This window comes from Equus caballus, chromosome 19 (genome assembly GCF_041296265.1).
Source record: "Equus caballus isolate H_3958 breed thoroughbred chromosome 19, TB-T2T, whole genome shotgun sequence".
NCBI classification, from domain to species: domain Eukaryota; kingdom Metazoa; phylum Chordata; class Mammalia; order Perissodactyla; family Equidae; genus Equus; species Equus caballus.
The window spans coordinates 34884427-34955262 of record NC_091702.1 but is presented as its reverse complement, the minus strand read 5'-3'; the positions used below and the strand labels follow the sequence as shown (position 1 = coordinate 34955262).

General features: G+C 42.7%; 2 protein-coding genes, 1 long non-coding RNA gene, 4 other non-coding genes and 1 pseudogene across 10 annotated transcripts; 2 read left to right on the top strand and 6 right to left on the bottom strand.

Moving 5' to 3' along the window:
* The first annotated feature begins 21467 nt into the window (after positions 1 to 21467).
* Positions 21468 to 36040, top strand: RFC4 (replication factor C subunit 4). Of its 2 annotated transcripts, none has more exons than XM_023623485.2 (11): positions 21468 to 21836; positions 23424 to 23573; positions 25131 to 25209; positions 28310 to 28389; positions 30296 to 30415; positions 32632 to 32775; positions 32965 to 33085; positions 33766 to 33891; positions 35511 to 35591; positions 35665 to 35781; positions 35866 to 36040. In XM_023623485.2, exons 2-11 carry the CDS (start codon positions 23443 to 23445, stop codon positions 35959 to 35961), a joined length of 1095 nt encoding a protein of 364 aa, XP_023479253.2. In that variant the 5' UTR covers positions 21468 to 21836; positions 23424 to 23442; the 3' UTR covers positions 35962 to 36040. The 2 variants fall into 2 exon arrangements, with proteins under 2 accessions (XP_023479253.2, XP_001498117.3); XM_001498067.6 differs by having other exon boundaries at positions 21706 to 21983.
* Positions 36035 to 42907, bottom strand: EIF4A2 (eukaryotic translation initiation factor 4A2). 3 transcript variants are annotated; one of them, XR_288783.4, is made up of 12 exons: positions 42218 to 42328; positions 41362 to 41407; positions 41146 to 41278; positions 40728 to 40867; positions 39777 to 39945; positions 39534 to 39643; positions 39166 to 39309; positions 38719 to 38856; positions 38382 to 38471; positions 38084 to 38163; positions 37533 to 37643; positions 36035 to 36818 (listed from the first exon to the last, which is right to left on the bottom strand). XR_288783.4 is itself a non-coding variant. In XM_001498046.6 (11 exons), exons 1-11 carry the CDS (start codon positions 42244 to 42246, stop codon positions 36674 to 36676), a joined length of 1224 nt encoding a protein of 407 aa, XP_001498096.2. In that variant the 5' UTR covers positions 42247 to 42907; the 3' UTR covers positions 36035 to 36673. The 3 variants fall into 3 exon arrangements, 1 of the variants encoding a protein (XP_001498096.2); XR_288784.4 differs by having other exon boundaries at positions 37537 to 37643; XM_001498046.6 differs by lacking the exon at positions 37533 to 37643 and having other exon boundaries at positions 42218 to 42907.
* On the bottom strand, positions 38216 to 38355 carry LOC111769135 (small nucleolar RNA SNORA4). Its single transcript, XR_002801931.2, has one exon. It is a non-coding gene; the product is annotated as a small nucleolar RNA SNORA4 (small nucleolar RNA).
* On the bottom strand, positions 38534 to 38665 carry LOC111769133 (small nucleolar RNA SNORA63). Its single transcript, XR_002801929.1, has one exon. It is a non-coding gene; the product is annotated as a small nucleolar RNA SNORA63 (small nucleolar RNA).
* MIR1248 (microRNA mir-1248) lies at positions 39032 to 39124 on the bottom strand. Its single transcript, NR_032967.1, has one exon. It is a non-coding gene; the product is annotated as a microRNA mir-1248 (primary transcript).
* LOC111769146 (small nucleolar RNA SNORD2) lies at positions 40969 to 41035 on the bottom strand. Its single transcript, XR_002801942.1, has one exon. It is a non-coding gene; the product is annotated as a small nucleolar RNA SNORD2 (small nucleolar RNA).
* On the top strand, positions 41712 to 55162 carry LOC138919154 (uncharacterized). Its single transcript, XR_011429114.1, has 4 exons — positions 41712 to 43562; positions 43896 to 44020; positions 49270 to 49331; positions 54296 to 55162. It is a non-coding gene; the product is annotated as an uncharacterized lncRNA (long non-coding RNA).
* On the bottom strand, positions 49342 to 53366 carry LOC100146484 (G protein pathway suppressor 2 pseudogene; annotated as a pseudogene).
* Positions 55163 to 70836: the final 15674 nt, after the last annotated feature.

Genomic DNA, 70836 nt, shown 5'->3' with positions numbered 1-70836 from the left:
TCCATATGTATGTGCTGAGTACAGAAATGCTAGTGTAGCAATGAGAACTCTGGACCAGGAGTTGGAAGAGTTGGATCCTAGTCTCTGCTTTACTGCAGGCTGATTGGGTGGCCATGATACATATTAATGGACTGGTAGCTGGAAAATGGTCTCCATTATTAGGGACTATAATTCCTAGCTCTCCTTGAACCTAGAAGTTACCATATGACTAACAGAATGTGAGAGAAGGTGATATGTGCTACTTCCAGGCCGAGTCTTAAAAGAGTGCACATGTGATCCTTCAAATTCTTCTCTACCTGTGAACTAGAACACAGATATGCCCGTGACCCAGTTTGGGGGAGAGATTTTTGTGGGTTTTGTGTGTGTGCCGGGGTCCAGCCTCGGCAGAGTCCAGGTTCCCGTGGGAGAGACGGCGTCAGCGAAAAACTGAGGGAGGGGAAAATAAAGAGGACATGAGACTTGGGTTGGTGTTAGCAAGTCCGACTTTACTGTGCACAAGTGTCGTTTATATATTTTTCAGGATTAGTACAGAAATGGTTCTACAAATATTCTCAGCGAGATAAGGAAGTAAAAAAAATCGAGCACAAGAATATTTATTAGCATTCCATTCTATGTAGCATAAGGTTAATGGTAGTCTTCTCCGCAATTAACTAGTGTTTGTTGTCTCTAAGCTAAAGGAGATAGGTACCTAGGCATCTGTTGTAATTCATGGTAAAGTTAAATCAAAGAGAGAAGGTCCAGGCCTCCGGACAGGACAGCAGTCCGTCTGGTTACATCCTGGTGGAGCCATTCCTGCCTCCCTCAATCATTTATGCCATTAGTGTATATGGTTAATGGGAACAAAAGGCGACTCCAGGGTGTCTTATCCCCAGGGCTATCTGCATTCTCAGCGGGCAGTTAAACATCTTTACTTTTTCGTGCCCTTTAGGGGGTGGAAGCATTCCTTTGTCTTTTAGATTGTGGAGCTAACAGTCCCTTAAGTACACTGCCGGAGAAAGTATCATTTTGTTAGTAAAGTAAAGGGCTGAAAAGCTAAGCTAAAGTATATATCTTCAAGAATAAAAAACAGAAATAAGTATAGACATAACCTTGATAGAAAGCATGCATATAATTCAGAAAATATCAGGGGTGTCGGCCGGCCATTCTTCACCGAGGGGCATTCTTGCACCCCTCGGCCCTTCTACTCATCAATTGTTTATTATTTATTGCTTTTAGGAGAAAACCTCTATAACATTTTAACAGAAAGCAGAAGGTCAAGAATAATATATAGATACTTCTTGATCATCCAATTAACCAGCAAACTTAGAAGGATGATGCATATATATATTTAGACAAAGAACTGGAGGGAGAAGGAAACATTAACCAGACAGAAGCCATAAACCTAATTCGACATCTTATCTGGGCAGGATTCCTTTCTGATTGTCTCAAATGGGACTGTGTGCTCCTCCAATAATTAACTGAAAAATATCTTGAAAGTTACCTGCAGGAGGTCACATTCTCTTACTATATCTAATTTTCCCAGGAGGTAGTGCCTCCCAAGCAGCCACCCAAAGGAGTGAAAACTGGAGGTTAAGAAAGGAAAAGGAATGAAGGGCAATTAGAAGCAGCACAGGTTTCAGAACTATATGAGGGGCTGGCCGGTTATTCTTCACCAAGGGGTGACCCTGCACCCCTAGGCGTTAATCAGCTGGACCCTGTCAAACAGCCGATCAAATGATGTAGCCACGGCTCCCAGCATGTGTGTGTACATGAAACTATGTATTTCTTTCCAATTTTATTGAGGAATAATTGACAAATATGATTGTATATATTTAAAGTTTACAACACAATGATTTGCTATACATACATATTGTGGAGTGACTACCAAGATGAAGATAATTAATACCTCCATCACCTCACATAGGTAATTCTTTCGGTGGGGGAGAGTAGTAAGAACACTTAAGATCTACTCTCAGCAATTTTCAAGTATACAATACATATTATTAACTATAGGCTTGTGACCCAGTTTTGACCATACAGACAAAGATGCTATTCTAGGGGATGGCAGAGCCATCAGACGGAAGAAGCCTGGGAATCGTGACTAAGTGTATGGAACAGAGCAGTCTCCCTACCTGCCCTGGACTGTTACATGAGATAGAAATAAACTTAGTGTTTAAATCATTATATTGTTGGGTCTCTTTCTTGCAGCACCTCACTAACAGACACGGCATGTGGCATTCCACAAAGAAAAGAGCTCTGCAGTCAAAGAGTTTGCGAAATGAAAGGGTTAATAAAAGTATGCAGGTTTCCTCCCTATAGTATTTCTGTGCCTGGGTAAATGTTTTCTTTTTTTCCTATGTCACAACTTGAGCGAGAAAATTGCTCATCTCTTGTATTCTCTTACTGGTTCTGAAAAACACATCTGGAAAATACTGATTTAGATGATTTCTATTTTCTCTAAATATTGCACGATGCCCAGCCAGCATTTAGTATGCATTCAGAACACCACCAAATTTTACAGAATCAAGCCTGCCTCCAGTCCAACCTCTTTGGTCAGAGCATGTTGTCTCTAGAAGACAACAGGCAATATTATAAAACCATGGAGAATATGAACAATTCTTCCAAAAGTTTGAGGAGATTTTGATCTCCTTGTTCTGTATTCTTTCTCATCTAAACAAACGGGAAGATGACAACAGCTGTACCCACAGAAGAGTCATCCTTTATTTTTCTTTTCTTACTTTCAAAGGGCTTTAAAATCTTACTGCAACCACAATTCATTCAGCCACTATTTCCTGAGTGGCTACTGTGTGCAAGGTCCCGGAGAAGAGGACACAAGGACCAATGGGCCAGATGGGAAGGTCAGAGTGGCCCATCCTGGAGTACCTGGGGGCAGCGCCCCAGAACATCAGCAGTGATGACTGGGATTGAAGTGGCTCCTCTGGGTGGCCCACCTGGGACGTGACATTTGTGGAGAGGTTCCTCCTGGGAGGCCGGGGAGATATCAACACTTTGCACTCTGCCAGCACCATCAAGTGTGGCCATTTTTGTAGATTCAGAAAACGATTGAGGTCCAAAGGATTGAGAAAGCTGTGGGCTGTTTCTGTAGTGGGTGACTGGCTAGTCAATGGTCAAAAGTGTTTAAGGGATCCAAGTGTTGTGTTTTCTGACTATTGCAATAGTCAGAATCTTGAAGATTCTTCCATCCAGCTCTAGTTGTTACATACTCTTATTGAGAAATGTGTATATTGTGATTGATAAGGTAACTGGAGGGACTGAAGCAGAGAAGTCTGCTGAGAAACCTATATTCAAGACTGACTGGATAAACATGTATTATAAAAAATGTGAAAATATGCCATCATAGACAGTGCAGGACTATCCTTTCTTTCGACTGGGTAGTCATGTCCAATGCTGTTATTGCAGCAAAGGGCTCTGTGCTTTAAAAAAAATCCCAATCTGCTGATTCACAAGCCTGGGTTGGATCTAAAGCAGGCCCCCACTTTGGGAAGGCCATCTCCACAACCTTTCAATCGTTGCTGAATGTGGATGGAGGGGATCATGATCAATTATGCCAAGAGCCCACTCCCCGCAGTGTTGGTCTGCAGAACTCCCTTCAGAGACCACACAGCAGCTCTCCTCCACTCTCCTCTTCTCTTCCTCCTCTGATGTCACCTGCACTTCACAGCTGGCTGATCTCAACCCTCCTTCCCTATGGATGTTTAAGAAGCAGGAATCAAAAGGTGGAAGAGGGAAGGACTCACCTCCAACGGTAAGTAGGAAGGAGTGGATAGACCACAATAAAGCCAGGAATAAGCTGGAGAATTCCAGAAATGGCAAGTCAGAGGGCCTGGTGAACTGTAGTTGGAACAGTAAGGTCAGGAAGAGCACTGACTCCTGCGGTTGCTTCCTACTCTCTCACAGACCGGCCTTGAGGTCCAAATGAGGCCATGTCTGCCAAGCACCAAGGCCAGCCCTTAATGTTAGCGCCTTTCTGAACCCTGTGGCCCGGCGAGCTCTGTCAATGCATCCTCCCTGCCGTGCATGGCTCCTCCGCGCCTCTGGGCCTGTGCAAGACCAGGACGCCCTTCTCCTTCTTCTCACCTGGACAAAATGCTTGCTCCAGGAGACCCAGCTCAGACATCCCCCCTTCCCTGACTGCATCACGAAGAGTCAGTGGCAGGGTTCTGAGCCCCCATACTACTTGTCACACCATGTTGTGATGATCTGTTTCCATGTCTGTACTGGACTAAGAGCTTCTCACTCATCTTCGTACCTCCCTGGTCTCTCCTGGTGCCAGCACCTTCCTTATGGCAAGGGTGCTCAGGAAATAGGTGTTGAATGAAATGAGTGAATACATAGACAAATAAATAAATGTTCTTATGGTCAAAATGGAGCAATATGGGTTGGACAAAGAGAGAGAAGGAAATAAGATTTCCTATGGATTTGGGAAGAACTTTATTTTATTGTGCAAATAACAATTGTAGTCTACCAATTTGAAACATACTCTATCTCCCAAGAAAGATACTTTGTCACTTAGACATGGGGTGGGCAAGGAGAGAGTAGCCCCACAACATAGCTTAGCTGTAATAGAGAGTCTGGCTCCATTTTTGATGTGTAACTACCAACAACTTTCAAATCCCACCTCTCTCTCCCCTTTTGCCCCACATCTGGGCGAGCTGATAAGAAAGCATGCCTATTCCTTCCTTCAGTGCTAGAGGGAACGTTCAAACCACACAAATCCCTGCCTGTGCGTGGAAATTCCACTCTGGACCCACCCCGACCACAATAAAACCAAAGCCACTCACCTGTCCCTTTACCCAAGCCACTTCCAACCAGCTTGGGTGCCCTGCCCACCAAGCCTCATCCTGTGAGTAAGAGACCTTTTCATATCCTCCTGAGTCATATGTGCATCATCACCAGTCCGGACGTCAGAACAATGTGGCTGGGCCGGAGGTGATCCTGCCCTCCATAGAGCAACCACAAGACAGTAACTTTCTGAAAAATTTTAAAATATATCCTGTATCTATAAACAAAGATATTTTGTTGTTAGGAAAGGGGGTGGGAGAAGGTGGCCCCATAACATACTTAAAAAATTGTTTTTATCCTACTTTCTGAAAAATTCCAAAGAAGAACACTCTGCTGGACGATGGTGCCAAGGAGCCCCTCCCTGACAGTCTGTCCCTTACTCTCTGCCCTTTTTTGGTCACATATTCAAAGGGCTTTCTTATGAACAAAGCGAGACACTTATTTTTGTTCTTTTTGAATTCCAAAGTGATTTTCTCGAGTCTCATGGGAGACACTCCTCTCGGTGTTTGTTGGCCCACTCAATTCCAGAAACTCATCAGGGGACTGAAGACTCAGCCAGATCCCAAGTCCAGTGAAAAGTGACCCTAACAATTCCCAAACTAACTAAACCCAAAACTAACTCTAAAACCAAGTAACTCCAGAGTTCAGAGTGCTGGTTATTGGCTGTGATTTCTCAGCTTCCAGCCCGCCCTTCTGTTCTCTGCGTCCTGGTGTGGGGCCACTTGCCTCCTTTGCCAGCTGCTCCCCGTCAGGCTTGGCCCATCGCACAGCCTGACCAGAGGCTGGAGGAGAGGAGAGGGACCCTGTGTGCCCAGGTTCCTGTCAGCATTCCCCTAGCCACTGCTCTTCACCCTGACAGCAACAGTTGGTTCCAGTAGCTGCAGTTTGCCATTCTCCCAACACTTCCATAACCAGCCTCATCACACCTCCTCAGACACCAGCACCAGCTGGCAGGGCCCCCCCTCAGAGTTCTGCATCCAGATCCCCAAGGCCTTCGAGCTCCTGGGGCTCCTGTCCCACCGGGCAGTGCCTCCTCCTCAGAGGGAGGGCCTGAGCCACGCAGGCCACCTCCAACCTCCTCCCTTTGTTCCCTCAGCCTTGCACTGGCAGCTGCTTCTTGCAGTTAAATCTCCATGATACTTCAGTACCTTTTTTTTCACCTTTTTAGTCCTCCAACAGTTGAGTCATAATTCTTTATACTAAATTCTTTCCATTAAAATAATCAGCATGGTGTCTCTATCAGTGTTTGGACCCTGACTGATAGTAATTCTAAAGCTAAGCAATCTTGAAAATAAAGAACTGTCAGTTCTCTGGGGAGGAGGCCTCGGGCATCCTTCCCTCGCCCGCACTGCTTTTGCCCAGAAACTAGTCATCTCCCCGCAGGGGCGAGTGGACACCCTGAGCTCTCCTCAGTTTTGTTTGTTGCCCCGAAATTCCAAGAAGAAAGTCAGAGAAGCCATAGCTGACATTCGCTTGCTTACTGTCCTTTCCTCTTTCACACTCAGGTTTCCTCTTCATTGTCGTCTCTCTCTCCCTGGATGCTTTCTCCCGTTTCCAGAGCAGATTTGGAGGAACAGCCTTCATAACTGTCGTCCAATTGGAAAAGTCCTGAGAGCTGGAAGGGAGGGGACAGTGGTGCACCCTAAGAGTTAGCAGTGCAGGGGTGCCCAGGCCCAGGACACACGATGATTCCCACTGGCAGGGCAGTGCCCACCCCAGCTCTCCACCGGGTCACTGAGGATCCCAGCAGGAGCCCCCTAGTCATGACCAGAAACCGTGCTTTGCTAAGGAGATGAGTGATGTGGGGCATGCTGGGCTGGTATGGGCTGAGCCACTCTGCACAGCCAGTGACCTCAGCCGCCTGGATTAGGCCAAATCCTTACGGATGAGAATCAGGAACGGGGTGGGGGGGGGGGGGGGTAACGGGAGCGGAAGAGGAGGCAGGAGAAGCTGATGACTAGGAGCGAGGGAGAGTATGAAAGAAGGAAGAAGGAAATAAATTGCACTCAGAGCACGGCTCTCCTGTTCCGTATCTTCTGCACCTTCGCAATCGTCAAAAGTTTCCACGGAGAAAAACTCCCTGCCGGAGCAGCCTTGGGGAAAGAATGCAAGAATTTGGGCCCGCTGTGGGGGCGGGGGGGGGGAGGGGCCCTGCTGCCCATGGCAGGATGTAGCAGGCAGTGCCTGTCGGAGGAAGCCATTCTCCCATCTCTAACCCTGCCCCCCCAGGACCTGGGCTGCTTCACCTGGGGCCGGGTGGGAGGGGGGGGGCGGGGGAGGCGGGTGGTGATCTCCAGGTTCCCTTTCCCAGCTCGAAATTCTGTAACTGACCGAGAAGACGTGTCCACAGCGTGCTCATGGCCCTACCTTCTTGTCCTCCAAGAAAACGCTCATCGTCTTTTGTGCTTGACCACCGTCCTGCCTTCCCTCCTTACTTCTCTCCTTCCTTCCCACACTCCTCTCTCCCTGCCTCGGTTCCTCTGCCCTGGTTACTGCCTGTCTCCCATCTCCTTGGCAGCCTCTGCCACGTGTCACTGCTCTCCCCGTGGGAAAACCAGAAGGAGGAGCACATCCTGCCTCTCTCCAGTGAATTGATTTATTAACCAATCAGTCGCGCCGCTGTGCACCCGTTATGTACCAGGGGCTGTTGGACTCTCTGGAGAACAGCAACCCCCACCAATACTGAGCGCTGCTCTGGGCCTGCCGGGATGTCAGCCGTTTGTCAAAGTTAAGCCTCACACAACCCTGTAAGGGCCTCAGCCCCATTTTACAGCCGAGAAACTGAGATGAGAGGGGATGCTCACTGGGCCCTGTTCTCTGGTCTGTAAGCACTGGGGCGGGATCCTGCAGCATTCCTGTTCTTTACCCCACACGCTAAGTCAGACGGTGTCTCTGCCTCGCCCTGCTCCCCAGTCAGCGCAGGGTGCCGGCAGGCGAGGCGGACCCAGCTGCGGGTCGGGTGGGAATCCACAGCGCAGGAACCTGAGCGAGGAGAGAGCATCCCCTGGGGGAGAATTCAGGGGAGGGTGGGGGGAGGCTCTGAAGGTGGGCAGGGGTGGGGAGGGAGGGCATTCTGGGCAGGGGAAAGGCCGAGGAGAGGGAGCGGGAGGAGCCTGCTGTTGGGCACAGTTGTCTCAGGAGCAGGCAGCGACTAAGTGGCAGCCCCCACGTGCTGCCTACAGGTCCCCACGTTGCGAGCTGGGGCCCGGGCCCTCCCCTAAGCGGGTCAGCTGGGCTGTCTGAGCAACACGAGGGCGCGGGGGCAGCTGGGCAGCCCCCTCCTCGAGGCCTCCAGAACCGACCCCCCCCTCTCCCCCGACGCCTGAGGGTTTCTGGGCGGAGGGACACAGTCCTCTCAGACTGAAGCAAAGCCTGTTCAATTCTGGTTCCCAGGACGTGATAGGGGTGAGGCGGGGAGGGCGGGGCAGACATGGCTCAGGGAGGTGCCTCCCACCGCCCTCCTACAGATGTGACGCGGGGCCTCCGCAGTCACCCCGAGAGACGCCTCTTTAGGGCGGTCATCCTTACTCCAGGGGCAGTGAGGACGGAGCGGTGGCGGTCCTGCCTAAAGGCTGTGAGGGAGGGAGGGAGAAGCACGCCCTTGACCACCCGCCGCGTGAACGGAAGGGCCGCGTCCCAGGGTCTGCGACCTCAGCGCCCAAGACAATGCGGGTGCCAGGGACCCCATAGCCACCGTGGGGAAGCTGGAGGTAGGCCAGGCCCTGAGGTCTCCGTCAGCCATCGGACACCCCCAGCCTGGGGTGGGCAGGGCTGGGAGGCAACGCGGCATCTGAGAGACCTGACAGCATGGTCCAGCCACTCCGAAGGGTAGATGGCACCTGGGTAAACTGATGACCTGGTGCTGCCGCTTCTCCCTTCTCTACTGTGGGCCCTGCAGGAGCAGGAGGGGACATCAGCCCCACACATGGCTGGCACAGAGGGGCTCTCACATGCACGGCTTGTTGACTGTATTATTTCAGGGTCATCTAGGTCGCTCCCTGCCTCCAGGTAAGGATTTGCCTGAGCTGGAAAGAGGAATGATGCTCCCAGTGCTGTCAAGACCCAGATGCCACCTCCCTGCTGGGAACTGTCATCACAGATAGCCTCCTTGCTGGTATTGCCACAGGTGAAGGTGTGGGCCCCCATTTTAGTCTAGAGCAGGGTTTTCTTAATGTCTTAAAATAAGATATAAAGTTTACCTCTTGACACAGTGTACACACACATGCAAACACACATACTAAAACAAGTTTTAGGGGCCGGCCCTGGTGGCCTAGTGGTTGGGTTCGGCATTCTCCGCTTTGGTAGCACGGGTTTGGTTCCTACACCATCTCTCAGTGGCCATGCAGAGGCAGCAACCCACATACAAAATAAAGAAAGACTGGCCACAGATGGAAGCTTGGGGAGAATCTTCCTCGCCAAAAAGAAAAAAAACAAGTTTTACCCAACAGTATTACCCTCACTGTGAGTGATGGCCTTTAATGGTTTGTATTGTTATTTCATTTTTTTAAATGCTGATCCAGACTCATGGAATTAAGTTTATGACCTACTGATGGATTAAAACTCACAGTTAGAAAAGTACCCTAGGGCAGGGCAGAGGGAGAAAGAAAAGAAAGAGAAGCAGAGGGAAATGGTAGGGACATGGTAGGAAGGACTGAGCAAGAAGGTGGGGACAGAGTGGAGAAAGGTGTTTTGTGGAAGGTGGTGGGAGGTCACACAGATGCCTGCCATGCCACCCCTTCCAGGGCACCTGCTCTAACATATGCTACACCCACTCTGTGTGTGCCCACAGTGTTGTTTCTTCCATTGAACCCTGGGCTACTTGGCAGCAGGGACAAAATCTTTTCACCTCTGGAAACCCTGCAGTTCCTAGCAGAGGAATTCTTAGAATCAGGCAGAGCCTTAGAGAACACCCCTTAGTTAAAGCTTCCCGTTTTCCAGGAAAGGAGACTGACTTGGAAGGGTCAGCCAGCCAGTCAGTGATTATTCACCACCGTCAGGCTCTGGGCACAGCCAGGGTTTGCTCATGGCAGCTGTGGGGGATCAGAATTGGCCGCCCCAACAGGTGTCTCTTTGGCTTGATTATTTTTAGGGACAAAAGACTGAAAGAAACTTTGACCTTTCCCCTAACTGCCTAAAAGAATTTAAGATAGAAAGCCTGTCCCAGTACAGGCCATCACCATAGATAACTCTGGGTATGGAAGACTGGGAGGATCCTTGCTAAGCCCATTTTTATCAGAGGTCTCTCTCCCTCCCTCTCTCTCTTCCCTTTCTCTCTCTCTCTCATCACATTGTCTACAGATGGCCCCGCAAACATTTGTTTATTAAACATTTGCTTTTCCATCTCCATGTGAGTTGCACTCCTCCCCTCTGAAGTCCCAAACCACTACCCCCAACATCCTCCTTTGTCTTAGCTGAAGATGGTATTTAAGGTGGTGGCTTCTGCCATTTCAGCAAGTTATTCAGATTTTTTGGGTTTCTCCCATGTATACATGTTATTAAACTTTGATTTTCTCCTGTTCTTCTGTTTCATGTCAATTTAATTCTTAGCCCATCCAGAAGGACCTAGAGGGTAGTGGAATAGTTCTTCCTCCCCTAATTGGGTCACAAGCATCAGCTTTTCATCTAAAGTGAAGATAATATCTATTTGGGGGAGTTTGGGGGGAGATTTGCATTGTGTATGTACATCAGGAATGGTGCCTGGCGCATCACAGGAGCCCCAATAAATAGCACCTGCTATTACCATTATTAGTAGTAACCAGAGTAACTAGTCTCAGAACAGCACTGGTTACCTCAGGTATGCTGCTATCACTAACTTTTTAGGGAGAATTGGCTGCCAATGTCTTCATCCCAGACAGAATGGAAATCCTCATAGACACATAAGGAAATTACCTTAGAAATAAAAACAGAGAAAATGTGTGCATACACACACTAGCAAAAGATGAATTCAAGCACACAGGGCTTAACGAATATTCATCTTGGTTACACTAACATTTTAAATTAGTGTACATTTTGGAAAATGAATGATTTTATTTTCCCACTGATTCCGCTCAGTATTTTGGCGAAGACATACCCTTCCAAGGCTCTGGGCTACTCCTAGTCTATGTGCCAAAATGAATGCAAAGAGTGTTATGTAGAGATGGATCATATAAACGGGGAAAGTGGGCCAGAAAAATCCATGATGATAAGAAGCATTCTCTCTTCCTACCGCAGAGTATTCTCGAAACTCATAGTTTGTAAATATAAACATTTTAGGGAACTTAGTTTTAGCGCCTAAAGTTTAGAATACTGGGTTTTTTCGCTTTAAAAAAGTTAAATGAATCTCTTAATAAGTTAATTCAGTGGAGAGTTTAAATTGTACTAATCAGGAAACATTTCTGGTAAGTTACAGACGTCGACAAGGAAATCAAGATCAAGTATTTTGCTCTAAATTTCTCTTTTCCCTTCTTGTCCGCTAGATGGCGGAATGGAAACACTCTGGATCCTGCTAGTTGGCAGGCAGCTTCTTCCTGCCCAGGTTTTCAATGGTTGATCTATATTTTTGTTTTGGTTCCTTGCAGATTTTTCTCTCATCTAATGGCAAAGAAAGGAAAACATTGTATATGCGAATTTTAGGGCAATTTCTAGCATATAAACACGGTCATTTTGCCTGGGGAGCTGGAGCTGCTCTGCCTAAGGACCTGAGCCCAGAGCTTTCTCCTACTCGTGCGGAAGAACACTGGCCGGTGCCATTGTGCTAACATGAGAGAAATTACATGAGCCAGGCGCTGTGCTGGGAGGTCCCTCTCCCTGAATTGTCGCAGGGAGACTATATAAGGTGTCGCCTCCACTTTGTAAAATTCAAAATTAAGAATTTAGGGTACCTTGAGGGTAGATGATTGCTCCAAACGGGAGGAGCTTGGCTTGGTCGTGGATCTCTAGGACCTCAAGCGCCGGCACTTAATCACTGCGCTACTGCCACCTACTGACTGCCACCTGGTGGGCGTGAAACCACAGGGCTAATTTCTGCCTAATCGGTCCCACAGGCAACCTAGATTTCAGGGAAGGAGTCTCAGGACTGATCGAGGTTACTTGGCTGGATCAGGACCTTTTGCAAAGTTTTGCTCTGTGAACCAGAGTTTAAATTCGTACATTTAGATGAGTATATCTTGGACGTGTGTATCTTTCTTATAAAAATCAAAATCACCTTGCACTAAACTTAGAAAATCAATAATCAACATAAACTCTCAAAATATTTGATATGAAAAAAGGAGTATTACCCAAGCCAGCAATTTTTGCATGCTTCATGCAGAAGCTTATTTCAGGCTGAAAGAAAAAAATCAGCACCCAAATTGAAGCCAATTTAATGTATTTTACACACACAGTTGAGTAAGCAGATGTTAAAAGGAATAAGTCCACCACACACATAAAGCCTTATAACCATGTCCTTATATGTATATAAGTGCATATATTTGATCTTATTTTTTTCCTCTCATACATTCAGAAAACATTTCTGCAGTCCTGGCTCACTGGCCCCTCGCATCGTCTCCCACTTCTCTGCCCCTTGTGCTGTGTTCCCTAAGTGCCTTGACTCTGGGTCCGTCCAAATTTCAACAGCCAGCTCTGTTAGTACTGAGCTGAGCAATATCAGCAAGCCCACCATTCTCCGTTCTTCCACTTGTGCACCACAAGAGAAAAGAGATGAGCCCAGACTGTATAAATTGCTGGGGAAAGCTCACACATTCCCAGGACAGCAATGGCATTCTTTGTTCAGGTGTTGTCCCAGCTATGAGAATGACACCGGATGCTGACCTCCAGCAGCTCCCGCCACCTACACCAGCATACAGGCCACACTGCTCAGCCCAGCATTTGAGGCCCACCTCTCTCTCTCAGTCTCATTTCCTTCCACTCCATCCATAAACCTCTCAAGCTAGGCTCCCAATCATCACTGAACGTGCTCCCTTAGAGGCAGCTCAGTGGTTTTCAGGGGTTCCTGGGTCCTCCTTTTATTACCCACGTGACTGGCACGAGTTGCTCAGTCTCAGGGATGGGCCTGCGGCCTTGATTTCTGTCCTAGTGCTCTGGCCCTCTGCCAGGCCTGGGGCTTTGCCTCGATCCCACCCCCTGCACTGCGCTGCCCCTACAAAGCTGCCTGCTGCCTGCTGCCAGCGCCCTTCCCCGGGGGCCTGATCTTTCCCCCAGTCTCCCTAGGCCTCCTGGTCACAGGGGTCAGGCCTCAAATGAGGAGGCTGTCCCAAACCACAGTGCCTGCTTCCCTCCTTGTCTTGCGCTGCTGTGTCCCAACCCTCGGGTTGCGCTCTACTCTTCCCTGCCCAAGCCCTCTCTGAGTCTGTAACTCCCTCTGGGCACAAGGTCCCTTCCGCCCAGCTGTCTCCAGAGGCCCTGTCTTCACATCCCTCAGTGGCTGCCAGAGTCCCTCCTGTCATCTTTGAGACTTGTGTTGCTGGAGTCCCTCTGTGCCTTGCCCAGAGTTATTGTGCTCAGCAACCCCAGGTTAAAGGTGGTGAAGAAATGAACCAGGGTGGTAATGTCGTATGTGCCAGAGCTTTGTAGAGTGCTAGACAGTCGTGAGGTCCTGATATTCCTGATCTCAGAACCTTTGAGACCTCCCTCCCCCGGGGCCTGATGCCCCCAAGTCTGCATTTGGCTTCTGAAGTCTCATCTCATCTCAGGAACCAGTCCAAGGCCCCCACTCCTCCTCCCTCGCACAGTGCCCCAAGGCCCCTCTGAATTCCTAGAGCCCTCGCTGTTGTCATCACTCCCGGTGACATTTCATCAGACCCTCCTTAGTGAGCCAGGCTCAGGAGACCCAGTTCTGCCGCGGAAAAGTCATGTGAAATTGATCCTCTGTCTGCCTGTCTGTCAACAGAAGGGGCTGGAACAACCCTCTGGGCCTATCTTTCAGTTCTGAGGTTTTATGTGTGTGGACTTTTTTCTCCATATCTAAACTTTATGCTTTTAATCCCCACCACAACCTCGAGCACCGTGCCAGGCTCACGGGGAACCCTATAAATGTGTTTCTGGATTGATAACTGAGTAACAGTTTTGTCCTACTGATACGGTAAAGTGATTTTTCAATTTGGACACTCCTAAGGTTACATTTTCTTTCCCCATCTTATAACAACTGGATTGTTTTCTGGGAGAAATTTAGTTAGAATATTGAATTGTAGTCAAAGGCCACTGACCAAAACCTCCATATTCCACAAATTCAGATTCCCAGACACCAAACCTAGAGGTTCTGATTCAATAGGTTGAGGCAGGGCCTGGAAATCCGCACTTGTGACAAGCCCCTCAAGTGATTCTGAAGCTATGGCCTTGAGTCACCCTTTGAGAAACATTATTCCAGGGAGTAAGGACTTTTTCGGACAATTTAGAGTGTAGAAATTCATTTCTGGGGGCAGCAAGTGAGGTTTTCTTCCTTTGTGAGCAAAATGTTAGTAGGTCTCCTTGAGAGATGGTGCTTTGAGGGGAGAGGAGAGCTTCTCACTGGTTTATGGATGTGGCAGGTTGGACTTTGAGCAATGCAGTAACTAGACAAGCCCCTGCTGACAGACTCATGCACAGCATCCATCTCTGCCACCACTGATCTCACTGTACCAACACGAGGGTGGCCCAGGGCAGAGGCTGGCTGAGGACAACTGGAAGAGTCTTTCTGTTTGATTGGTTGATTAGTGCCTCTCCCATGGGAGATGGTGTCTGCTGGGCATTAACATATATTACAAAGATGTTCACACTCCATGCCCAGTGCCTTGGTCCATTTGCCACATGCCTCTTCCCCACACACCTTCATCCCCAGTCTTCCAGTTTTTTCTCCTTTCAAGTCCCTGAACAATTGACCAAGCTATTCATCACTGCCGACAAGTCTCTGTGCATCCTTGCCTCGGGCCACTTCTCTCCCTTCACGAAGCAGATGACCTGATGCACTGTCTGATGCTGTCATTAGGAGAATACCCCCTCACTCCAGTCCCTGAGGGCCAAGCCTAGGTGAGGCGTCAAGACACAGCTGTCCATTTTAGTCTTGCACCCACAGACCAACTCACCCATCCACAAGCCAAGCTTAGCCTTTTTCATCCTCTGTCAGCTGCTCATGGGAACCCTCCATGCAGTCTGTGGCAGGCAGACTCTAGGATGGCCCCCGTGATCCCTGCCTCCACATGTTCACTCCTTGGGTAATCCTCCCCCCTTCAGTGTGCGCAAGTCTTGTGACTTGCTTCTAATTAATGGAATTTCAAAGGTGATGGGATATATGTCACTATGTGTATGTGATACACTGCATCTGATGGTAACACCCATGTTGCAAGGACACTCACTGTGCCTTGTTGGTTTCAAAAAGCAAGTGGCCATGTTGTGAGCTGCCATATGGAAAGAGACATGTGACAAGGAGCTGAAGGGGGCCTCTGGCCAACAGCCAACAAGAAACTAAACCCCTCAATATGGAAGTCTGCAAGGAAGTGGATTCTGACAATAACCACGTGAGCCTGGAAATGAATCTCCCCTCAGTTGATCCTCAGATAACATCACAGCCCTAGCCAATGCCTGGATTGCAGTTTTGTGAAAATCTGAAGAGGAGGACCCAGCCAAGCCATGCCCCAAGTCCTGACACAAAAACTGTGAAATAATAAATACATGTTGTTTTAAGCCGCTAGGTTTGTGGTAATATTATTATGCAGCAATAGAAAACTAATACACAGTCATAAATGTGAGCTGAGAGAGAGGCACTGGTACAAAGTGGTTGGTGACATGGGAGCCTGGGCCACCTGCTCATGCAGCTGTCTTGTGTTCTCTGGCCCTGCACATGGCTGTTCCCAGACTTACCACTTCCATCTTCTGATGGAATGCTACTGGTTCCACCCAACCTTAAGGCTCGGTGAGTTTAACAGAACCTGATGGACAAATCTGGACACTTGGTCACATGATGTCACATGGTTAGATGCTCAGTCTCTACCAGGGCCGAATAGCACCTAAGGACCTCTTTTCTGAATGATTTGCTGCTGCAGGTGGCATAGATTTGTGTCAGGACCCCAGGAGTTTAGGTTATGATTCTGTTCTTCTCCATGTGGCATCTTTTCTCACCCAACTCTCATACCATGGAGTCTCCCTGGTTGTACAGCACACTGGTTGTATTGCCCAAGCAGCAAGGATGCTTGCCCCTCCACCTGAATCTGCTACAGAACCCTTTCCTGCTGGCAGTTTTCCTTGTCATTAACAAGTGAGAGCAGTATTTCTAAATTTGGAATATGCTGCCTCCAGAATACAAAAGGCCTGGCAGGCATTGTGCTTTCTTCTTCATTGTGTGAGATGTAAGATAATAATTTGTCCTAATTTGGTGGGGATGGGAGGATATGTCCCAGCTTGCCCCAAACTGGATCTCTAAAAACTTCACTGATGCAGTGACCCCGACTCTTTGTTGAGCTTTTTTTCTGCCCTCTGGAATGCATGTGTCTTACCTAGTCTTCCAATGTATTTGCCACTTCTTGCTCATGTGATCATTTATTAACCACAGGGTCTTCTGCAGAATGTCCAGATGGTCCAGATCCTTAAGACTGTATTATGGCAGAGGGCAGATTTAACATAGCTCAGAGGCAACACTGTGAATGTTTACTGTGTCCTGTCCTATGTGGATGTAAACTTCTCTAGTCCTTCTTCCTGATGAGGATAGAAAAGAATACACTGATCAGACTGATGGCCATATACTGTGTATCCAAGGCCATTTTAATCTGATGCAGCAAAGATACCATATCTGGCTCACAGCTGCAGTTGACAGGCTATGACTTGATTGAGTTTAGGGTAACCCACTGTTATCCTCCAGGATACATCTAGTTGTATACAAGATGCCATACTGATGAATAGAATAAGCATATGATGAGGACCCCCAATCTTGCCTACTTTAGGTGTTCAAGGTAATATTTGCCTTGCCACTACGTATGGTATTGTTTTTGACTTCCTATCTTGGCTGGGGAGCGTAGGGTGGTTTCACAGGCTTTTACTTGACTTTCTCCACTATGACAGCCCTTACCACACAGGCCATGAAACCAATGTGGGTTCTGCCAATACAATACCTAAGCATGACCATTCCAAGTGTTCCTTTGGGAAGCAAGGAAAAGACCAGCAGGTGAGTCTGTGGAGCCACTGGACCTACCATGAGCCAGACCATTTATTACTTGACTCCTTTCCACCTACTCCAACATAGGAGTTAGGACGATGCTTTGGGTCCCTGGATATCTCAGCTCAGACCTTGTATCCAGTAGTCCTTGAAAGGTTTTGTATTCCTCTTTCCCTCAATATATAGTTACGTGAGTAAATGTCTTCGGGGAAGGACTGAGGAAACCATTGTGTTATATTTTTGCCATGGTGTTTGCAGGGTCCTTTTTCATGAGGACCTAGCTTCTCCATCAGTCAATGGGATTTGGGTGAGTAAACTAGCTCAGGTCTGGAGACTTAGAAAGTTATTATGACTTTTTATTATCATGGCTGCAGTCAGCCACCTGATCACCCATCTTTGATTTATTTTGGTTGTATAGATTGAGCAACACTCTTGTTTGCTGCCCATCTATCATGTCCCTCATGATGCTGTGCTGTATAAACCACCTCCCCAGCTCTGAGAGTCAGATCTCCCTAACTGCCTCTGACACTGCCACTTCTGATGACAAGTGTACCTACCTTGCTTTTGAGATTTAAGCATTTCCATCTGGCCTCTATTATTTTGGAATTCTATTGTCCCCATCAGACAATATTAGAAAACTCTGCTCTGTCCCAGCATCTCCTACCAGCAGCCTTGGTACAGAGGATGGCCGATCCCTGAGCTCCTTAACAATGCTGGAGCCCACCCCCCATCAGCACATTCATTGTCACTTTGGACACAAACACTGTATCCCAAGAACAGAGGGGGCTAGTGGTTTTGGCCTTACATAGTATGTCTCACTTCTCTGAGTCTTTTGATTTCTTCCCTCAGTGTTTACCACTGCAGTTCTGCCATTTCTACTTTACTTAGTGTGGCCATTGCTTTTTCCAAGCTTCCAGGGGCCAACCAAATACTGCCACCTGGGGTCTTTGCCAAAATATTAAACCCTGTGTCATAGGCTTATTCTCCCTTTTCCAACTTTATTTTCTGTCCCACTTCATCCAGCACAGTCCTATATATGCTCTCCTGCTTTACCAGTTCATGTTGCCCAGTCCTGCAGCTCCTTCAGCAGATAATCCTTTTCTACCTTTAGCCAGCCCAGCATTTCCCCAGCGGGGCTACATTGTGACTTAATCCTAGCTATCACTCTGGCAGTCGACAGTGGAGAGTACGGCAGACCATCAGGGAGTAAGGGGAGATATGTGTTGTCTTACAGAAACCTCTACATCATTAAGCTAACACATGCATCCCCAAGAGAGAAACATGACCCTTTAACAGGGAAGAATGGGCTATTTCTGTAGATCAACAGCGTTCAGAGAAACATGGAAATTTAAGATTTTCAAATGTATTGACCCAGATGACTCCATTTCAAGTCTCAGCGTCTCGAATTTTTCCAATCAGGGCCTAGACCTTGGTGTAGCAGGCTTGGTAGGGTTGAGAGTTTAACCTTCTCTGGAACTCTGCTATTTAGTTAGATCTGGCCCACAGATTTCTTTGCCCTCTGGCTGCAGGATATGCAAAGAATTTTATATGCTGCCCAATAGACCTGCTGGCTTTCACACTTAGTCTGATATTGGCAATTAATCACCTTCAGTTTTTCATTTTCTTTCTTTAATGAATTAATGAGGGCCCCCCCAAATGACCATCCTATTCCAAACTTCTTATAATTACTATTTCCTGAAACTCCTGAGATATTGCATCTGTGGGTGCACTCCCTTCCACTGGCATCCCATTCCACTTTGCCGCTGATGAAGGTTTTAACAATTGCCACGGTATTCCAGGGGATCTCGGTGCTTCACTACTACCCGCGATGACAATTAGCAGCAGGCTGGCAGGTGATCCAACTTCAAAATTTCATCTTGGAGTGTTTTTCTAGGACCACTTCTTGTACCAACACTCATGGGTTGAATTCCGTAGGAAACGGAGTCTGAGATTTTGAGATTTGCATGCAGGTTTTTTATTGGGTGGTATTCACGGGACCAAAACATGAGAGGAGTCAGGGAAGGGGAGCAGGACTGGGCAGAAGAAGTCATACTGTGATGCAGGCACAAGAGAGATCTGGAGCTGGGACAACCTATGAGTTGTGCCACATAAGCCAAAGAGGCTAAGCCTTTATTCCCCTCCTAGACTAGTCCCTGGAAGTGGGCTGCCCCCACAGAAGGAATATGACTTTGGACAGTGTCTCTATTTGGTGGACGACAATTGCTGGAGAGGACTCAGCTGAGAGCTGTCAGCTGTTGACACTCCCAGCAGCTGGGGGAGTTAGTCTCAGTCCTGAAAGGTGGCACACCAGAGCATCCACTACACCAGCATTTCCTGATTTTACAATTGACACTGCCATCCACTGTCTAATCCTTCCCACTCCTGAGAGCAATTTTTAAAAATTTTCCATCCAAGTCTTTTCCTTTTCTAGTCGATCCATAAAACATAATCCAGGTACAGTTCTGCCTTGTCTGTTTCAAAGGGCAACACACCAGGCAGAGTTGTATTCAACTTTTGAAAGCTCTCTTTTAACATTGAAAAACTTCCCAAATCTCCACAAACCAATCATGGCCCAGTGGTTAAGTTTGCATGCTCTGCTTTGGCAGTTTTGCCAGTTCAGATCCTGGGCGCAGACATGGCACCGCTCAGCAAGCCATGCTGAGGCATCCTACATAGTACAACCAGAAGGACCTACAACTCTGTACTGAGGGGCTTTGGGGAGAAGAAGGAGAAAAAAAGATTAGCAACAGATGTTAGCTCAGGCGCCAATCTTTTAAAAAAAAAAAAGTACTATAATAGTAACTGACTACCCATTAAAAAAATAATAATAAAAGCTATTATAAATTTAACTGGTTTAATCACATGAGCACCCATGCACAGTACAAAAAAAACGATATGCATTTATATAATGACCTTTTTGGTTCTGGTGACAGAGACAGTGCTTAGTGCCACACGAACTCATGAAACACCTGGGTCAGCTTGCTACCTATAGATGCGTTCAAGAATGGAAGGGCTGGCTGAGGGGGTAAGTAGAGGTTGAAATCCAGCCCAACCTCTAATCATCAAGTCCTTCACCCCATCAAGAGGCTTAATATACTGGAGGAATGTCGCACTTTTTCTAAACCAATTGCCCAAAGGGGCTACCATTCAGGTCTCTTTTTCTACTTAGGATTAAGGCATCTCTATGCCAGCCCTGGACCTACCCAGTGACTAATTACAAGCCTTAACTCTAGAGTCAGTCCTGGGTGTGGATTCCAGCTTAGTTTGCTGTTTGCCGTTAACCTTAGCCATCTAAGCCTCAATTTCCTTATCTATCAAATGGGATTATTATACCTCCTGTGTGGTTGTGGTGTTTGTTCAAGTAGCAAATGAACACCATCTACCTGAAAAGATCCTTGTTTTATGAACTTTATTGCGGTATAATTTACATGCAATAAAATGTAAAACATTAAGTGTACATTTTGATGAGTCATGACAATGTAAACCAGTGATCAGACAGGCAACCTGTCTGCCTTTTATACCATCCAGAGATTGTATCAGGCCCTGAGGGAGTTAGAAAATAGCATAAACTACGCTTAGTTAATCTGGTTAACCTCTTAATTAGGTTAGGCCTGGGGCATATGTTTTCAGAGCATACTACTTCTGCATAACACATCACATTGTCTGTCACTCTCCTAGGCTGTAAAGCTACTGAAGGCAAAGACCTTCCAGCTTGTTCCCTGCTGTATCCTCAGCACCTAGCAGTGTGCGGGCATTTGCTGCAAGACTCCATAAGCATTTGTTGAAAGACAAACGCATAAACATGTAAAGTTAACAAGAAGTATCATGTTGAGTTTGTGTCAAACAAAATTTGGAGTTATTCCTTTAGAGAAGACCCAGGTCAACTTTATGGGTTAGGGTAATCAGTAAAGGCCTGCGCAGAAGGTAGCACTTAAGATGGGTCAGATTTCAACAGGATTTAGAAAAAATTCAGAGCTAAGACAGCAATGGGGAAAGATAAAAGGGGTGTCCTCAGACAGCTGCCTAGAGCCCACAGTGCACGTAGCCTGATGGGGTTAAACATTATTTTCAATGTTCTAACTTTTATCGAGCGTCTGCACCACCAGATTTCTGGACAGGGCTTCGAGATCAGAAAATGACCACAGCTGCACGGCAAGATCCTCCCCCCTCAACAACGGGCAGACACTACGTTATATAATGGTATAAGCCATAAGCACTCAGAAGGGGAAGGAAAGGCACCTTCTTCAGACGTCTCTGCCCTTAAGGCACACACGGTTTGCTCCGCGACGAAGAACCCGGAGGGGAGGACAGGGATCTTCAGGGTGGCCTCTTCTGGCGAAGGATCAACTCCACCCTCTCCAATCCCGGTCCTTCTCTGGCGGTACAGCAGGTTGCAAGCCGAACTGTGTCGCCGCAGAAATACAAGTGAGACGCCCCATGACTATCAGTGAAGCTCACAGTGCGGTACAGGTTGTATCCAAAAAGAGAGTGGATCATTTGAGATCTTTGGTGGTCCACGGAACGCATGCCTCTCCAGCCGCCCTGGCGGGCGCGCGGTCACACATCCTCCCAGCCCACGTCCGCTGAGCACTCGGTTCGCGGCCCAGCGTCTCCTCCGGAACGGGTGCGCTCAAGTGCCCTTGACCTGCAGTCCCAGTTGGAGGGACGCACGGGGACAAGGTGGAACTGTGTTTACACCTCCTGAGTTATTCCCGCTCCAGTGTCTGCATTCCTAAAAGCCTGTGTCGCCTCATCTGTTTAAACACAAACCGGCAGCAGCAAACGGCTCCCTTACAAGGCGCGAGCGGCGGCCCGGAAGTGACGCGTTACGTGTCCGCGTACTCCCGCCCTGCCCTGCGCCGGCCGTTCCGTGGCGGGAACAGGGGCGACCGTGCAGACGGCTCCGGTTCTAAGTGTCGCGGAGGCTTCCTGGGCCTGATAGTCTCAGATTGGGGTACGGAGCTGGGACTTCGTGACCATCCCCCCCTTTCCCTCTCCCGGAAACCCCAGGAACGAGCCGTTGGCGTCCTCGCTGGGGAGACGAGCTGCTGAGAGGCCCAGGCAGTGTCCGGGAACGCGCGCGAGGACGTGGGGATAACAGGTGACGGACCAGCCGGAGAAATTGCGAGGGTTACCTTCGCCTTCCTCCATTTCTGCGGCCGTGATGCCCCTGCGATGTCTTCCACCTCCGTCTTAGCGCGCACAGGGGCCGGACGGGCGCCCCGGCCGAGCCACCTTCTGCTACCCCTGCCGCGCCCCTTCGTGCTCAGTACAGCATCTTTCAGAGCCCTGCTGTGGGCTGCAGTACGGTTCAGCAGCCGGTGGCAGGGATACAATAACGTTAAAAACCTTGGCGCTTTACAGATTTATCGATATATTTTATTTATTCAGTATATACCCATATGGCAAGCACAGAGCTATGTGTTTGCCCAATTCTTTTTATTTAATTCAATTGCCTTATGCAATAGGCCTTAGCTCCTTTAACAGAAGGGGAAACTTAATCTCGTAAATGATAATTTAGTCGCTGTTCTAGATATGGGAGAGGGGAGAAATACAGCAGTGAAAAACAAAGAATTGCCACTAATGCTGGGAATTTTCAGGCAAACTAATGATGCTTTTCTGTCTCTCAAAACAGCCTTCTGCTGCCCAGAAGAATATTCACCTGAATGTTAATAGTGATTATCTTCTGCGTGAGATTTTGCAAGAATTTTTAAAACTCCTCATGCTTTTCTGCATGATTTTTTCAGATAAGCACGTTATCAGAAAAATAGCTGTTTCCATTTTAAAAATAGAGTCCCCAGCCCTCCATTCCCTGCACAAAAAGGCCTCTGACATTGGGGCTGGCCCCGTGGCCGAGTGGTTAAGTTCGCGCGCTCCGCTGCAGGCGGCCCAGTGTTTCGTTGGTTCGAATCCTGGGCACGGACATGGCACTGCTCATCAAACCACGCTGAGGCAGCGTCCCACATGCCACAACTAGAAGGACCCACAACGAAGAATATACAACTATGTACTGGGGGGCTTTGGGGAGAAAAAGGAAAAATAAAATCTTTAAAAAAAAAAAAAAAAGGCCTCTGACGTTAGCTCTGCCAGTCAGACAGGCCCTGGAGTGGAGCTCTAGGCCCAAGAAGAGAAGTGGAGCTTCTCACTCTGGTGCTGGCGCTCCTAATTGCCGAGTTCATTCCAGGGTCTAAGTTAGAGCTAGGCCAATGATTGAAATGGAGGAGACTATAGAGGCCCATAAACAGTTGGGCCTTAATGACATCAATTTTTCAAAAAGTTTGGAACTCTTAAAAAATTTTCTGATGTAAGATTTATCTTTATTCTCTAATTCCCTCATTATAAATAGGTTCTAAGTTCCTGAAGCACTTCGGCTTCTTTTATGTCCCTGTAGCCCTCAGTACAGTGTGTTCAGAGAGTGCTAGGTCATGGATGATGTCTTGATTTAGTAGTTATTGAATATCTGTGCACAAGGTCGTGTGTGCTTTCAGGCTGTACCTCCTCATAATGTTTTCAAAAGAGCTTTTCCTTTTCTGTCTTGCAGCGGTCAGTGTGAAGTAACCATGCAGGCGTTTCTAAAAGGCGCATCCATCAGTGCTAAACCACCGATGCCCAAGGATCGAGGAGTAGCTGCCACTGCCGGAAGCAGTGGAGAGAACAAGAAAGCCAAACCTGTTCCATGGGTGGAAAAATAGTAAGAACTGTCGTGTTTTTGTGGAAACAGTTTTGAGCACTTTTATTACTTAGGGGGGATGATTTTCTCTGTTTAGATGTTGTCTTTGAAAATCACCCAATTATGTAAGTCGTAGAATCTTGGAACCGAAAGTTACCTTAGATTGAGCCAGTTTAATTCCTTATTTTATAGATGAGCGGAGGTCTTCTCTGTAACTCAGGACTATGGTTTTAGCGGCTGGGGGACAGCAGTGAAGAAAACAAGGTTTCAAAAGTTGTCTGTAAGCTCTTGGTTAGGAGTTCTACTTAAGTCTAAACAGTCTGTTCCCGTTTTCATTACTGATAGGTGGAGATTGTTGACTTTTTGTTTGTTTGTACATTTTTGGCAAAAACAGCACTCGAAGTAGCGCTTAAACTTCAGTCAGCTAAGTAATACTATGACAAGTAGTTGTAACCCCTGGTATAGCCTCAGTTATTACCAAGGGTTTGCAGATTACTTATAAGCCAAATAAGGCCCTCGTATGTTTTGTTTGGCACCAACAATGCTTTTAAAAATAGGAAATTTTACATAAAAATCTAGATTTTTTTTTAATTAAAAAAATTATAGAAGGGGAAACATAGATTTTCAGCTTCTCAGGAAGTTAGGCAGCAGGAGGTACACGTTCTCACGTGACAACAGTTAGGTGGACTTGAGTACTGCTTCTCATTTTGGGAAGGTCATATGTCCCTCAGTTCACCACAGTCCCTACTTTTTCTCTTGCTTTGCACTCTGCCCTCTTCACTTTTGTTATCTGCCTGGCCCCTGCAGGCATTTGAATATGAGACCCTGCTTTATAACATACAGTAGTTTTCCTAGAAAACATGATCTGACATAAAATGCCTGCCTGGCATTGACCTGATTAATTAGAAAAGTAGGGATCAAAGAAGAGCTTTTGATTAGTTAACTAAGCACAAAGCCTAATCTTAGGATTGGGAGCATAACTTTGTTCCAGCTTCTCTTAAAATTACAACTTAATGATGTAAGATGAAAATTACATATTATTACACTTCATATTGGTTAAACTTACTTTGTCAGCCTTCAATGAAGTGAATAGGTCTGCGTTTTTTGTGTATTTGGGTGATGAAGAAATTGGTATTAACCGATTAATGACTTAGTAACTATATATATGTAACCATATTAACCAAAATAGTTAGCTATCCTGAGCTTACTAAATGGTTCTCCCTTTTCAGTTTAGGTTGTATGATCTTGTCAAAAATCACATTACTTTCTAAGCAAGTGTTCACTTTAAATTTTTTACCAGTTGGCATTTGTGGTATAATAAAAAGTCCTTTTGCTTAATTTTTGTTAGCATAACAGATGCAAACTGCATTTGGAAAAGTGAAAAATTGTCTCATTCCTTCAGCATGTATTTGCTTAAGGTAAATACAAATAGGATTTCCACCTATTTTCAATCATGAAAGTTTCTCATTTCATTACCAAGATATGGGAATTATCATTGGTATTTTAGCAAAAGGAACACTTGAGACTTTTCTTTGGCTACTATAATATACTAAATAACCTCTCTTTTTTTTTTCCCAGTCGCCCAAAATGTGTAGATGAAGTTGCTTTCCAGGAAGAAGTGGTTGCAGTACTGAAAAAGTCTTTAGAAGGAGCTGATGTGAGTAGCAGATGATGTTTAATGCCATTTAGAGATTTAAGACTTAATTTATTCACCCTCTTTCTTCCTTTAGAACCTCCTGCCCCATTTAAATACTATGCTACATAGTATATAATAACCTTGATAACTATTTTAGCATTGATTGATTAATTCAACAAATATTTATTGAGGATCTCCTATTCTATCCTATGGCATTATTATAGAGTACTCAAGTATAGACCATTGAGCATACTGGATCCTTTTGCTCATGAGCTTTTATTTTGGTGGGGAGAGGCAGAGAATAAACACGTAAGCCAAATAAGAGAATTATAGATGATGATATGTGCATATAAAGAAGAGTCAGAGGTCTTTGAAAGTATAATGGCTAATCCTAATTTTCAGATTTGATTTGGAGGCTGGCCCCGTGGCTGAGTGGTTAAGTTCGAGGGCTCTGCTTTGGCAGCCCAGGGTTTCACCGGTTCAGATCCTGAGTGTGGACACCGCACCGCTCATTAGGCCATGTTGAGGCGGCATCTCACATGCCACAACTAGAAGGACCTACGACTAGAATATACAACTATGTACTGTGGGGCTTTGGGGAAGAGGAAGAAGGTGAAAAAAGGAAGATTGGAAACAGATTTTAGGTGTCAATCTTTAAAAAAAAAAAGATTTTGTTTGAACTACAACACACAAAAATTGAGCATTTAAGTCTGCTTACAGTGTAGTGTCTCCTGCTGTGATATATGGGATAAAATATCCTTGAGTGACTTGCGTTTTAGATTATTCAGAGACGAGACAAACCCAGATGAAGAATTAGCAATTTAAAATTGTATATGATAAAGTGCTTTAAGAGCTCAGTGAAGGAAGGAGAGAAGTTGTAGATGAAAGTGGGATGTGGTTTCTGCTTTATTCCCAAGATTTGCTTCCTTACTCTCAACCTGGCTGCTTTAAATTAGAGGTTCTTTTGGTTTTTGCTGTTACCGTTCTCTTCCTGGAATTACATTACAACAGCACATATTTTGAAAGAAGTTATAAAACTATTTAAAATCTTTTTCTTTACCAGTATTTGTTCAGATTTGCACCAAATACCTTTACCTTTTAATTTTATAGTAGTATACAGTTTTAATTCCATAGTAATGTTTACATAGATGGCAGAACAAAATCTATTTTAATTGCTAGTATTCTCAACTCTTCAGGCAAACGTAGTGGGGTTATGATCTAGTTCTTGATTGTATACCATCCAGCTTAGGAGACTGAATCAAGAACTTTTCTTCTTTAACCTCTTGTTTAGTATTTTGTGTTTCTTTTCAGACTAAGTTTTGTAAAACTTAAAGATGAAGTAATTTTTTTAATTCTGAAGAGGAAAGGAAAATACTTCATCCCTTCATTTACTTTAAAAGGTTTTAAAGTAGAATTGTAGTAGATTTTTTTCAGAAATCAATTTTAAGAACTGATATTCCATGTACAGTTCTTGAATGCACCATGTATCATACTGTCGTATAATGTACCGTTTAATAATTTTACTGTGTGTTAAAGAATTGATGTTATTGTATGTGATAGTGACCTGGATGAATCGTTACAAATATTGAGGTATGCATGGATCAAAATAACCTTAAAAACTTAAGAGCCTAGGACTTTTTTTGTTTTTGTTTTTAAGTAGTGAATCTCACAGTCTGGATATTAACCTATATGTTATCAATGTAAAGTAATAGTCTTCTAATGAATATACTTATATGTTGGTTTATTTATTTGGCACATATTGAGTACTACACACAATGCTGAGAATACAAATGTGAATAGAACAAATAAATGGTTCTTGACCTTCTTAAGCTTACCCTCTAGTGAAGTAGACATGTATTTTACAATTAAACCCAACTATTAAATAAATAACAATAGATAAATGCAAATTGCATCAAGTGCAACAAAGATGGATGAGAGAATAATGGAGGAGACTCACTTTAGATTGGGTGGTCAGGGAAGGCTTCTGACTTGTGAGGAAGTAGGAGTTGGCCGGGCAGGAATGAAGAATGAGACCCCAGTTCATGGAGGACGGCATGTGTGCAGGCCAGAAAGTGCTTAGCTGTTGGAGGTGATTGTAAGTTGGAAGCTAGAAGGTGAAAGAGGGGGCGAGCAGATCAGAGGTGGACATCCTTGTAGGTTATGGTAAGCAGGGTTGGTTGGTTTGTTTTTGTTTTTCTAAGTGGAGTGTGAATAGTTTTAGGTAGCAATCCAAATGGCATCTGGTTTGAATGAAGAGTGAACAGATGGGAAGGGGAAGGGTTAGGCAAGAGTGGAATCAAATAAGCCATCCTACCTAGTTTCCTATGTGCAGTGATGGCCGTGTGTGAAAGCACATACTGAAGAATGTACAGTTTCGTAAAGGAGCTCATTGGAATTCAGTACATTTATTAATCTGTACCACAGATCAGTCACCTGCTTGATAGGGGCCAATCTAATTAGACTTAAGGTATAAAAGAAGATAGCTAATTATTTAATCTTATCCTTTCTTCCTCTGTTGACTTCTCCCTGATACATGCAGGCGTCCCTACAGGGTGCGTAATCATGATGTGGAGCACTGCCTGGCACTTAATAGATGCTTAGTTTTTAAAATTTTTTCTTCTTGGAATTTAAGCTCTTTCAGAGCCCTAATATATCTTTTTTACTCCTTTTTCCTCAGTGTTGTCTAAATCCAGTTTCTTTTTGGTCTCTTTCCCCTTTGAAGCAACTGACATCTTATAAAATATAAAATCTTTCCCAATCATGAGCAAAGAGGTGGCATAGGGAACTGACAGAAGCCTGGGATTCCCTTCAGAAATAAAGCTTTCTAATTCCAGCTTTGAAAATTCTACCTAATTAGATTAGGTTTAGAGCAATCATAAATATTGATTCAGCTTAAGATATTAGAAAGATGTCTTGGGAAAAAGTGATAGTATTATGTGAAAAAGCAGGGTTTAGAACTATTAATACTAAGGTACCAGTTATATTAAGAAATCTTTATATTCAGATATGTGCCCTCTCTATTAGGGAAGTCATTGCACTGTTCCATAGACATTTTCAGTGATCATTTTCATCTATTTGTGCCAGAATACAATTTTTAAAAAGTAAAATTTAACTTCTGCAGCTCCCTAATCTCTTGTTTTACGGGCCACCTGGAACTGGAAAAACATCCACTATTTTGGCAGCAGCTAGGGAACTCTTTGGGTAAGTTGAAATCTCGCTCTTTTTTTAAAGACCTGACGTAGGATATTTCTGGTACTGCTTTTCTTTCTCTAAAAATTTGCATTTGGTTTCTTTGCAAAGTTGTTGCGTTCGTTTTTGCTTCTGAATTTTTTGTTAATCCAGTGGCCCATTTCCAATTTCTCCCCTCCAATAAATTAGCTTGCCTACATCTTTTGTAACCTTCATTCTGAACCTTATTCAAATGTTTGTGTGTATTACAACATTGAGAACCTTGTGATTTTTTTCATCACTTTTTCATTGTGATTTTGGAGCCCAGAAGACCCAACCTGTCACTAGTCATGCCAGTAGTTTCATCACTCTTTTAGTTAATGTGTTTACATCTCTGTCATTGTATGATGGAATCTGCTGTGCCTGCTGCTACTGACCCGCACCACCCGTTCCTAAGTTCCTTATTGCTCCGGACTTCCCAGGCCCTGCCTCTGGAGTGGTTAGGCCAGCTCCTTGCCCTCAAGCATCCTGAGTGTAAGCAGAGTGTGTGGTATGATTCCAGGTACACCAGAAGACCTCTGAGCCACCTTCATAGATTCCTTTTTCTAGATTAACTGTCTTGGCTTAGCCAGTTGTTATAGAGGAGCCCTTTACCTAGAGTTGGAACATCCATATCAGCCCAGGTCTGATATCATGCAACATGCACCAGCATAGCAAAGGCTATCTTGAATTCATCAAGAGTTTTTATATCAGGCGTATGGCCAAAGGGTACATCTGAAATCCTACATTTGAAAATAATTAGATGCCTCTGAAACCACCAAATATGTAAGGATAATTAGTTCTATTGAAATGCAAAGGAAGACCAAAGGGGAAGCTAATGTAACCCTAAGATTTTATTTATTTGACAGCAACTTTTGTTTCTCAAGGAAATTATAAAAGAACTTTTTTGATTCTTCCACAGCTCAATCAGTTAGATCCAAACTGAACCAGTCTTGTCAATATAGTTATAATGAAACTGTTAAGTAGTTTATTATTAGTTATGCTAGAGTAGGTCAGTCCAGATTATATAACTTTTAAAAATATCCTTTTGAAAATAATGTTTGTCCTTATAGAACTAAAAGAACTTATTTTAAGTATAAATTCCACATATAGTAGTATTTGTGGTTTTAAAATGAAAATATATGCACAGAGCTTACCAAATGTTTATGCTCATAGAAAAATTCCTAGGATATCTTGCTATTTAGGAAAAATAGGAGAAAACTAAATGCAAACTCTTGTTTTTTTAGTAAAAAAAAAAAATATATATATATATATGTAGAAAAATGACTGGAAAGAAGTTTTCAAAACAATGATTTGGCAGGATGTGCCAGTTGATTTAATTTTCTTTTGATTTCTCAGATTTCCCTACTTGTGGTGAGCTACTTAAGGAAAACTGTTCATGTTTGAGTCTAGTAATTTTTCTTATAGCAAGCTACCCTATGGAAATAATTCAAAATATCTATATTACAGCATTATTTAAAATTGTAACATATTTAAAGCTATCTAAATGTCTAACAGTAGAAGAATGTTAAATGAATTAGGTAAATGATGGTACAATCATAGAACAGACTGTCATATAGCTATTAAGATGGTATTTACAGTGGTTCTGATGACATGACAAGATGATTATGATACAATCCTAAGTGGAGAATTGATTTAAAATTTTATACACTATGTGATATCACCTACCTGTTTTTTAAAAATGTATGGAAAAAAGTCAAAGTGTTAACTGCATGTCTCTGCAAAAGAGAAAATACAAAAGTGATTGTGTGTCTTCTATCCATATTGTTTACTGGGTGGATTTTAAACTACTGCAAAATGTGCAAATGTTAAAATATGGTTTAAACCTGGGGTCCTTACATGCTTCATGATGTTTCATATTTATTTCATTTTGACATAGGCCTGAACTTTTTCGATTAAGAGTTCTTGAGTTAAATGCATCTGATGAACGTGGAATACAAGTAGTTAGAGAGAAAGTGAAGAATTTTGCTCAATTAACTGTGTCAGGAAGTCGTTCAGAGTAAGTAAGCTTACCTTCCCTTCTCCATAGCATGTCATTATATTTGTTTAAAATACCTGTTTCTGCCAAATTTCCAACTCCTTTTTCATGTTAGATCATATTTTTATCTAAATTATTTAAACCCAGAAATGACCTTTCCATTATAATAACTAATTATAAGACATTTAGCTTTCAAGATCTTTTAACTGATACTTTGTCTAAGGAGTATTTATTAATCAGATTTGGTGGTACACTCATAATAAAGATCCTGATTTTTGCTGTTGTGTTATAAAAAAAGAAGTTCTGTCAGATATCTTAAGTTTCAGTGTCTATTTCATAATTAGGGTGACCATATAAGTTCTTGTCCAAACTGGGACACTTTTAGAGTGAAAGAGGAGGTATGATTAATAATTAAAATAGGACTGCGCTGAGTTAAACAGGGATGTTTAGTCAACTACTTATACTCCTTAGATGGCAAAGTTCTAAGATTAAGTTTTTAAATTAGGTACCTGGCATATATTTAAATTTATATCTCAGCATACTTAAGAATTTGTAGAAAGTGAATGACTAATTTTTGATATTCACCATGGATTTACGACGCATATAAATCATATGTCTGATAAGGAACTTAGATCAAGAATGTATAATGGCTGGCCCCACAGCAGAGTGGTTAAGTTCACGTGCTCTGCTTCAGCGGCCCAGGGTTTCGTCCGTTCGGATCCTGGGTGCAGACATGGCACTGCTCATTAGGCCATTTTGAGGCAGCGTCCCACATAGCACAACTGGAACGACCCACAACTAAAATATACAACTATGTACTTGGGAGATTTGGGGAGAAAAAGCAGGGGGGAAGAAAAAGAATATATAAAAATCTCTTACAACTCAATAAAAACACAACACAATTTAAAAATGAGCAAAGGATCTGAATAGACATTTCTCCAAAGAAGATACACAAATGGCCAATAAGCACGTGAAAACATGCTCATCAGCATCATTAGCCATTAGAGAAATGCAAATCAAAACTGTGATGCCGTAACACTTCACACTCACTAGGATGCTCTAATCAAAAAGACAGAAAATAGGGGCCAGTCCTATGGCCTGGTGGTTAAGTTCAGTGTGCACCACTTTGGCTGCCTGGATTCATGGGTTTGGATCCCAGGTGTGGACCTCTACCACTTGTCAGCCATACTGTGGCAGCAACCCACATACATAATAGAGGAGGATTGGCACAAATGTTAGCTCAGAACTAATCTTCCTCAAGCAAAAAAAAAAAAAAAAAAACGAGGAAGAGGAGCTGTCCCCGTGGCCGAGTGGTTAAGTTTGTACACTCTGCTTCGGCGGCCCACGGATTCACTGATTTGGATCCTGTGCGCAGACATGGCACCGCTCATCAGGCTGTGCTGAGGCGGCATCCCACATGCCACAACCAGAAGGACCTGCAACTAGAATATACAGCTATGTGCTGGGGGGCTTTGGGGAGAAGAAAGGAAAAAAAAAAAGATTGGCAATAGATGTTAGCTCAGGTGGCAATCTTTTTAAAAGAAAAAAGAAGATTGGCAGCAGATGTTAGCTCAGGGTGAATCATACTCAGCAAAAAAGAAAAGTATATACAGAAAATAACAAGTATTGGCAAGGGTGTGGAGAAATTGGTACCCTTGTACATTGCTGGTTGGAATGTAAAATGGTGCAGCCACTTTGAAAACAGTTTGGCAGTTCCTCTTAAAAGTTAAACATCAAGTTACCGTATGACCCAGTAATTCCATTCCTAGGTATATAGCCACAAGAAATGAAAACATATGTCTATTCAAAACATGTACACATGTTCATAGCAGCATTATCCATAATAGTCAAAACATGGAAACAACCCAAATATCCATCAACTAATAAATGGACAAATTAAATGTAGTATATTTATTTGCCATATTATTTGGCAATAAAAAGGAATGAAGTAGTGCCCTACCACAACATGGATGAACCTTGAAAATATGCTAAGTGAAAGAAGCCAGTCACAAAAGACAACATATTATATATTCCATTTATATGAAATGTCCAGAATAGGCAAGTTGTCGAGACAGAAAGTGGAGATTGCTGATAGCCTATGGCTAGGAGACTTGGGGGAGAAGAGGAGTGACTCCCTAATGGGCACAGGGTTTCTTTTTGGGGTGATGAGAATGTTCTAAAGTTAGATCGTAGTGTTGATATGTGAATTATAACTCCTATGTGTTTCCTTGAATCAGTGGGAAGCCATGTCCTCCTTTCAAGATTGTAATTCTGGATGAAGCAGATTCTATGACCTCAGCTGCTCAGGCAGCTTTAAGACGCACCATGGAGAAAGAGTCTAAAACCACCCGATTCTGTCTCATCTGTAACTATATCAGTCGGTATGTATGTTGCCCTGAAGATAGATGCTAGGCAGCCTTTTTTTGATAACACCAATTAGAGTTATCAAAATTAAATATTTCAAGGTTACATTAATTTCTCCTCGATCAAATCTTAATTTATTCTTGATAAAAATGAGTTCTTTGGGGAAATTCTTTAGATACTCACTTGTTTTTTCCAATGTTTTACAGAATAATTGAACCTCTGACCTCTAGGTGTTCTAAATTCCGCTTCAAACCTCTGTCAGATAAAATTCAACAGCAGCGGTTACTAGACATTGCTGGTAAAGAACATGTCAAAATTAGCAATGAGGTAATTGATTATTACAGTATTTTAATTACTGATTCCTTTAATGAATGCATATGAGGTGGCCGTGAAAGTCAAATGTGTGTTGCTTCATTTTCTGTTGCCAATTCTTCAGGCAAACTTAAGCTAAATAAGCAACAGTTGGAATGTCTAGGAATTACAGGTTCAGCCTCTGTTACTATTATCTATCAATATTTCAGAGACCCACCCAAAACTGGGGCAGATTTCATACATAAAATGCACAATCTGCAACAACAAATCTCTGCAGAGCGACAAGGTTGTAGTCTCCTAGCTAATGCTGCACTTCAGGAACTAATTTGGTGTGATGAAATCCTGGTACAGTGATAGAATATATAGGCCTCTTATTCATTTTAATAGAATTTAACCATAATTTGAATTTTCTTTGCTTTATGTAATCAAGAAAATAGGATGAGAAGTATGGAACGTCCCTTGTCTCTGCAAATTTCTTTGAGGCAAGAGATTTCTTTGCTGTCCTTCCATTGGACTAATGCTATCCATGAATTCTGCCACTGTAGGACTGATAATACTCCCTCAAAAATGGAAATAAATTTTATGTTTTTCCTCACTAACTTCAGATTAAAACATAATGTTTTTCACTTTCTTTTATTAAAGTCAAAAAGCCTTAACTGGCCACCATAGGTAAAAAACCAATTTTTTCTTTCTAGGGAATAGCTTATCTTGTTAAAGTGTCAGAAGGAGACTTGAGAAAAGCCATTACATTTCTTCAAAGTGCTACTCGATTAACAGGTGGAAAGGAGGTCACAGAGAAGGTGATCACAGACATTGCTGGGGTAAGAGCACTGGATATTCTGAAATTCTTTTAGTTGGCTTTTAGAAAAGTTTCATCCAACAAATATATATGGAATGCTTATTATATGCTGTCTTGGTCCATTCAGGCTGCTATAACAAAATACCATAGGTTAAGTGGCTTAAAAACAATGGAAATTTATTTCATAGTTTTGGAGGCTGGGAAGTCCAAGATCAAGGTGCCTGCAGGTGAAGTGTCTGATAAGGACCCATTTCCTAGTTCATAGGCTCCTAGTTTATAGGCTCCTCATTCATAGATGGCCTTCATCTTACTGCAGTCTCCTGTGGCAGAAGGGAGCTCTCTGGGGCCTTCATAAGGGCACTAATCCCATTCATGAGGACTCCACCCTTATGACCTAATCACCTCTCAAAGACCCCACCTCCAAACACCATCCCATTAGAGGTTTTGTTTTTTTTTTTTGAGGAAGACTAGCCCTGAGTTAACATCTGCTACCAATCCTCTTCTTTTTGCTGAGGAAGACTGGCCCTGAGCTAACATCTGTGCCCATCTTCCTCCGTTTTTTTTTTTAATATGTGGGACGCCTATCACAGCATGGCCTGTCAAGTGGTGCCATGTCCGCACCCGGGATCCAAACCTGCGAACCCCGGGCTGCCAAAGTGGAACATGCACACTTAAGCGCTGCGCCACAGGGCTGGCCCCATGTTAGAGAATTGTAACATGGATTTGGGGGCACATTTATTCTGTGTATGTGCCAAGTACTGTGCTACAAACAGTGTAATAAGGGAATAACCTAGAAGTATCAGAATGCTTCAGGGATGTGGCAGTCAAAATAGATTTAACAGATCCAGAGTCATGTAAAAACAAGGGGCATATCCAATTTATGGAAATCATTTACTTAAAAAACCAGAGTGTTACACCTCTGTTAGGATACTCCCATGTGGGGGCTCACCTCAGAATCACTACTTTCAGAACTTAGTTCCTGTGCTATTTTTCATACCACAATGAACCTGGTAGCATTAGTCTCTTTTAACTTTCTGGGTCTTATGGGCTTTTAAAGTCAATTCTGTTAGTGGCATCTTTAACTCGGAGAAAGGGCACATCCCCTTAAAATCTTTCAAACTGGCTGATTTTAACCACTGCTCTGAGTTGTTACAGCCAGTGGGGAGAACTTCAGCTACTCATCCACTGACCAGAGCAGCTGTTCTTGTTCCAGCATGGGCCCGAACTTGAGACTTGTTTAGGAGGAAATGAATTTTGTATGCTTCTCAAAGAGCCATTAAAGGATCTTAAAGCAAAATGTGGCCTGGTTGCATAGTTGGCACTGGACTGACATAAGATTGGCATAGTCAAAGGAAGAGGTTCTGGTTATCCGGAGAGCTTATTTCAAAGTCCAACGGCCTTCTAGAGTTCAGAACATGAGCATAAGGCTTAAAGCTGGCCCTTTTTCAGCTTTCTTCCTTTGCCTTCCCAACTTAGTATGGATTCAGAGTGACAGCTTTGTCCTATGCTGCAGGACACGTGTCAGTGTCTCTTTTTATACACAACAGATTACCCAAGCATGGAACAAAAGGAAGTAGGTGTAGGCTTGGCAGAGGAAATGTCCAAACCATCTTTACCTGGAAACTATCTTAAACTTTTTAGGTCATACCAGCTGAGACAATTGATGGATTACTTGCTGCATGTCAGAGTGGCTCTTTTGACAAACTTGAAGCTGCAGTAAAGGTAAATCGTTTACTGGCTTTCAGGGGAGGGATACTTACACAATCATACCAAACCTCTGATTTTTCTGTTATAGAACTTAATAGATGAGGGTCATGCAGCAACTCAGCTTGTAAATCAACTTCATGACGTGATTGTAGAAAATGATAACCTTTCTGATAAGCAGAAGTCCATTATTACAGAAAAACTGGCTGTAAGTAGGCACTTTGACACATTGCAGCAAAATATTTTAACTATACCTGGAAGGGATATTTAATTTACTCATCTTTTTTTGTAGGAAGTAGACAAATGCTTAGCAGACGGTGCTGACGAACATCTGCAGTTGATGAGCCTCTGTGCTACTGTGATGCAGCAGTTAACTCAGAATTGTTAAAACCATATTTAGTATGCCATTTTATTGAATTTTTGTAAATATAACATGATGAAAATAAAATGACCAAAGCACCTTTAAAGTGAATATACAATTTATTTAACATTCAAACTTCATTAAGACATGTGCAATATGGCAATTTTACTGGGGGTTTAACCCTACCTAGCATATGATTGCTTGCTGGGGCTTAGCAACAGGGTCCAGTTCACACTTAGCACTAATTAAATACTTTATTGAATAAATACAATACCAAACAAAATGCATTCAAATGCTTTCTAAAAAAATCAATTTTAAAGGCCTTTCTAGTCAGGCTAATGACAAACACAATAAAGGCAGATATGCTAGTTTAACATAATTGGCTGATTTTATACAGCACTTATATCTTTTAGTCCACAAGTATATTATTAAATGATAGAGAACATCTAATACAACCATTTCTACAGAACTAGGAAATAAATTTCTAAGAAAGAAAGATTTTACAGACCCCATCTTTAATACCCAACCCCAACAGTCTAACTCTAAAGAGGATAAAGCCAATGACTTTCCTCACAAGAGCTCACGACTAAAGTCGCTTTGCTATCAAAATCTGTATTTCTGATCCGTTATGAGCATTGAGACAAGATTCAAATATTCCCAAAGAAAGAAGCACAATGCACGTTGTGATCGCCTATTCAGCAACAGCGAGCACTGCATTCAAACTATCTCATCCCAGGAATTAAATAAGGTCAGCCACATTCATTGGCATTTCCTCCACTGTAGTATTGTAGAAAGTCTCAATGTCACGAAGAATCCTCTTGTCTTCTTCAGTAACAAAGTTTATAGCCACACCTTTCCTCCCAAATCGACCCCCTCTGCCAATTCTGTGTAAGAAAAAGAAATCAGCAATTAGAAGATGCTGCTACCTACATATTGCATGAACTACTGAACATGATGATCCACTTGTTAACCATCAGCTGCTGTTTAACTTATCAAGGTTATAGTTCGTGCTTCTAATTGGAGCACTAGCTGCTAATCAATATCTAGAGAAAAAAATCTTCCTTTGCAGTTAGTGCCAAAAGGATTCAAGGCTTGTCTGGCTGCAAAATGAGATTTTATCAGGTGTCTTGAGCATTATTATCTTTAAAGCAGATGACAGTATTGTGTTTGGGGTAGTGAAATTAAAGCCCATACCAAAGTGGGCCAGCCAAGAGCAGATGTCAGCCTGGGACAGATGTAAATACCAGGGATAAAACAAAAAGAACAGTTATGCAATCCATTTCGACGCACTTCTGGAACAGTAAACTGTAAACACAAATGCTGCAAGGTTAACTACTGTCTAAAACTTACAACTTTTTCCAGTGGGAAAACAAGTATTTGGTATGGTAACCCAAACTTATCACTGCTTTTTTGCTCAGTTTCACACGTTATATAACTCAAGTTACTCAAAAACGTGTTTACCTCCAAAACAGCTTTCTACCTGCCTGATGGAAACCAGACAAAACGAACCACCTAATACGCTAATATGCTAAAATGCCTTGGCTGGAGCAACTTTAAATATCAAATAATCATGACAAAAGAAAAACAAATATAAATACCGACTCGCTCTTTATTCAAACAGTGTGCTGTTTCGCTTATGATTCCACGTCCTAAATTACGTCAACGCCGTTTCTGAGCGCCATCTCGTCATCAACTGCTGCTATCGACTCCTGTATTTTTTAAAAAGTCTTTTTTTACATCATATAACAAAGTACAATTCAATTTATTTAGGGATAAAGCCACTATAGCTAAACCAGGGACTGCTCAAATTGCTACCAGACAACACCAAGAAAATCCCAACTATAGAGGAATCACCAAGGAAGCACATGGACACAAGAGCATCACTAAAAATAAAGCTCAAAAATAAGCTAAGACCAACAGATCTACAACAACCTGATTTGTATGTATTAAGTCCACAATTTGGGCATCATTTATGACTGTTTTCCCACTGTGTATGACTAATCTTCCCAAATACAATTTATTATGTCTTTTTACTGAATCAATTCCCTGATTTGAGGTCACCTTTCAGACACATCAGTCAGTAGGAAAAAAACAATACGTGAAATGCATTTTACCAATGCAGTTAACTGTCAAAATGCCGTCTACTCACCTGTGAATGTAATTTTCACGATTGGTAGGTAGGTCGTAGTTTATAACCAATGATACTTGTTGCACATCAATCCCACGAGCCTGAAATACAATGGCATGTTGTTCAAATCCTAATTAAACTATACAGCCATGTAATGTAGGCCACAAAATAGTAGTGAACTACATTAAGTGGTATAGCCCACTGTGGAGCATGGCCTTTTTTTACTCTCCCAAAAACCCTAACTTGGTAAAGGTTATTAAAAAACCTTCCCACAAAAAAAACACTTTTGGTATATTAAAAAGAGCAGTGAAAGACTTACCAACAAGTCAGTAGTGATCAGAACACGGCTTGACCCTGATCGGAATTCCCTCATGATAACATCTCTTTCCTTCTGGTCCATGTCTCCATGCTGCAAATTAAAAAACCTTAATTCAAGAATCACCAGTCAAATTCATATTTAACTTTATCAACATGTATGAGACCAAGCGTCCCTGGCTGCTACAAGAGTATAGCAGACAGGTATAGTTAAGAAACAACTTTATTTTGAGCAGGGGGAACGACAACACAGCACTTAACAGCTATATTGTAGTCTAAATCCTGCTTTAATGGAAACATAGACATTGTAAATACCATTACTAGGCTAGAACACCTCTTACCAGAGCAGAAACTGTGAAGTCCCTGGCATGCATTTTCTCAGTGAGCCAGTCCACCTTGCGTCTTGTGTTGAGAAATATAACAGCCTGCGTAATCGTCAGTGTCTCATACAAGTCACAAAGTGTATCCAACTTCCATTCCTAGAGTTATTTCCAAAAGAGAAAGTTATTAAAACAATTTACTTTCCAATTTAAATTCATTACAAATTCATCTGTTGGGTCAGCCTAAGGACATATTGCACCAAATCTTGAGACAAAGGACACTGGACATTAAGAAAGAGGTCCACCCCAGTCTTTACAATCTAGTGCAGTCACTTTTCTTCTTGTGTGTACTCTGCTAGCATTATTACAAAAACCAAGAAGTGATCCTAGTTTCTGCAATTTTAGCACAGTGCTTATACAAGAAGGATAAAATCTGGCTAACATTTTAATGTTTAACAAACAAATTACCTCTCTTTCAACATTAATATAAAACTGTTTGATTCCTTCAAGGGTCAATTCTTCCTTTTTCACCAGAATTCTAATTGGATCTCTCATGAACTTTTTGGTCACTTCCAACACATCAGTTGGCATTGTGGCAGAAAGCAACACAACCTGAAAAAGACGATGATTATGTTGTCACACAAGTAGTTAACACAATACTCAATTTTTCAATATGGAAAAAATGTTTGAGACTAAGCGTCTTACTATGAAATTATGCCAGACAGTTATGCATCCATTGCTCCAAGGAGAAACGACAATACAACACTTCAGTTGTTTTGTAACAGTACCCTCATTAATTAAACCTAACCTCCAGCTATGAGTGAAGTAAAGCTCACCTGAATACTGGTATTTAATTTCTGGAAAATCTCATAAATTTGATCCTTAAACCCTCGGCTCAACATTTCATCAGCTTCATCCAAAACAAACATTTTGATCCATTTTGGAGCTGTTAAAAACAAAGTCATACTATCATCTTTAGATTCTCAGGGATACTATTTAACTTTTTAGTAGCAGAAACAAATTACACTATTATATAATTGTATATAATTGTCCAAATTATACTAGACAGCAATACTTACAAAGATATCTTCTATTTAGCATATCAAACACTCTCCCTGGTGTACCAACAACAATGTGTGGTGCTTCAGCCTGCAGTTTTTGCATTTCATTTCGAACATTGGTTCCACCGATGCAGGCATGACAAGTTGCTCCCATATAGTCTCCAAGTGCCAGAATTACCTTTTGGATCTAAAAGCCAAAAGCCTTAATTATTATCCAGCAGAATTACAGGCTCTGTGACTAAACTTCCAAAGCATAATGGCAAATATCTGGTCTGCAAATAGCTTTTATGCATGCACAGGACTTTACTTCCAAGCTTAAAGTGCAGACTCATCCAACTGCCTCAAGATAAAATCCCCTTTAAGTGTCTTTCTTTTCTTGTGCCCTGTCAAACTCGGGATCCTGTTGCCCCAGATACCAGCTGGGTTAAATGACTAAAAACATTTCCTACATTATTTTTCACTGTGTGGGAAAATGTAAACAGCCAACAAGCTCTGCCTTTACAGCTAAGACAAGCTGTTGATACTTCAATTTTTCCCACAGGGTACTATGACTTACATAACCTTGATCTTAAATAAAGCCTAATTTTATTACCAAGATTTACTTCAAAGCCAATATAGCAGTGAGCTTTGAAAACATAGCATGCAACAGATGCATCACAAACTACTGAGACAGTCAAATGAGAACACGTCACTGCAGTTTTCATGTTGCACAACTGCATTCGAACTCAAAAACGGGAACGGATCTCATCCACCCTGAACAGAAAGCCTTGGTTTCTCAGCCTTACACAACCCTGAAAACCATACCTGCACACCCAATTCCGGTTTAACTTTCAACACTCCCTGCATGCATGGGTAGTTAAGAGGGCTCTGACAGGACCAATTTACACTAAGCTTTAAATTCTTTCACAGTTGTGAAACCTGAAACCTATGCAACACGCAAGCAGTTTTTTTGAACTACACTATCAATACCTGTTGAGCCAGTTCTCTGGTGGGGGCCAATACTAGTGCTTGGGTCTCCTTGAACTCAATCTCCAACTGTTGCAGGATGGAAATAGCAAATGTGGCTGTCTTGCCAGTACCTGACTGAGCTTGAGCAATCACATCATACCCTAAAAAAAGTAGGATACATATTTACCGATCCCCCATCAAACCGTCACTTCTAGTTCACACCATGTATTCCATTTGGAACATCAATTATGCCCAAATAATCAAGTGATCAGCAATGAGTATTCTTCATTTCAGGTCAGTCCCGAAAGATGATTGCCATCATTTCACTTTAAGGAATACAAACAGGTGCTAGTCCCCCAGAAGTTATTTCCCCTTTTATGGTCCAGGTCTATGTAGAACATTGAGTTCATTTTTCAAAAGTGTCAACGAGTCCTTTTACCTTTGATGCAAGGAATAATAGCTCGCTGCTGAATAGCTGAAGGCTTCTCAAAACCATAAGCATAGATGCCCCGAAGAAGAGACTCCTTTAAATTCATATCATCAAAGTTATCAACAATCTCATTCCAGTTGCTCTGTAAATTTAAAAAAGAGGAGAACTGAATGGGATGAACCAAACCACCTTTCCAGAATTTCAAAATCCACCCACAGCTCTTACCTCGATGACACCATCGGGGTCCATTCCCTCTGGGCCGCCATGTTCTCTACCGACAAGAATACCGCAGTTAGAGCACATCCCTGTCCCCTGCCCCCTTCAGCGCACATTACGGAGTCAGCGCTTTCAGAACCTCTCCCCACGTTGCCCTCCCGCGCACGTGTGCACTTCCTAGAAGAACTAAGGAAGCCGGTGGCACAGGACGCACTGCGCCTGCCCGGAGCTTGAGACCCGCGGACGGCCAGAAAGGCCCCGCCACGCCGGCCCTTCCCCCCAGGCCCGAGCGCCCGGCTCTCCCATCTTGGCGGCGGCCCGTCTCGCGAGAGCTCCACGCGCTGAGCTCCGCCCCCTACACTGCGCAAGTCGGGGTGATTGACGCGGGCCGAGGCCTGGCGAGGGCTATGCCAACGGTCCGCCGGCGCCGCCGCGGGCCGGCCCCATCCGCCTTCTACCGCGGCGAGCGGGCGCCGCCGTCGCCCTCCCCCACCAGCCCTGGACTCCAGGTCGCGCTGCTGGCCGCCAGGAAGGCCTCGGCCCCGACTACACTGTACCGGGTGCGGGCTGCGCCACGGCTCTAACTAAATGTGCTCCGCTCGGGCGGGGAAGCCGCCGAGACTTCAAAGCGTCTTCGGGGAAAAAAAAGACAGCCTTTAGCCACTCCGTTTCCGTAGCCTCGTTTTGTCTCCCCGCAACCCGGGGCCTTACCCATCGTGGAAGCTTCTCGAAGGACACAGGGGTACTGTACCCCAAGAAAACGCCTATGAACCCATAGTTCCCTGCCTCCAACTCACCTACTACTATCTCCTCTCCTGCCGTACGACGTTCGCCACAAAACGCTACCACCGAAAAAGACCCATACCTGTTATAATCCGCAGAGCCACCAGACATGATCCGGAGAACCACTCAGCGCCCGACTGAAAAGACAGCAGGACCTCGCCGCCCGTTTTTTATAGGCTCGCGGCCGGAACCCGTTTTCTGCGGAGGAATTTTCTTGTCGCTCTTCGGTCAGCCACAAAATTATGATCCTGAGCTCCTTCCCTCAGAAAATAGCCTACCCCAATCGGCAGGAAAATCCAGATTTGGTTATTTCTCGACATTACAGGGTCGCCGGAAATCCCAAGACCCTGCGGGAAGTTTGGGACTCTTTGCTTTGCGGCGGAAGAATATTGCAGCAGACAGCAGCCCATCACTCGTTCCCCGCCCGCCGTGCTCCTACGGGGTTTCCGCGTCCCCGACGCAGCGGCGGCCCGGGGGAGCCGAGCAGGACCTGGTGGCGGAAGCCTGGGGCGCGCTGGGCGGCCGGGCTGCTCCGCGGACTAGTGGGGCCGAGCTCGCCGTTCGCGCCGGCCCCGGCGTCGTAGGGGCAGGCTCGTCCACGTTCTGCTCTGGAGGGGAATCGGGTTATTCTGCTTGTTCCCACCGCTATTTAACTTGATGATAAAGAGCCGCCTGGCCTTAAGCCCGAGCGTTTACCATCCATTAAGATGTTGAAAGTGTCAAACTCCTGCTCGGGGAAAATGTCGGCTACCCAGCACATCCCAGAAAATCTGGTTTACCGTATATTGTGCAGGGCGAGAGAAAATGTGTAGTGTCGTCTGCAAATGTCCCTGGAGCAGCCAACTCTATTCTCGTGTTGCCTCTGGTCTTGTCTCGCTGTCTTTTTTTAAAAAACTAATAATTTTAACAGGTGTGAGGAATGCCTGATAAAATCAGTATAAACTTTTGCAAATGTGATAATACTAAGGAGGAGTAATTTTCCCTGTAACGCAAGATTTTAAATGATGCTTCTGGCAGATACAGCTCCTTGCCGCTTTGGGACTAGACGGGTTTTGGTTCTGGTCTATTTTGGTCATTTTTTTTCAAAGGACTTTGTTTTAGTTACCTATACATAATGAATGTTGATTTACTGAAGTTGAGAACAATACAACCCTTGCTGCTTAAAAAAAACTGCATGACTCTTTAAGCCCCAGATGTTTTCAACTGTAGCCCTAACCCAGGCCTGTTGATAAAAACAAAACACAATATATTTAGTCATCCAACTTTAAAATACAATACTACCCACGCTGCAACATGCTATCACGAGCACTCAGAAGAACATCTAATTCAGAAGATCAACCTAAGGTCTGATAACTGGAAAAACTGGCTCTTAAATTTCTATGTTTGTCTAGTATATTTGATACAGTATTTGGTTATAAATACCACTTGTATGTCTTTTCAAAATTTCATTTATTTATTTGAAAATTATTATCATGCCAGGGACTGTGACAAAAACTAATACCAAGAGACAGAGTGGACGTGGCCCTCAGTGATGTTGCTCCTCACGCCCCTGTAATGTTCAAATCCAGATTTGAGGGAATGCCAGACATTTTTGAGAATGGCAGTCAGAGATCTTTCTTGTCTCATCCAAAAACCTACTAGAACTCTCCTGGGATCATAAGAAACTGAAGAAAATACTAAATCAGAAAAGTGACCAACCATTTAGTCTCCCTTGAGTCCTTAAGGTGAAATCAATCAACAATTAACACCTAATTGTTGAGTGTTTTCTTTAGGTTTAGCACTGCGAATTATGCTACGCCCTGAGGAGGAGTTCCAGAGTCTCTTAAAAGGAAATAATCAAGGGCTAAACTCTGGTTTATGTCACAATTGCTGAAGGGGTTTCAAGGTAAGACAGCTTCATAGCCTAAAATCCAGTCAAAATCCAGACCCACATTGCCTGCAACCCCACAATGTATTTCTAGTAAATGCTGTGCTTACCACATTTGCATATACTTACTAAATACCATTAATAACTAATAAATGAGTCAAAGATCCAAAACGTGCACATTAACAAAGTTTTGCATATCAACACAGAGCACACTCTTATGGTTAAGATAAACTTTTCTACTTACCTGAGATCTAAAATTAGACAACCTAGGGCCAGCCCAGTGGCACAGCGATTAGGTGTGCACCCAGCAGCCCGGAGTTCACCGGGTCAGATCCGAGCTGCAGATATGGCACCATTTAACAACCCATGCTGTGGTAGGCGTCCCACATATAAAGTAGAGGAAGATGGGTGTGGATGTTAGCTCAGGGCCAGTCTTCCTCAGCAGAAAGCCGAGGATTGGCGGTAGATGTTAGCTGAGGGCTAACCTTCCTCAAAAAAAAATAAAATAAAATTAGGCAGCCATCTCAAAGTCAACTACAAATCGTTCTTTGCTGACCTGGAGCAGATGAGGCCTAAAATTTATACTGCAAATGATGCTAAAAATCAAATTCTTTCCCTATGTCAGCCACCTAGTTTAGTTTTGCTCTTCAATAGGCCCAGCTGACAATTTTACAGCCATCTAGCAATTGTAAACCAGTGTTCACCAGAGGAAACAAAGACTTAGTACAAATTTGTCAGTTGGACATGGAAAAATAACAAAACCTTGAGTACGCTTTATGCTGGTAGTGACATCTTCCTCTAGAAAGTACCATATATTCTCTACATTCAGGTGATATTGTGTGAATCTTCGGGTTCTTACATTATTTTAAGTCCATCAGTTGATATTAAGTGATAGCTACCCATTTAAAGCAGTGTCTTGATAAACTACTGATAGGTAAAAGTTTGTTAAGGTATGTGTTTTGGATCTTTAACTCATTTATTGCTTACTAATGTCATTTATTACTAAACCACGGTATAATACATGGTGTTCTTTCATCTATAGTTTAAATGTTTAAAAAGAATTCCTTCGAGCTGGGTGGAGACAGCCAGACAGCTGTGCTACTCGCTTCTTTATTATTCAGTTGCTGGAGGAAGTTAGAGGCTAGATTCTGCTTGAACATAAGCAGTGTTCCCCGAGGCAATTTGGAAGGTGGCACTCACAGCCACGTTTTTCACAGTGACTTTTATCACCGTTTGTATGAAGATAAGTAAAGACGTTAATAGAGTTGAAGAAGATGGAGAAAATTGAGGAGGACCTCAATTTTAAACTCTGTTGTGTAACCAAGATATGGAGGTTTTTCTAGCTCTACCCTTGTGAAGAGTAAAATGAAAGTACATTATTGTGCTTCAAGTCAGTCCATCTAAAACTGTGGTATGCATAAAAATCAATGGGAAGACCTACTTGAAATGCAGATGCCTGTGGACTCTGCCCTCCCATCCAGATTCAGTAGATCTGTTCTGAGGCGGGGCAAGCTTTGTATTTTGCAAAATTCTAAACCTGAAGAAAAGTTGCAAGAATAAAGCAATGAACACCAAATGTTTGTCACACTTACCAATTGTTCACAGTTTACTCCATTTGTTCTCTCTCATATTTATCACTTTTTCTGAACTTTCTGAAAGTCACAGACGTATTAGTGACCGCTTCTAATCAGCACTACGTCCTAAAAACAAAGATATTCTTCTTTCATAAAACCGCAAAAATATCGCTATACCCCTCAAATTTGCTAATGATACAATAATATCTACAAATCTATGCTCAACATTTCTCAAATGGCCCAGTAATGTTTTTTAGCCTTTTAAAAAAAGAATCTAATATCCAAGCAAAGATCACACATTATAATTAGTGATCCTGAATCTTTAGTTTCTTTTAAGCTAGAAAGTACCCTCCCCCGCTTTGGAGAAGATATTTTCTCATCAGAAATTCTATTACATATATACGTGTGTGTAGGTAATGTGTGTGTTGCGTGCTTGTGTGTCTTGTGACCTTGTTAATCTGGTTTGGGCTGGTTTTTTTGTCTTTTATTACATTGACATTTTTGAAGTTTCCAGACCAGTTTGGTTTTGTCTCTGAATTTGTTGATTGTTCTCTCATTAGTGATTTAGTTTCAACGTTTGGCAAGAATGTTACTTATAGATGCGGAAGCATCCTCCATCCCTCACATCAGGAGGCAGTGAAGTTAGATTTCCTATTACCCCCAGGTGATTTTGATTCACGTTAGTCTACAGACAACACTTTTAAAAAACCTTCTTTTAAAACCTTTTGAAATTTTGTGCTTTATTTGAAGTCATGAAACTTTGTTAGAGTTCTGTGTTATCAGCTCTAATCCTTTATTTGAATGCTAAAACCATCAACAACAAACAAATAGCTATTAAGGTCTGTAGCATGGTGCTGAGTCCTTACAGACATCAAGAAAATGCAAAAGGGCCTCCTTCTCAATTTGGATCCAACAGAGAAAATAAGATAATCACGTGAAAACAACTTGGAACAATTCTCAATCAGGTAATCGAAGATTAGAAAATTTGGCAATACTCAGTGGGAAAACACATACTCTTCTGTTGGTGGGAGTTTAAATTAGTTTAACATTTTTGAGGATATTTTGGCAATATGAAGAATTAGAATGCATGTATCCTTTGAGCTAACAATTTCAGTTAGGAGTTTTATCCTATGCATATAATAACACAAGAACCCAGGACTCTGTGTCCTGTCTTGTCCCCCGACCCTGCCCTGACAATGAACAAGGACATTCAATCCTTTCTCATTATTTTAAGAGCAAAAAAGCTAAAAAAACAACCTAAATATCTATCAGAGGGAGATTGGTTGCTAAATTGTATGCCAAGCATATTACTTAGCCATTAAAAACATTGAGGTCCACTTTCGCTTCTGGGAAGGCAGAATAGACCCACTTTTCCCTATTTCTTCTGCTAGGTACTATGAAAACCCTGGCCATTATATGTAAAACAAACAAAAAAGACTGAGAGGTGGAGAAAAGAAGGTGGACTGGCTAGTCACCTCGATATGGACATAGTGGTGAGTTCTCTGGGTTTTCCTCTTGCCTCATATATCCCAGGTTGGAACTGAAGTTAGCAACCCAGAAAAGCTAATGAGCACAGACTAAAAAAAAGCTCCAACAAAAGTCTACTCTCTCTATCCAGAGGCCCAAGAGAGGGGCATCCTAGGAAGACAGAAGAGCTTTAGAAAATAGTCACTCTATTCCCGCCAAACACCATAGAAAAAACTGTGGTCCTACCTACACCCATGCCAGCAAAGGCCTAGCAGGAAGCCTGTAAGTCCACCCATGGAAGGCTGTAATGAGGTGCCCTGACATCCCTACCACGGCCACGGTGTCAGAGAAGACCACAGGGGAGTCTGGACGTCCATTCCCATGGGGCAGCAACAAGGACACTCTTTCCCCTCCCACTGGGGTGGTGTCAGAGGAGGCCTAGTGGCAAATTAGGACATGAGGACTTTCACCATCACACAGTAGCAGGGAGGCCACCCATTGCTTTGCCAGTGGAGATCATACTGGGAGCTGGAACTCCCACCCCCACCCAGCAGTAACAAGAGCACCCCCCTCAAGGGTCCACCAAGGCCAGCAGGGAACCTGGACTTCAGCCTCCTCCTGGCAGTACAGTGGCAGTGCCAGAGCAGTGCCTGAGAAAGGCAGCTGAAACAAAAGATTTAAATAAGATCTACTGAGCATGTGAAAAGATGTTCAACTTCATGAATCAGAGAAGTGCAAACAAAAACCACAATAAGATACCACTTCATACCCATTAGGATGGTTTATCATCAAAAAAGAAAACTCCATGGAAAATAACAAGTGTGGGCAAGGTTGTGGAGAAATTGAAACCCTTGCACATACTGCTGGGGATGTAAAATGGTGCAGCCGTTGTGAAAAACAGTATGGCAATTCTTCAAAAAATGAAACATAGAATTACCATATGATCTGCAAATTCCACTTCTGGGTTGTCTCAGTCCATTTGGGCTGCTACGACAAAATATTACAAACTGGGAGCTTATAAACAACAGAAATTTATTTCTCACAGTTCTGCAAGCTGGAAGTCCCTGATCAGAGCGCCAGCATGGTCCGGTTCTGGTGAAGGGTTGCAGACTGCTGACTTCTCACTGTGTCCTCAGATGGTGGAAGGGGCTGGGGAGCTCTCTGGAGTCCCTCTTATAAGGTCATTAATCTCATTCATGAGGGCTCCATCCTTATGACCTAATCACATCCCAATGGCACCACCTCGTAATACCATCACTCTGGGCATCAGGGTTTCAATATATGAATTTTGGGGGGACACAAACATTCAGACCACAGCGTGGATATGGACCCAAAAGAATTGAAAGCAGGGACTCAAACAGATATTTGTCCACCAACGTTCATAGCTGCATTATTCACGATAGCCAAAAGGTGAAAACAAATGTGGTATATAAATGTCATCAACAGATGAGTGAATAAACAATTGTGGTATATGCATACAACAGAATATTATTTAGCCTTAAAATGGAAGGAAATCTGATGCGTGCTACAACATGGATGAACCTTAAAGATGTGTTAAGTGAAATGAGCCAAACTGTACAATTCCACAAATGTGAAGTACCTAAAATAGTCAAATTCATAGAGACAAGGTTGAATAGGGGTTACCAGGAGCTGGGGGGTGGAGGGGAATGGGGCATTATTGTTTAATGGGTACAGAGTTTTAGTGTGGGATGATGAACAAGTTTTGGAGATGAATGGTGGTGGTGATAGCTACGCAACGTTGTGAACGGACTGAATGCCATCAAACTGTACACTTAAAAATGGTTAAAATGGTAAATATTATGTTATGCATATTTTACCACAACAAAAAATTAAGAACTTTTCTAGTCATTTAAATTAATCTATTAGAACTACCTAACACATGGTCATTAGTTTACTGATCAAAAAAAACAATATGCTGAGGGAAAAAAAGGATCTAGAGTCACATAATACAAGTGTCCACGTTTCAGTAGAAGATCGCTTGTTATACCAAGAGTCACGAAGATCTCAAACTGAATGAAAAAGACAACAGATGCCAACCCTGAGGTAACAGCTATTAGAATTATCTGATCAAGATTTCAAAGCGGTCGTGATAAGAATGCTTCAGTGACCAATTATGAACACACTTGAGACAAATGAAAAAATAGAAAAATTGATAAATTGGACTTCCTCACAATTAAAAACTTTTACTTTTTTTTTTTCCTCCAGTGGCACATGGATTTTCTTGGCCTAAAACTGGGATACACGGAGGAGGAATCCTTACCCATGATGTGTGTGAGGGGTGAAGTTGTAGATATAATCTGATGGTTGTATCTGTACAGGGATCTGGGGGCGGGGAGGAGTCCAGGGGCTGGGTACAGAGTCTGGGGATGCATGGGGCATAGGAAGGATGATCAGAGATGGTTAGCGTGTTCCATCTGCTTTTGCAAGGACAGGGCACCACCAGGCTGCAGGAACCCTGTCTGGGTGGGCTGAAAGTGGCTGTGCATGACATAAGGCTGTGGCTATGACTAAGACAGGAAATGCTGAGCATGTGCTCCGGGGGCGCTGTGTGGGCCCTTAGTGAGGTGGGGACTGAGCAGTCCCATAAGTACCACCTGAGCTGCCTTAGAATTGCCCATACTCTCAGGTCCCTGTAAAACCAGCTGCTGAGTCTGTGTGGTTCTGGGTGGTAAGCACTTGGGGGTCCAAACATCTGTTTGGCTTTGTTGGCTGCCATGAGAGGGCCAGGTCGATTGAGTCCTCCAGGTCTCCAACAGGCCAAGGAGGTGAGTTCCCATGTGGCAGTCAGGCTCTGCCGGTACACAGCTGATGTCAGAGTGATCATGCCACTCTGCAACTTTTGCCTCCATTTTTCTTCCTCATGGAAAAATTCCTTTCTCTTGAGCTGTAGGAAAAGCTGGTGCTTCTCTTCCTGTCAGGCCAAAAGTTTCTCTGGCAACTTTAGAATTTGTTCCTTGTTTCCTCTGGTGACATTCTCACTTCCAGCTCCTTTTTCTTCATTTTCTCCTGCTCTTCCTTCATCTTCTGTCTCATCATCTTGTCCACCTCTTCTGCCTCGTGCCACTTGTGCTCCCACTCCATCATGATGTGCTGGTGCAGAGTCTTGGCCATGGCGTTGGAAAGCTTGGGGTGCTTCAGGATGCAGGTGTGGTGCTGGGTGCCCAGCTCTCTCACTGACTGCCAGACCTGGGATGGGGCCTTCGCGGAGGCAGGTATTCAGGGAGGACAGAGCCTGGCCCAGGCAGAAGCCCAACCTGCCAGCTACTGGCCCCCAGGGCACCACCGACAGCCCTGCCAGCAACCAAGCCTCCACTTCTTGCAAGGGAAAGCCTTTGCTCTCTGAAATACTCTATTAAAAGGATGAAAAGAGAAGCTATGGAGAGGGAGAAAATACTTGCAAACCACATATCTGACAAAGCACTAGTGTCTAGAATATATTAAAACTCAAAAACTCAATAGAAAAAAACAATCCTATTAGAACATAAGCAAAAGACATGAAGAGACATTTCACCAAAGAGGGTATATAGATGGCAAATAAGCATGTGAAAAGATGTTTAACATCGTTAACCATTTGAGAAATGTTAAAAAACCCAAAATGAAGTATTACTGTATACTTATTAGAATGGCTAAAATAAAAAATAGTGACAACATCAAATTCTGGCAAGGATGCGGAGCAACTATATCCCTCATACATTGCTAGTGGGCACGTAAAATGGTACAGCCACACTGGAAAACAGTTTGGCAGTTTCTTACAAAACTAACTGCACAGTTACCATATGATGCAGCAATTTCACTCCTGGGCATTTATCTGAGAGAAATGAAGACTTATGTTCTCACAAAGACTTGTACGTGAATGTTCATAGCAACTTTATTTACAATAGTCAAAAGCTGGAAACAATCAGATGGCTTTCAAAGGGTGAACGGTTAAGCTGTACTACGTCAATACCATGGACTACTACTCAGTGATGAAAAGAAAGGATCTGTTTATTGATACACACACAACCAGCATGAATCTCTAGACTTTTATGCTGAGTGAAAAAAGCCAATCTCAAAAGGTTACAAACTGTATGATTCCATTTATATAACAAAAAGGCAAAATTATAAAAATGGAGAACAGGTTAGTGGTTGCCAGGGGTTAAGGAGTGGGTGCAGGCAGGGGAGAAGTGGATGTGGCTATAAAAAGGCAACAAGGGAGATTCTCATTGTGATGGAAGTGTTCTTATCTTGACTGTATCCCTGTCAATATCCTGGTGGTGATATAGTATTGTAGTTTTCCAAGCTGTTACTTACCATTGGGGGATTCTGGGGGGAGAGTACATGCACTATTTCTTACAACTGCATGTGAATCTACAATTATGCCAAAATACAAATTAAAAGTTTCGTTAAAAAATAATGAGGGGCTGGCCCAGTGGCCGAGTGGTTAAGTTCGTGCCCTCCGCTTCAGTGGCCCAGCGTTTCGCTGGTTTGGATCCTGGGCGCCGACACGGCACTACTGATCAGGCCACGCTGAGGCAGCATCCCAGATGCCACAACTAGAAGGACCCACAACTAAAATATACAACTATATACTGGGAGGATTCGGGGAGAAAAAGCAGGAAAAAAAAAAAAGAAGATTGGCAACAGTTGTTAGCTCAGGTGCCAATCTTTAAAAAAAAAAAATAATGAGAATAATTGCTAAATGTAACATGGTGTTCTGGGTTGGATCCCGGTACAATAAAATGACAGTGGAAAACAGCAACAATGAAGTCACTAGATCTATGCATACCAATAGGGAAAGATGTTCAAGATATATTGTAAATGGAAAAAAGCTCATTGGAGAACATTATATTTACTTATTTATTTATTTATTTATTTTGAGGAAGATTAGGCCTGAGATAACTGCTGTCAATCCTCATCTTTTTGCTGAGGAAAACTGGCCCTGAGCTCACATCCATACCCATCTTCCTCTACTTTATGCGTGGGATGCCTGCCACAGCATGGCAGGCCAAGCGGTGCCGTGTCCACACCTGGGATCCGAACTGGCGAACCCTGGGCCTCCGAGAAGCGGAACATGTGAACTTAACCACTGTGCCACCAGGCCGGCCCCGAAGAACATTATATTTAGTAAGATCCTATCTGTGTTGAAAATGGGTAGATATATGCATAAGTTCTATGCAGAGAACCATGTTGCCTTAGTTTTTTGGGCTGCCATAACAAAGTGCCATAGACTGGACGGCTTAAACAACAGGAATTTATTTCTCACAGTTCTGGAGACTAGAAATGCGAGACCAAGGTGCCAGCAGGGTCTGTGTCTGGTGACAGCTCTCTCCTTCAGTGGCGGGCAGCCGCCTTCCTGCTGTGTCCTCACCTGGCGTTCCCTCAGTGTGTTCGGGTGGAGAATGAGAGAGAGAGAGGAGGCCAGCTCTCTGGTGTCTTTTCTATAGTTACTTCAACCAAACGTTTCTAGAGGGAAGCTGATTTCCTCCAGAGGGAGTGCCTAAGTGAGAGAGAAGAAAACTTTTATTTTACTTGACATACTATTGTTCGGTTTATACCTTTTTGTACCACGAGCATATATCACATCCACAACTTTAAAAATAATAATTGCAATATGATACAGAGTGAACTGTGTTCCTCCAAAAGTCGTATGTGGAAGCCCCAGCACCCAGTGCAACTGTATTTAGAGATGGGACCTTTAAAGAGGTATTTAAGGTCAAACGAAGTCATAAGTGTGGGGTTCTAATCCGATAGAGGGCATCCTCAGAAGAGGAAGAGACACTGGGGTCGGCCAGCACAGAGGCAAGGCCACGTGAGGACACAGCGAGGAGGCACCTGTCTGCAAGCCAAGGAGAGAGGCCTCTGGAGAAACCAAACCTGTAGACGCCTTGATCTTGGACTCGCAGCCTCCAGAACTGTGAGAAAATGAATGCCTATTGTTCAAGCCACCCAGTGTGTGCTATTCTGGCGTGGCAGCTCTGGCAGACTAACGGATGGTCATTCTTCACGTTCAAACAAATCTAACTATGTCTTGCTTGATGCAAAAGATATGTTAGGGCATGATTATTTTTTGATTATAAGAGCATTTCCTTACCAAATGGCTAAGAGGTTTATTTTTAAATAATTTATTATTATATGATTTAATTTATAAAAGTTATGCCACTTTCTCCATCCCTTTCATGTCTTAAAATTTACTTATCCTCTATGGATCAGCTCAAAAGCCTCCTCTTCTACTATACGCTTCCTAATTACCCTAAATATGAAGTGCTTTCTTTCTTTGGACTCCCAAGGCCTTTCCGTTGTACCTCTCTTATGATATTCTTCATGTTCTGGCTTATAGTTTAATCTATGTCTCACCTCTTCTAAATTGTAAGCATCTTTTTTTTTTTTTTGAGGAAGATTGGCCCTGAGCTAACATCTGTGCCCAACTTCCTCCATTTTATATGTGGGACACCTGCCACAGCATGGCTTGATGAGCAGTGTGTAGGTCCATGCCCAGGATCCAGACTGGCAAACCCTGGGCCGCCAAAGCAGAGTGCGCGAATCGTAAGCATCTTGAGAGGAGGAATTATGTTTTATTCATCTTTGTATCTCCCACAACATGAAGCCCAATGCTTTGATGTTTGTGTTAGTTTCTATTGCTGCTGTAAATAATTACTACAAATTAACGGCTTAAAACAGCACAAATTTATTATCTTACAGTTCTGGAAGTCAGAAATCTGAAATAAGTCTTACAGGGCTAAAATCAAGGGGTCAGCCGAGCTGCGTTCTTTCTGGAGGCCCTAGGAGAGAATCTCTTCCTTGTCTTTTCCAGCTTCTAGAGGCTGCACACATTCCTTGGCTCCTGGCCACATCACTCTGCTTCCATTATGGTCACATTTCCTTCTCTAACTCTGACCCTCCTCCTTCCCTCTTATAAGGACTTGTGGTTACACTGGGTGCACCTGGATAATCCAGAATAATCTCCCACCTCAAGATCGTTAACTTAATCATATCTGCAAAATCCCTTTTGCCACATACAATAAAATATTCACAGGTGTGGGGGAATTAGGATGAGGCCATTTTTGGGGGGACATTATTCTGCCTGCCACAACGGCCAATCAGCTGTGTTAAACAGTGAATAAAATAAGAACTGAGGGGGAGACAGTAAAGAAATTATTAGAATAGAATAGAGTTGATCCAGAAAAGCTTTGAAGAAGTTATGAATTTTGATCAAAAAACGGCACAATGATTTTTTTGTTTCTTTTACTTTTAGGTGAGACAAACTAATGAGGAGATGTTTTCATTGCCAGCAGCAATTCTTTACACATATAGGAAGCGCTCGGATATTTTTGAATGAATAAATGACTAACTAGAAGAATGAATGATAGGACTACAAGGATGAAGGAATAGTGTCTAGTTCCTACAGCATTGTAATGTGGATATTCTGTTTTAATTCCTTTTAGAGAGTTCACTTGCTATTCAGATTCAAAAAGGACACATACTGATGTTCCCTCCACCCTGGGTGACCGCTTTTATCGCCTGGACTCGTGGGCCTTCATTCGCTTACTGAAATGTTGTTGATCTACAAAAGGTGCTTTGAACAAGGAGCAAACTGCCTGGGCTGTAAAACCAATGGCAGCTCCACTTGCAATTTTTTATCTTACTTTTTTAATGCACAAACAATAAATTTCAAAAATAAAATTTCTCCTGACCCTACCACATTAAGGAACGAAGCTCATTGTGGAGAAACATTTCCTCCTGTCGCTGCCCCATTGGCTGCTTCGCTGTTTTTCCTTCTGCTGATGTGACTTGCGAATTTTGTGTGGCGACTTTGCCTGTACTTGAAGCTGGGCTCGGAGCATGGGCTGGGCGGCGGGGGTCCTTGGATCCGGTCCTTGCATCGGAAGCTGGGGTACAGTAGACATAGAAGTAAAGTAGCAGTTTATAGCCCTTATTTCCTCAGTGTAAATCCAGCTATTCCTCAGTTCTTCAGACTTCATAATTTTTGCCATACTTGAGTACCATCTGAGTTATTTACCTAATTTTTTAAAGTTGATTTGCATTTTCTTCGCTTGAGTAAAATCACAGGTTTAATTTGTTGTATTTTTCTAATACTGATTAAAATAATTACATAACTATTAAAATAAATACTGTGTGTGAATATACTCCATCTGAAATCTTCTTTCTTTTTTTTTTTTTTTGAGGAAGATTAGCCCTGAGCTAACATCTGCTGCCAATCCTTGTCTTTTTGCTGAGGAAGACTGGCCCTGAGCTAAGATCCATGCCCATCCTTCTCTACTTTATATGTGGGACACCTACCACAGCATGTCTTGCTAAGGGGTGCATAGGTCCGTGCCCAGGATCTGAACCAGCGAACCCCAGGCCACCAAAGCAGAGCATGTGAACTTAACCACTATGCCACCAGGCCAGTGCCTGAAATCTTCTGACTGTTTGGGATACACTGGTACAGACAGATTTTAGGCCTGCGGAAATCTGTAGTCATTAGTCAAACCATGGCAGAGGCAAATTAGATCTTGGTTTCCAGTTTTGAATTCTGAATGATGGGCCTGCTGAAGTCAGTGAATAGCCAGATAAATAGTAATTGTCAGTTGTTTCTGGTGAAAATTATTTTTGATTATATCAATAGGACTTTGGCAAAAAAAAAAAAAGAAAAAAAATACCAACCTCCTAGAACTGCCAGTCTGCATCTTCCTGACTCCCATTGAAAGGCTGCGGGGAGGCGTAACAAGGTGGCTCTCTCTGAGACCCTCTCCGCATGCCAAGGCCTTGAGTCCTCCCTGAAGGGAGGAGAGGGTCAAGGGGCAGGGCCTCCTTGCTGGAGGCTTGTATTTTTATTTTCCTTTAACATCCTTTTGAAAAGTAACTTTAAAATTTTACACTTAGCCTTGATCTAAATAAAAGAAATTATATAAGTTAAAATATCTTTCAATAAGCTTTTGGGGCAAGAAACCTATTATGGCAAATATTTGAAATCTTGAAAGTATTAGGCTGGTCATTATCCTCCGCAGTAAGTTGAGGAGTTAGGGATCAAGAATATGTACAATCTGGTGATATCAGGGATAAGGAGATCAGACCAGTGGAGGAAAGTTCTTATTTAATTGTAATTTATAAGGCTCTGTCTCTTGTTACATCCAATAAGAAACACCTAAAATTTTCCTGAGATGTCCAGCCCTTCTTACCTGTTTTTCCTAGGCTATTCATTCACGTTTAATGTCCTTTCTATTGCAAAGCAAATACAATTTTGCAGGGGTTTTTTTAATCTACAGAACATGTTTGCAATAGAAAATGGCATTTGTCCGCTTACCCTGTTGACGAACTTTAATAGCCTTGATTTAATATGACCTATCTTTCTGTGTAAACTGATGTCTCTCTGTTAGTCAATTAAAAAAACCTCAGACCCCGTGTCTAGCTGTCTTTTTGCTGGCTGTGCAAGTGAAATAAAAATGGTGGTGCTAACAAATTTAAATCTAAACACACTTCAAATCCTGGTTCCTGGACAAGGTGGTGCAGTGGCAAACTCGGCTGGCAAACTCCCTCCAGAAGGGACAGGAGAAGCTCCAGTCTGAACCCCTGACTCAATAAAGGAAGCGAAGGCAGAAGGTCCTCGGCGGCCTTCAGTGGGAAGCTTCCTGTCTTTCTTGCCTAGTTTAATTTGGGATCAGCTGCTGCATCTGTTAGACTCACTAAAATAGATAATGAAAGGGAAATCTATTAAATGAACTAAATGAGGTTCCTAGGTTAACAAGTACAGTCAGGGAGTGCATTTTCACATGAATGTAGATGAATCAGATCAAAGGCTGTCTGATTAGATAGACGTTTACCTGTGGGCAGTGGGAATCACTGTGGGATAGACGCTCAACAGAGTACACATTGAGGCATAATTACTAAATTTTCCTCTGGGGCACCTATTTTCCTACTTTGGCTGCCTTTTTTCTTTGCAGTGACCCTGGTTCCTAGAGGTAAAAAATGTGGAAGGGGTTGGATACTACAGAGATTAAGTGTTTTATCTCAAAATGCTTGCATTGGAATGCTTCGCTGGAGTGAATTGAGATGAGAGTTCCCCTGGCAATCCCTTAAGCTAACTAGTGTGAACTGAGGTTTCAGAGCTTCCCAGGGAACTCTGCATAGTTTGTGGGTCTGGGGGATTCTTTAGGCTCCTAGGGGCATCAATGACCCCACCTTTGCTCCGTCCTGCCTTCCCCCTTCAAATGGGGATTTTTGTCCCTATATATTAAAGTCTTGACTTTTGGTTCAAGTTAGAATATTGATGTCTAACCTCTGCCCTCTCTTGAAAGTTCACTAAAATAACGGCAAAAAGTCTTGTTCAAAAGATCTAAATGCTCAAGAGAATTGGAAAAGGGACAATAGTCTACAAAGCTTCTTAAATTGGAAAGCAAATGGGAAAATGATGATGAAATTAGCAGATGGGAGAAAGCTTAGTCCTCAGCTGGGACTTGGGAAAGCTAATGATGAAGCCAGGTAACAGAGGGTTACTGTAAATATTCAGTAAGACCTTTTGACCTTGTTCCCAGCACAGACATAAATGAAAAGAAGTTAATCTAGTCAATTTCCTGTTTTCTTCTTTAACTTGAGGAGTGACTCAAAGGTCACAAGGATTTATGAGCTTGTTTTACAGAAGAAAAAGAATGCCTTTGAGGAAGTTACAGTCACCAGATAACCAGCCCCCAGCTGCCACTGAGTCCAGAAGTCATATTGCTCAAGGACTTATCTGGAGTGAAAGAAACATGGATTACCCCTTTGTTTCTTCAAATCTCCTCCTGCCAAGCCCCTTAGCCCTATAAAACCTCCTGCTTTCTTCTCTTGTTAATGCAGATTTGAGAGAACCTATCCTCCTGCCTTCTCGTTTTGGCCAATTTGAATAAAGTTTTCTGTTTCCAAGCGCTGATGTCTCAGTGATTGGCTTACTGCACATCAGACACATGAACTTGAGATTAAGAGGTTTGGTATCATTAAGCAACCTCATTTATACTGTAGGACAACCAAAAGACTCAGGAATTGGTAGGACCATGTTACTTTGGACATGGGGATGTGAGACTAAAACATGAACACATTGAAAATCTGCTGAAAATGCAGTTAGAAACTGCCAAAGCAGAAAGGAGCAAACACATTTCTACCCTAGGACACCTCCAGACTCTGCTGAATTCCAGCAGGGCAGACTAAGTACCATCTCTCTGCCAGTTCTGGTATAGAACCCTGTGGCTGCAGAGAAAACTCAGGGTTCAAAATGGAGAAAGTGACATTTCAGGCTGAAAGGATCAGAAAAGTCCACAGGCCAATTAAACCTTACGGTGACCAGGAAATCCTGAATTTCCTTTCAAGAATGGGGATTCCTTGAATACAAAGAGGTGAGGAAGAAGAAGCATGTATGGTCAAAAGCAATTGCCCAGGGTCTCAAGCGTGGGGTCATAAAGAAGAGTGGCAACAATGTCTCCAGGTGCTCATAAATTTGCAGGATTTGTACTCTACCATTCATAATGCCAACCAGAGGCCAAGGAGTGAATCCTGGCCCTGTCCTGACAGACAGGCCCACCATGGGATCCTGGGATATAGACGGGAGGACAATGTCTTCTCAGATCCTCCCTGTGCACATGGGGCCAACCTCCCACCTCTTGAGTGCTAGTGCTAGGCCTGTACCAATCATATTCCCTTTGGGGAGTTTCTCTCCCCCACTCCTCCGCAACATGTGATCTACATGGAGGATTCTCAGGTACCCGAATGGGAGCCCTGGAACATGAACACTCCAAGGTCAAGTACATTCCTGTTTCTTCCCTTTCTCCCAGGAGCCTCCAGCTCCCAGCAGCAGCCAACCTCCTCTGACTCTGATTCAGATCCTGAACTTAAAGAAAATTAGAACCTGGATCCCTATTTTGTCTGAAAGACAAAGGAATAGTACAATTCTACACAGCCGTGACTCCTTTTCCCCAGCCCAATGTAATGAGGATAAATACAAAATTAAATTAGAAAAAAATTTAAAAAGCAGTTAGACTTAAGGAATTCCTTCCTGTATTCCATGTAGGTAGACAACTTTCTCTCCTTCACTCTGACTAGTCTGGGGGTCTGTTCCTCAAAGATAGTGAAATAGCAGTCTCTGGATTGAGGGCCCTCATGAAACAGTAACTGAAATTTGGTTGTCCACGTAGAGAATTGTGGTTTTACCACCTCATATAGTTAGACTTGGGGAAGGGTCACATTCACTCTCAAAGGTTTACCTACTATCTCATAAAGAGGATTCGGCTCTGCCACAGTGATTCACTTTTCTGTTTTATTTGCTGCTATACCATCAGGCCAAGGCCTACCACAAGTGTACACTAGACAACCTATTCTGTTAGTGTTGGCACCAAATCAAGAGTTCTGTTAGGATTACGGTAAATTTGACATTCGAGTAGGAATATTGTGTAGGCAGTTGTATATATGAGTCTGGGGACATGGGGTGTGATGGGGAGGAAAAGAAATCAGACCATAAAGTCTCTGTCTAGGAGTCAATGGCATACGTATGACAAAATCATTGGACTGGATAGTGTCACCTAGAGATTATAAAAGACTAGGTGGCAGACTGAGTCCAGAGCAATCAACAATTAAAGGTCACCAAAGGAGTGAGAGTCCACAAGAAGTCTGGGGAGAGGCCAATGAACTAGGAGGAAAAAGAGGGGAGTGTGATAAACCAAGAGAACAAAGGGTTGCAAGGAAGGTGTGCTCAACTGTTCAAATGCTACTGAAACATTGGGTCCATGACTACTAAGAGTTGACCACTGGGTTTGCAAGATGAACGTTATTGGCAAGGTTGACTGGAGCAATTCAGTGGTAGGCATGAAAACTTGATTTGTGGGGATTAAAGAGAAATTGGGGAGTTAAGGTTCCACATGTAGTGGACTGATATGATCTGAAAATCCACTTGTAATAACTCCCAGAAATGCTAGATAAATTATAACAAGAATTATTTTAAATTCATAGCTGAACTTGAAAGGAAAAAGGGCTATTGCAGATACCCAAAATGAAGAAGGAAGTGAAAACAGGACTAGTAAGCATACAAGCTAACTCTATGGCTACTTAAGGGTTAATTGGTTTTCTTAATCTAGGGGCTTCATTTTTAAAAAATTAGCTTTTTATTTTGGAACAATTTTAGGTTTGCGGAAAAGTTGCACAGAGTTCCTAAACATACCCCTCACTCAATTTCCCCCACTGTTAACATCTAAGATTCCAGTTCCTCATAGAGATTTGGAATTTTAATTTATTCTACCAGTGAAGTCCCCCAAACCCCAAACTGAGAATTTAACATAAAAATGTGTCCCAACATAGTCACCCCCCAAGACTCTTGGCAGAAGTCAACAGAACATGGATCTGCTGGGACTCTTTTTCACCCAGGGCACAATGAGTTCTCTCAGGAAAAAGCAAGCCCTGCTACAGATGAGCTCATAATCAAAACATACATGGAAACAATTCACCATGCACGAGTGTCAGTACTTATAACAAGCAGTGGGATTCAGTGGCTGTGAACTTGGGACAATAGAAAGACTATCTGAAAGACAATATGATATAAGAACATTTAAAATGACTAAGACATAGAATAATCGAATCCCTAAGAAAAGAATAAGACACTATACAAAGAGGAACAATTTGGAAGGAGGATGGGTGGTGGGTGAAGAGACCTCCTCCTTCTCTCCAGTCTTTGTCTCCCCCTCTCCTCCCCTCCCCTGTCCTCTCCTCCTCTTCCTTTTTAAACACCATAAATATGGGAGAAGAGCCAAAAATCCTTTTCTAGCTTAATAAAAAAATTTCCCAAGTATTTATGTCTTTCATGAAAAAAAAAGACAGTAATTTAAATATTATTGCCAGACCACTAACTTACCAAGAATGACAACCAGCAAGAAATCAAAATTTCAGATAAAGGCATCTTATACAAGACACAACAGCAATCTCTAAGCTAATGTAGTTCCAACTCATCATACAATTTTTCAGCCCCTAATTCCGTCAAAGTCTACTAATCCATTTATGTAGGTCCCAGCTCTCAGGGGGAGTACAGTTTGACGGCTTATTTTTGCCTACAAGATTTTATCCTTGTGATTTCAGTGTTACAAAATATCTACTAGGGGTCCCTTAATGTGAAGGTTTTTGCAGGCATCACTTCCACTGGGACATCTTCATCTTTTGTGTCACAAATACTTTCCTCACTATGTTGATAGGTTCACCTTCACAAACTCCTCTGGCTGCATACCCAGTCTTGAGAATGGCAGCAGTATCAACATCCCCCATGGGCATCTTCTAATCACATCCACTTTCACTTCTAGCACTATTACTTTTCCTTTCTTTGCTGCACTTTCATCTTTGTTGGACAATTCCTTCTTTCTATCATCCATTTTTGTAAAATGTCATGTGGGTTTATCACTGGGAGACAAAGGGACAAGTATATACTTGGCTAGGCTGCGTGAGCTGAGTAACAGATGCACAGTGACCAATCATCAACAGCCTTTGAAAGAATTGATGTGATTGGCCACTGATCATGACGCACATCTCTTATTTCCTTAGTGCTTCAAGGACACTGAAGTTTGTACTATGTGATTACTCACAGGCAATATACTGTGGTAACTGAAATTTGCACTATGTTGTTGAGTGACTTCATTTAACTACAGCATCTAACTGAGATTTGTGCATATCAGAACTACGCAAAGCGAGGATTACCTATACTCATTTCCTGATGAGAAAGTGATCAAATTGGTTTCTGGCCTAAGAGGTTGTCAATATAGAAGTTCTATGTTAATCGTTTTATTGTCTTTGGAATCAGTTCCCTCGGGTCAAAGGTGGCCAAGGCCAAACCTTGATGCCTAGCAAAGGTACCTCTGTATTTAAGTGAAACAAAGCATAATCTATTTTAATAGATACAAAGTTTCAACTAAGACTTTTCTGCTAACAGGCAGACAGTGTCCCAGTGGGAATTTTCCTTTCTTTCTTAGTACTTCCCATCTCTCACTCCTCTTCTTTCAGTCATCAAAACAATTCTTTTAATCAGACATTCTTAACATCATTTTCATCATTGAGGGGCTGACAAAAGAGGGCAGCTTTTAAAAGACTGTAGAACAATTGTGGAAATAACTGCAGCACATAAATCATGCCTGTTCACTCCTGCACTCCCTCCTTCTTGGCAAGGGCTGACCTGGACAGGTGAGGGAGCCAATCCTTGTCACTCTGGGGAGCAGGAAAGACAGTTGGGGTGAAAATGACATCCTGTAAGTGCCCAAAGCTTCTGAATTTGGGGTCAAATTGTAGAAGTAGATAATATATGAAAAACTAGCCCCAAGAGACTGGACAGTTGATAAAAATAATAGCAAAGATGCCTGAAAATTAAAAACGGACATTTTATAATGGTCACAGAGATCAGTGAAAACCGTAATTCTTTTAGCAGTGTGGAACCTGTGTTGTTTTTACACTTGTGTACAATCATGTAGTATTTAAAAGCATCACAAGGATCAGTATAAATATTGGCACACTTGTGAAAAGTGAGAGACCACACTCAGAGGTGTGACAACAATTTTTGGTACCATGTCAGAAATTAATTTAGGCAAAGAACTTTTACTTGCTTCATATTGACAGTAGATGACATACCCAGAGACAAATTTTCTTTTCCCGAACTACAAGTCATCTCTCCTGTTATATATAATTTTAAAAAGTTCATTAACCTTAATATAGCTTTGATATATACATATGTACGCACACTTATATAGTCATATAAGTTTAAGTGACAATACTTAAAGCTTTAAAACTCTAGCTTTTAGAACAACTTCATCAAGTATATCATTATTAGATGTTTATATTTATTTTATCTTAATTTGAGTAATCTGAAGGAAAAAGTGCTCATGTATAAATAAGAATATATATATAAGACACGCCTAGGTGTCGTGTAGGAACTATGTATTTTGTTTTTTATTTCTCTCTGTATTGGGAGACATTTCTCCTTGGGTTTCTCATGATTCTGTGTGTTTTAAGAGGAAAGGCAATGACTAACTTTGTTCTCGAATAGCTTTCAAAGATGTTTATACAATGAACAGGGCTGGGAGATAGAAATTGTGTCTCCTTCTAGAGTAAGGGGCAATTTTGTTTACTGCGTATTACAATAAAGATTATGTCTCCTTCCAGTGCAAAGTTCAGGCAAACTTACCGCTCATTATAAAATAGTTTTGTTCTTTAAACTCAGGGTTCCTCTCCTGTAATGCAATCCACTGTGTGTGTAATGCAGATGCCACCTGACCCTCTTCGTGTCACCCTGTGGGAAGTGGGACTTGGAGAGCTGGTGACACGCTGGGATTGCTGTGAGTAATATTGTCTCTGACCCAGGGATCTTGTGTCTTCTGCCAGCATCCATGAAACCATGGAAGGCTAACTTGTTAGCGTGAAATTAGAGCAAAATCTTGGATTCTCCATAGACCTTGTCACTCTGAATTTTAATATTTTTAAAAATCCCCAGGCAAATACTGATTATTAACTAAGTATCAATAATCTCTTAGTCCAAGTTCCCAAAGACAATTCGGGACTTTAGAAAAAAATATTAAGTTGGCAGCAAAGTTCAATATAATACTGTTTTTAATCTTTTATCAGAGAGAGATCACATCTTACAAGTTTACACATAAAGGGTAAGTGGAAGAACTCTACAGCTTCTCATAAATTACAATATTGTCTGAGGTTTTCAAGACCAGTTTCTAATGACACCAGTCATTCAAATAAAACCTCAGTCTAGTTGTATGCCCATATTTATGTTTATATATCTTAAAATATTAGTGTAAGCAATAATAATTCATAAGGCAAGTGTTTGAAATTTTGAACCTTTCATTTAATTTACCATTTTATAAAATGCTAATGTTCTCACATGAGATAAAACGCTATGTTTGCATTTTTATTTCTCACATGGCAAAACCAGGAGAAGATATATGCCTATCTTTCACATCCAGAATATACAAAATAATTTTTCAAAGTACTTGAGTAGTATTACATAAACTTGGCTTATATTTTACTTTTTATTCATCTATTTTAAAACTAATATGGAAGCCCTATAAATCTTGCTTAAAAGGATTTCTTAAAGTCTTTTCCATTGGAAGCTGTGTCTTTATAATTAACCATTTTACAGATGAAAGGGGTCTCCTGCATTTCTTTATCTTTTCTTTCCCTTTTTACAACTACTAATTATTGGCTTGACGTCAATTGGTCTATTTTTTATTTTATAACTAAGAGGGACATCAGGTCTTTCAATGAAAGTGAAATTTCCCTTTTTCTCTTCTAAAAACATTTTTGAGAATGTTTATATTAGAAAACAATAGATGTACTCTTTAAATTTTTATTAATAATTTAGTTATCTTTCTATCATAATTTATATGTTTTAAATTTTATTTTGTTCGGATATAGTTTTAACTCTCATCTAAGCTTCAGCTTTTCTGCTTGGAAGTCACCTTTTCCTAGAAGAAAAACCTTTTATGTTTCAATCCTCTGAAGACTAATTTTAACCCACTTGCTGCATTTCTATCAGCCAAGGTGTAATTTCACTGTAATTTTACCCAGAGATAGAGTGACAACAGGGCGTCCACCTTTCCTCCCAGCCCTGAAAGCTTTTTTCAGGCTACCGTCTCGCTTTTCTTGCGGATCTTTATGATCCTTTCTCTTAGCTTCATATAAAGTCTTAGTGGTCTTCTGAAACCACTTATAAGAGCCCTGTTGAATTGGAGATATTTTCCTGGACTTTATTTTCTAATTTCCTCCCTGGGTGAGTGACCCTATATAATTCAAAGGCTTCTACCACGGGAGGCTCCCGTCCTCTAGTGTCTGTGGCATATCCACACAGTCTCCCAGGAACAGAAAGCTTTTACTGCCAAAGGCATCAGAAAGGCTACAGTCCCTTTTGGGGTCCTACTTCCTCCTGGGGACATATGAACTTTCACATAGGGAAAAAAAAATCAGAGCCAGATGACAAAAGGAATTAGTAAACTCTTAGGCAGACTGAAATTACATCGCAGCCCTGTAAGAACAAAGGAAAGAAAGGATGGGAATGTATTCATTGAAGAAGAGAAGGTACTTTTTCCCAGCGGCCCCGAGTTCACCTCTGCATTTATCCTCTGGGGGGCAGCAGTTCCCTGTAAAGGAGGGAAGATGGGCTTGGAAAGGAGTTAGGCACGTTGTGGTCCATTTCTTATTTTATTAGTGGTGAGGGAAAACTTGCTTCTTACAGGGCTGGAATCTCACAAAGAATCCTCACTCATCTGAATAAGATTTAAGCTGAATGACTTCTCACAAGTGTGGAAACACTTATTCAGAAGGTAAAGACTGTTGACTCCTTCTGAGTCAGCTACTCATAGATGGGTCTCCACCTATTTTATGGATCCACCTTTCATAATATCAGCCACAGGGCGATATAATAACAGCGGCAACAAATGCCCTACCTACTGAATTTTCTTACCCACTCTAGTCTTTGAGCAATGTATCATTATTAAAAGGTATTCATATATTTATTATAATTCTGAAAGATTTATGGGAATCAAATCTAATGACATAAAAAAAATACTGCCATATTTACAGCATGATTCCCTTTTTGGAATACACATACCTACAGGCATTTGGAGAAAACATTTCTGGAAAGTTATAACCAAAATCTCAACAGTAGTTTCTTTTGGCTGATGAGATTAGTTTTTTTCTGCTCCACATTATTCTGTATTTTCTGAATTTATTCCAATAAACATTAACATATATTATAAAATAGTATATAAAAAGAATGAACACATATGTCAGGGACCTTAGAGGAAAATTAATAGTGAATTTCAACATTCAAATAAATATTTAAATATGAATAGCCTCAATCTTAGTCCTAGATATTCCTGTCCTATGTTCTGGCTTTTATTTATTAATGTTTATATAGCACATGTAATTAGCATAAAGTTGTTTTGTGGTGGGTAAGATTTCAGAACCAAGCTGTAGAAGATGTTCAAAACAGAGAGACTAAATGCAGAAAAAGGCATCTGCTCGTTATTCTTTCAGGGCAAATCTGAGCAAATGTCATGGCCCATATCTTTCTCCTTCTCCTCTTGGTCCATCAGGTTCTAAATTGTCTCGTTGTAGAGTTCCAGACTGTTGGAGGAGGGCGGGCCATGTTGTCATCTCGTTCTGCCCTCCTACCCAGCTCAGAAATCCTTCCCACAATACCTCTGAATTCTTGCCTCTCCTTCAGCACCACCAGAGATGTGGAGCTCAGTGCTTCTGCCTAAAATGCATTTCTCTCTGTCTGCCTGGAGAACTTCTACTCATCATTCCATATTCAAATCAGGTGCACTGTTTCTGTGAGCCCCATGTGGCACATGGGTGCCATTGGTGGTGATGACTATGGATTCTGTGGTCAGTGAATCCTGCCTCTCCTACTAACACTTGCTGTGTGATCTTGGTCAGCTTATCACACCTGTCTAAGCCTTAGTTTTCTTACCTGTAAAATGGGGTTCACAGATATCATAATATGCATGGGGTCTTCTGATGGTGTCTGGCACATAGCAGGCAAGTCATAAATGGTAATTACTACTATTGGTCACACTAGTCGTTTCAATCCTGACCTGCATGTTAAAATCACCTGCAGAGCTTTGAAAACACGGTTTAGTAGGCTAGATGCTCCTAGCAAGGTATGTTTTAAAGGCTGCCCAGCTTCTAATGTATGGCCAGGCTGAGAACTGTTACACCAGCAGTTCTGAGGGTGTGGCCCCTGGTCTAGGAGCACCAGCATCTCCTGGGGAGCTGTTAGAAACTCAAATTCCAGGGCCCCCACCACACACCTACTGAATGAGAAACTCTGGAAAGGGGCCCAGCAATCTGGGTTTTAACAAGCCTTCCAGGAGATTCTGATACATGCTAATATTTGTGAGCCACTGCACTAGATTGTAAGCTAAGTGTTTGTCTTGCTCAATGTCAGATTCCTAGGGCTTAATGCTATGCCATATAAATTCGGTTTAGTTCAGTTCAATTCAAGAAATGTTCACTGAGTGCTAACTTCCTGTTAAAGCTCTGTGTCTCGGCCCGGGAACATGATGCTGTGTGCCCTCTCAGCTTGCTTACAGCCTCTCAGACTTAACTCTTCCTTCCTGCTCTCACTGCACCTTATGCATACCTCTACACACCATTGTCATCTTTATGCTGATTTACATATATTTTTCTATGTCTGTGTCCCCCACCAGACTGATCTCCTTAGGGCAGGAGCAGCCTTTACTCATTTTCTTAGGAGACGCTCCAATGCAGTTGCATTGCTGGGCCTGGTTCTGCACTGGAAACCAATGGAATGTGTTCCCCTAATGTAAAATGAGAGGGGAAAAAAGCCTGGTGTGTCAGTCAAGATTTGACAAGGGAAGCAGAGCCACTGTGAGTGTTATAGGATAAAGGATTTATTTCAGGAATTAGACTTTACACCATTGTGGGAGGAGCTAGGAGGTAAGATCCAGGGAAAAGGAGCTGGGGAATCAGAAAAGTCACTGATCTGACCTCCTCAGGCACTGGTGCTGGTGGAGAAGGCAGAGCTTTTCGGGAAATCTGGACAAGCAGATGCAGTTGCCAGAGGTAAAGTTAGTGAAGAAATATGCTGCAGCTGTTGTCCTGTTGGGCCTAGTGTGGCAGTAGGTCAACATGGCCAGCTGTGGGAAGAGAGCCACGTGTGAAACAGGGAGGACGAGGACAGGCTGGACCCCTTCAGCACCTCTGTGGCATTGCTCACTATATCTCGCCCCATGGCTTTCAGAGAGTAATGGCCCTGCTTCATTCCATCTTGTCAATCACACCCAGATTTCTCCTCTGAACAACGCTAACCCAGAACCATACAAGAAAGGGGCTTCTTGGAAACATAATTCCTGTTTAGCCAAGTTGACAAAGTACTAAATCACCCAGCTGGTAAATATTACTTACCTGCAAAGCTGGGTCTTATATTTTTTCCAAGAGCTACTATTTCATCCATTTTTAATAGCCATGCCAGAATAGTGTTATTTCCACATGCCCAATATGGTACCGTCTCCAAATGCCATAGAGAGAAGGCGAAGGACCAGGAAGCTGTTACGACAAAAGTCTTTTGCTGGATTCAAGTTTCTAGTTTGGAAGTAGAAATAGAAGTTAAGATTACTTTCGGAGAATAATTTCTTTCCTTTCTGTTCTTTTTGATATAAGGAGTCCTATAATTGCAGTGTCCCAAGAGCTTAGTCCAGAGTACCTAATGACACTCCCCTGTTTACATAATTTAGTAATATATTCTGTATGTCCTAGTAATGCAATAATAGCTCCCCTTTGGGCCAGCCCCGTGGCCGAGTGGTTAAGTTCGTGTGCTCCGCCTTTGGCGGCCCAGGGTTTCACTGGTTTGGATCCTGGGCGTGGACATGGCACCACTCATCAGGCCACATTGAGGCAGCGTCCCACGTGCCACAGCTAGGAGAACCCACAACTGAAAATATACAACTATGTACAGGGGAGGCTGAGGGGTGGGAAAGAAGATTGGCAACAGTTGTTAGCTCAGGTGCCAATCTTTAAAAAGAAATAGCTCCCCTTTATTGATTGCTTGTCATGTGCTAAGCATTATGCCAATTAAAGGAATTACCTCTTTTAAATCTCAACACACCTATGATGTGAGTATACTATTAACCTAATATTCCAGATGAGGAAACTGTTGTCTTCAGAAGTTAAATAAATTGCCAGCTTTTGAACTCAGGCTGTCTAACTGCGGAAACCCTGATTCTTAACCACCTCACTAGACTGCTTCCAATGTTAGTATACTGAGCAGTACCTCCAATTAAAGTTTTGCAAAAGACAGAATGGTGTTCAAATGGAGAGTCTTGTAAAATAAAGACTGAAGGTAAGTAATTTAACAAAAGCATTTTTGCAAGTTGTTGAGATAATATTTTGCTTTCTGACTATCTCATTTATTATAGAGAGAGACATTGGGACTTCCAGAAGAGTGGGTTGGTGTCGTATCTACCGGATCCTCTGAAGTCTTGTCATAGGAGCCCTGGGGACGTCTGGCCTCTCCCACAAGGTAAGGACACAGAGCACCAGCAGAGGGAGTGGAGCAGCAGTGCAGGACAGATTGCGATGAGTCTAACAAACACTAAGTCCTTTGAAACCAGGCTTAGAAGCAGGAAATGGAAGATGGGGTAAAAAATCAATAAGAGCATCTTGCTTGAGGTGTTAGGCCTAGACAATATGAGGAGTGTGGGTTGGACTTGGTAAGAGGAAATTCGTGCACTGAAGAGAAGTGTAAATGGATGACGTTGTGTCGTTCCAGAGCCAAAGTCATAAACATGGGTGTGCCTTTGGCTCCGGAGTGGGAGGAGGGTGCTGATATTTAAAAACAGTGAAAAGTAGGTGCTGGGTCACAGGAAACTCATGATTATTTTATCTTACAAAGGACTGAAGTGGGAGTACTTCATGCTGTTGAGAGTGAGAACTGTAGGCTTTGTATGCCAGTCTGGAGCAGTCATTCTTCTGTTAAATGGGATGGCCTGCAGATACCTGGAATACTGCCTTGAGTCCAGTCTCATCTCTCTAATCAGTGCTACCCAGAACCTTCAGAATAATGGGTCTTTTTTTTTTTTTTTTTTAAAGATTTTATTTTTTCCTTTTTCTCCCCAAAGCCCCCCGGTACGTAGTTGTATATTCTTCGTTGTGGGTCCTTCTAGTTGTGGCATGTGGGACGCTGCCTCAGCGTGGTTTGATGAGCAGTGCCATGTCCGCGCCTAGGATTCGAACCAACGAAACACTGGGTCGCCTGCAGTGGAGCGCGCGGACTTAACCACTCGGCCACGGGGCCAGCCCCTGGAATAATGGGTCTTAACCTCTCTTTTAGCACATCTTAGCTCAAGAAATGTAAAAGGCACTCAACTGCCTACTTGAATCTAAATGCCCAGTTGGGCTTCATTTTATCTTTCCAAGTTGGTCTCTCTACCTCTTCAACATCTTCCTGTCGCATTAGTCAGGTGTGTTCCCTCCTCCACAGATGATCATGGCCTGGATTAAATGTCTGTTCCATATGCTTTAGTCTTGCTTCCCAATGTGATTGTAAGCTCTTGAGGGAAAGGATTTACATCTTTTGAAATTTATTTCTCTTCTTCTCAGGACCTAGTGCTAGGCATAAGGTAAACAGTGAGTGCTTGCTGCTTGACTCAGTTATCCTTTACCCTGAGCAGTGTTCAGAACAGCACCAGCCACAATGAGATCTTTCATAAGGGTTTTGTTTTGAAAGGATCATCTCAGAATCAGAAATTATGTTGGTGTGTTTTTTACTAAGGACAACATTGATAATAAAGCCTCATGATCATATGGCGTAATGGAGTTCAAAAGGTTTGAGTTTGAACACCAGCTCTGTCACATATTAACTGAGTGACCCTGGGCAGGGCACTGTGAGCTACAGTTTCCTCATCATAAAAGGTGACCACAGGGACATCAGAGTGGTTGTGAGGATTAAGTTACACACCAAAAGGAAATTGTCTAGCATAGTAAATGGCTATAATAGACATTCAATAAATGTGTTTCATTACAGGAAATTTAAAATCTCGATCACTCTTTATTCTACCGGCTTTCTACTTTCTCCTTTACCCTGATCAGAAAGATAATTTTAAATTTTATTTAAACCTTTTTGAGGTTAGATATTTTCAGATAATGAGAAGTTGGTAGACCTCATATTAACAAAGATTTTTTTTTTTCCTTTTTGGTAATTATCTTGATCATATAAAACAAGACAAATTACTCTTGGCTTTGGGCTGGGAATCAGGAGAAGGAGGAAGGAAGGAA

What these genes read in the sequence shown, in the direction of transcription:
- EIF4A2 (XM_001498046.6), bottom strand. Translation starts at nt 42,246, where the DNA reads ATGTCTGGTGGCTCTGCGGATTATAACAG. An exon ending in TATTATTCCTTGCATCAAAG is followed by an intron (nt 40,868 to 41,145) that starts GTAAAAGGACTC and finishes TACTTTTTTTAG; the next exon opens with GGTATGATGTGATTGCTCAA. An exon ending in ATATTAATGTTGAAAGAGAG is followed by an intron (nt 38,857 to 39,165) that starts GTAATTTGTTTG and finishes AAATAACTCTAG; the next exon opens with GAATGGAAGTTGGATACACT.
- RFC4 (XM_023623485.2), top strand. Translation starts at nt 23,443, where the DNA reads ATGCAGGCGTTTCTAAAAGGCGCATCCATCAGTGCTAAACCACCGATG. An exon ending in AGTCTTTAGAAGGAGCTGAT is followed by an intron (nt 25,210 to 28,309) that starts GTGAGTAGCAGA and finishes TAACTTCTGCAG; the next exon opens with CTCCCTAATCTCTTGTTTTA. An exon ending in ATCTGTAACTATATCAGTCG is followed by an intron (nt 32,776 to 32,964) that starts GTATGTATGTTG and finishes AATGTTTTACAG; the next exon opens with AATAATTGAACCTCTGACCT.